Source organism: Quercus suber, unplaced genomic scaffold (assembly GCF_002906115.3).
Source record: "Quercus suber isolate HL8 unplaced genomic scaffold, Cork oak 2.0 scaffold_109, whole genome shotgun sequence".
NCBI classification, from domain to species: Eukaryota; Viridiplantae; Streptophyta; class Magnoliopsida; order Fagales; family Fagaceae; genus Quercus; species Quercus suber.
The window spans coordinates 1,438,613-1,510,701 of NW_027069574.1; the positions used below are offsets into that span (position 1 = coordinate 1,438,613).

The window sequence follows — 72,089 nt, forward strand, 5'->3', positions numbered from 1 at the left end:
GAAAACCAATTCGAACCAAGAAAAATTACGAGAGAGAAAATAGAGTTATGAAAAGCAAATTGAACCTATTCTAGGTTTTGTGCGAAAGAGATTTGAGAGAGAGAACCTAGACTGTGATACTGATAGCTAACCAAATTCGTTCCTTATTCGAGCCTTAACAAAAAAAAAAAAGGAAACAAAAAATGCACAATTCAGACACCTACAACCACTAGACTGTGGACCATGAACTATAAAAACTTTATGTGAAAAAACTGGCTACAATAATCTGCGTAGAGATAAAAATGAACTCTTTTTTTTTCTATTGCTTCCAGCCTAATCTATAACCCACTAAATTGCTAATAGTGAGGTCAGTGAGGATATTCTTGTGCATGAAACTAAGGTAATGAAATGTTTTAAGCATGTTGAACTGGAAGCAAGATATAAAAATCATTGTTTAACTTTATTCATTTAAAAAATGAAGTATTTACCCAAACATGCCCTGTTGCTTCTTTTTTTTTTTTTTTTCCTAATATGCAATCGAGATCAGATGTATTTTTTGTGAAGACAAGTGTAGAAGATGACACAAGCCAAGCTACTGCAATTATAGTTCAGACCAAAACAACATGTAGTAAAGTGAGGAAGAGATTAAAGTCAGATAAACATGTAGCTTAGTATTAGCTATTAGTAATAGGATTTGTTATATGAACTTTACCATTGTCATGTATAGATTGGTTAGAATAGAAGTTTATTATTCTGTTAGATTAGGAGCCAAAACAATTTAGGAGCTACAAATATCTATATAAGCATTGTGTAAACCATATAGTTGATTATCAATGAAATCATATTTAGTTAATACAAATCTCTAAAATCTTCTTCATTTTGCTTAATCTCTGTTTCCTTTCATTTTTCATAAAATTACAGCAATGATTCTAATGGAAGAATAATTTCCATCACAAAAGAAAATACTACAAATACTAAACATGAATTTCCAAAATAATAGTCACTACCTTCTTTGCTGTACACCCAATTCGTACTAACTGTGTACCCATTTTGAACTTTGGAAAAGATGACACTGGTGATTCAGTTTAGCAAGGAACAAATGAAATAGTTCACAAATGATTTTGAACAATCAATGATTAAGAGCAACTATTCAAAATTGTTTAGGGGCAAAGCAGATGGAAAGTAGTTTATGGTCAAAAAATTCTACTCGTCTAAAAGAACAGGGTGGGAGGAAGCTTCCCAACCAATAGATTATGTATTTTTCCATTTCAATCTTGCATAATTTACTACATCAATTCTACTTCAAGCAGAGAAGAAGTCCCTCACACAAATTCACCATCACAACATTCAAGAGCTAATTGGATATTGTGTGGAGGACCACCTATGCCTAGTTTTGGAGTATGTGCCGAACAAACTGTCAGATCTCATGAATGGTGAGTTCTATACTAATCTTTCAACTACAAACTAATTATATTTTATATGTTGCTTTAGAATAAAAAAAATTTGATTTAAATAATAATTGTGTTGTTTATTAAAATAACACAACAAAGAATAAAGTAATGGAGAATAAGGATCATCTATTTTCATTCATTCTGAGGATATTAATATTAATAGCATTACATTAAATGGTATACAATTATACCATACTATAGTATACTTAAAATTTAGTATATTTTACTTAACTTAGTATTTTCTCTCTTTGGCATGACACTTAATCAAGGTTTCAAATATATACAGCTAAGAAGTAATTCTCTTCGAATTGATTGTGTAAGACATAGAGGTTTGAGACACCAAAAACACATTACCAAGGAATAGATTTAATTCTAGAGTTTTTACAAAACACACATTTCAAAGATAGCAAAGTAGCTATACCAACAGAAAGGACATGCAGTTTCTAAATTTTTGCTTCAAAGAGCATGCAACAATAAAATCCATGATTGAAATCATTCAAAAACTCAAGCAACTTTAATAGAGCTTTGTTAAGAGAGGATGCATCAATGTTACTGCTATAGAAATTTCAAAGTTGGTACTTTGATGCACATAATTCAACACACTTGCATGTCCAAAATCCATGTCTGAAATTATTCAAAAACTCAAACAACTTTAGAGCTTTGTTAGAGTTAGAGAAATAACATGGTGCTTGGTTGTATACTCTTCTAATATAGTTTATTAAAATTGGATGATGAAGTGTATTACTAAATTAGATGATGAGTCCAATGCACTTGCCCCACTACAAGAAAAAATTACAAGTTTTTAAGGCAAATTGAATAAAATTAATATCAATATATATTAAATAGTATACAACTATACTATTATACTTAAAACTTAGTATTTTCTCTCTTTGGCATGGTGATCAAAGTATGTTCAGCTACAGAGTAGTTCTCTTAGAATTGATTATGTAAGACATATAGGTTGGAGACACCAAAAGCACACTACCAAGAAATAGATTTCAGTCTAGAGGTTTTATGAGACACACATGTTGATAACGTAATTTTTCCGACCTTAAATTTTGTTGAGAATTGGAGTTTTAAATTAAGAGTCTCGCAGACTTATTTTAGTATTGCATTAAAGGTTGTGAAATTCCCTTCATTTTTAATATTTAAAGACAAAAACCAAGTTTGAATTGATTGAATTGATTGAATTATCATGGAAATATGAAATTTGCCAATTAGAGCTTATCATGAAAAATGTGTTTTATTTCTTAAGCTGGCATTTGTTTTCTCTTGAAGGGCATTAGGGATTCATTGATGTGTTACCACAGTTTTAGGCTGCTCTGGTGAGCCCAAATTAAGATAAAATTTAACCTTGGACACGCTTGAAGCCACTATTCAATTGAGGAACTTATTTACGTTTGTCAAGAGATATTAGATATTATTTTCAATTAGGTCAAAAAGTCACACATTTATTTTAACTGAACCAAGGTTGTCAAAAACACATTGGTATTGGATTGTGGATCGTAAGATCCTACTTTATTTGAGGAAAAAAAAAACACATTAGTATGTTAAATAATCACATAAATTATACATTCATTCATAATTTGCATCTAATTGATGTAATTATCATACATCATTACATCCATTTGTAAGCATTATTTAAAAAAGCCAAAAACCTTAAAATGTAAAACTCTATTGAGATTTTTTTTTTTTTTTTTTTTCATTTGGGTCCAATTGACACTCTATCTACATCATTACATCCATTTGTAAGCATTATTTAAAAAAGCCAAAAACCTTAAAATGTAAAACTCTATTGAGATTTTTTTTTTTTTTTTTTTTTCATTTGGGTCCAATTGACACTCTATCTCTCTACATTACAATAGCAAAACTTGGTATATTGGGATGTTATTTTTTATTTGAGTCCAACTGAATCTTCTGTCAAGTTAAAGAAGATTACAATAAACTAGGATCGTTTGGTATTGTCAAAATCATGCAATCCTACTGATCCTGAACAATCACAAAGATCTTTGAAAGATCCAAATTGTTTTGGGCAGGCGGGATTGTAAAATCGTAAGATTGTAAGATCCAAATCGGGATTTCGACAACCATGAACTGGATTCATGATATTTATCTCTTGGAAATTTATCTAATAATCCTAACATGTTTGTTGAGCGTGTCCAATTTTAATTTAAGGTCCACTAATTATTTGGTGAGTTTCACATTGTTACTTGTCAATTAAAAGAAAATGGATTGAGAAAAAAAAATGGTAAAATTACACAGCATTATTCTAGAGAATTTAGAATTCCCATTATTCTAAAGGATTCCCCTCCAACTGATTTTGGCATCATATGAATAAATACTCAAAACAACCTCATGGCAGCAACTATATAACATACAACAGGGAATGCAACTCAAAGTATGATCCCCACACCACATATTTTGCCAATAGTTAACATTACATGAAACAACTTAAGTGAGAGTAATGATTAGGAACTCCTGTAGTACGGTGATGTAGTGCTTTCTTTCACATTCATGGTGGGATCCATCATGAATTTTAGAGGAGAAAACACCATGTCACTGTACTTTAGGATTACTTACTAATTTATTTTCCTTTATGTAGAGGCAACATACTATATTTGTGGAGTTGGTGTATTTCTTTTGTAGGTAAAGCATAAATGGGATAAAATAAGGACAAAACTTCTCTCTAAACTAGTTTAAAGGTAAAATCTTTTAAATTCTCCTCATATATATTTTTTATTTGATGTAAATTTTAACAAATCCACAGTTTGATTGTATTTTCTTATTATATCCTCTATAATTGCAAAATTTTCACAGATCCCTAGTTGCAAAATTTTCACAAATCCATAGTTGCAAAATTTCGAGAAGATCAAAGATTAATAATTATGTTATCAATTAAATATTTAAAGTTTATGTTTTCATAGTATTAAATTATGCATAAAAATATGTCTATAGATCGAACAGTAAATAATATCTAATTTAAATTAAATTTGACATGCATGTTTAGAACATGCAATCTAATTGTTAGATTTTTAAAATATATAGTTATATTAATTTTTTAGTGGGAGTTTGAAGGGCTTCTCTTCAAATCAACAAAACTCCCCTTACATCTTTTTATTAGATGTGAATTCTGCAAATCCATTGTTAAATTGCATTTTTTTTTTTTTATATCATCCATACTTGTTCAACTTAAAAAAAGATTAAAGATCAATTCATGGACGGAACCAGTAAGGGCCCAAGGGGACCCCTCTGGCTCTACCCAAAATAAATAAATAGTATATGTAATATACCCATTTTCAACTGGGGCCCCAGTAAAAATAGATTTTGGCCCCGCTCACTTCCAAAAGGTTGGCCCCCATCCACAAAATTAAAATTAAAACTCAGCCCAAACAACACCACAATCCAAATTTAACCCAAACAATATCACAACCCAATCTAAACAACTACAAACATACACCCAAAAAAACCCATCTCAAACAAAAATTCAGCCAATTAACAACTGAAATTCACCCCAAAAAAAAAAAAAAAAAAAAAGGTGGGGGCAAAATAAAAGAAAGTGCAATTTGGGCAAAAGATGGAGTACATGTTGGCAGATAATTGCTTTTTGATTATTTCATTTACGGATTTACCCATTAGTTTTTAAATTGTTCATTAAAAAAAAAAACCACTTTCCATCCACCAACACGTTCACTACTTCATATTTATTACTTCTCATTAATTTTCATATTATCTTATTTTTTATCTTAATTATTCCAATAAAAAAACTAGCATAATTAATAATAAAAAAATTACTATTCTAATTATTAAAAGATTGCTAAATATATTAATATATTGTTCTTTAGTAACCCTGAAATGATAAATTAGTATTAACGGATACCAAAATATATTGTACCCATGACTAAATTGAAACAACATTGGGTATAGTATTGATTCCTTTGGTTTTTGTGTGTTTATGATTGTGATTGTGAGTCTCTGTCTTAGAGGTTGTTATATATATATATATTAGAGAGAGAGAGAGAGAGAGAGAGAGAGAGAGAGACTTGTTTGATGGACAACATATAGTGGTAAAGTGTGTTGGCAATGCAGTAATTCAATAAATAAAAAATTGGCAAAGTTACGAAAAGTGTGTATGGAGTTGAATAATTGATTGGTATATAAGTAATACATTAAGGATTATTGGATCAATGATTTTGTCTCTCAGTCTTTGTTTGTTGTTTGTGAATACTAAATGAATTCTTATTTGGAGTTTAATGATTTTTTTTTTCTTATACTCCATCTCCCTATCTGAAATTCATGGGTCTATCAATAGCTATGTCATTAATCAAAATTTTAAATTTCAAGTTTTTTTAGTCTTAAATTATGCATAAATGATACATTTATGGATTGAATAGCATTCAATATTTCTAATTTCTCAAAATAAAATTTCAATTTGAACAAAATTTGACATATATGTTAAGCATATAAGAAGGTGTAATTTAATGGTTAGAATTTCAAATACATTACCGTTTCTCACTTACAGTTTGTTATGTTTAATATCTTTGAATACAAAATATATGAATAGAAAATATACTCATTAGTTCAAAGAAAAAATAACATTAAAAATCTAAATAATTTAATTTGTATGGAAAGCTAACAAAAGCAAAATCCAATTTTGATTCTAATTGAATTTTCTCTAAATTTTGATTTTTTGGAAGTCTCTAAACTTTGATTTTAAAAAAGCAACACACACACATACACACATATATATTACTTAGTTAATAATGGATTGTACGTAATCATGGTATATTACATCATTGACTTATAAATTTAAATTTTTTTTGGTTATACTAAAAAGAAGGCTCATAAATATAAAATCATTCAAACTCTTTCTTCCTTTAATTTTATATATAGAGTTGTGGGTTCCAGTTAGTTCAACTGGTAAAATTTTTGATGGTTGTATAAGAGATTTGAGGTTTAATTCCCGCCTACATTAAAAAACTGATTGGTATCTTGGTCTAATGATAAATAACGCTCATCAAGAGTGGATGCCATAAGTATAAATTCTCTTAAAAATTATATATATATATATATAGAGTTAGATATATGATTATATTTTTTCTATAATTTATTTATATTGGACTCTTTATTTTCTACATTAAATTAACTCATTTGATACAAAAATTAAAAAAATTTAGACTAGATTAAACATATAGCGCAAAATTAAATCCTAATTGAAATCTAATTTTTACACTAAATTAATTCACTTTGCACAAAAATTTATAAAACTTAAATTAGATGGGACATTGCACTAATTGAACTCTCTCTCTCTCTCTCTCTCTCTCTATATATATATATATATATATGTTGGCTACACGGTTGCTTTTCTTCCATCCCAATGCTGACCTCTAGGCTCTAGTTAAATACTTAAATCCCAAACCCAGATACCATGATTTATTGAATCAGTTCTTTATATGTTTAGCCCAGCTAAGGTAGTTTATCAAAAAAGCCCAGCTAAGGTGAAATTATGGAACAAAATTACAGAAGTTACTAGAAAAAACAAATAAGAAACCAAAGAAAAAGAAAAAATATTCAGCAAAAAAAAGAAAACCAAAGAAAATAAATAAAAAATATTTAATTACAAAATACACTTTCTAACCTTGATAAGTTTTTAATTTATTTTTTATTTTAGTCCTTTTAACTTCTCAATACTCCTTAACATAATAGCACCGTTAAATTCACTAAAACAGTATTACTTTTTAAAGGGAAAAATATCACTGCGACTACCGGTAAGAGTTGATGGAAGAACTAAAAATTGATAACATATTTAAATTGAAGGATTAAAAAAATGAAAAAAAAAAATTGAATGAATAATAAATTGAAAGGATATAATTTATAATTTAACTAAACAAAAAACAGTTTTTTTTTTCTTTGAATAACAAAAATAGTACTCTTGCCAATCATATTTGGGGATTAAAATGTTTCTAAAACAAACAAACAAAAAAAGGTCCAGTTCCAGTCCATGTTAGAGAGAGAGAGAGAAGAAAGGGGCCAGAAGGGGGTTTGACTTTTGTGTTGAGAAAATAGGAAGATCTCTGCTTCTCTTTTTATTCTTCTTCTTGTCTGAGCGCAAGAGTTAAAGACGGCATAACTAAACACAACACACCAAAACAAAAACACAGATTTTCTATTACAATCACTCTCTCTCTCTCTGTCTGATGCCAACAGTCACTTTCTTTATCACTCAGATTCAATCACTGTAAGACTCTCTCTCTCTCTCTCTCTCTCTCACATAGTAAATCTTTGATACCCACTAACTCATTTCCTTTTCATCTCTTGCTTTTAAAGCTCTCTCCTTTTCTTACTTTAGTTGAATACCCAGATCAACTTTTGGCTCCAAGTGAATCTTGGAAGCCCCAAATCGTTGATAATTGAATCTACTGTGACTGTCTGAATGATTTTATGTACTTTTGATCATGTGGGTCTATGTTTATATGCATAGATATGCTTGTTTATGTGGGAAAAAAAAATTTATACTCGGATCAATCAAAGTTCCTATTTACTATGTATGGATCATGTAGCTAGAGATAGAATTGGATTTAAGTTGTAGATTCTTGAAGTTATTTTATGCTTGCCAGTTGGTTGATTTTTTGAGATAATTCTATGTTACTGAAGGTCTTATATGTGTATGTTTATGTGGGTGTGTAGACTATGTTGAGCAATGAGATTTAGATTGAAGAAATGGGGTGTGTAATCAGTCGAGAAGTGCCGGGTATAATATCTGAGGCAAATGAGGATAAGAATTTGAGTTCTCAGTCTAATAGGAAGGTAGATGATGTTCCAGCAAGGAAAGTAGATAGGAATGACGTTGAGGTCAATAATGGTGGGATAAAGAAGGAGGAGAAGGATGGTGGTAATGGGGTTCAGCGGCCGCCAGGGGAGAAGAGAAGGTCTAGGGGGAATCCAAGGTTGAGTAGTCTACCAAAGCAATCGCGAGGAGAGCAGGCTGTGGCGGGCTGGCCACCGTGGCTCACAGATGCTTGTGGGGAGGCACTCCAGGGGTTGATTCCACGAAGGGCGGACACTTTCGAGAAGATTGATAAGGTTTGATACCATTTTTTTTTTGTGGAAAATGGTTTAATTTGGGATTTTTTAAATGCCCTCTTGAATGATTTAGCCATTGCCGTTGTGCAATTAATTGCAAAAATTATGTTTATTGTGTTTCAAAATGGGTAAATGCATGTGTCCTGTCATTTGAGATGCATTCTTCAAGAATTTTCTTTCTTCGATTGCATATCACAAATGATGTGGCAATGACATGCTTGAAATCAATGCCCAATGTTGGTCAATATATGTTGAAATGAAGGAAAAACGCGATGGCTACATCATTCGAGATGGGCAATTTGTGATGTATAGTGTTAATTTTGTTTTTCTTTGATTTAATTTGTGCTTTTGATTCTTTTATTTCCCGCCAACCTTTTTTGTGATGTTAGATTGGGCAAGGAACATATAGCAACGTGTACAAAGCTAAAGATATATTGACGGGTAAAACTGTTGCACTGAAAAAGGTTCGATTTGATAATTTGGAACCTGAGAGTGTGAAATTTATGGCTAGAGAAATTCTCATTTTGCGGCGACTGGATCATCCCAATGTTGTAAAGTTGGAGGGTTTGGCTACATCAAGGATGTCTTGTAGTTTGTATCTGGTGTTTCAGTACATGGAACATGATTTAGCTGGACTTGCTGCTAGCCCAGCAATCAAATTTACTGAGGCTCAGGTTTGCCCATGTTTGCCTTGAAAGTTAAAGTTAATGAACATGTTTTGAACATGTTTTGGTATACTTGATATTCTGTTCCTGTTACTGCAGGTCAAATGTTACATGCATCAATTACTATCTGGACTTGAGCACTGTCACAACCGTGGGGTGCTTCACCGTGACATTAAAGGATCAAATCTTCTTATTGACAATGATGGAATACTCAAGATTGCGGACTTCGGGTTGGCTATTATCTGTGATCCAAACCACAAACGGCCTATGACTAGTCGGGTGGTCACTCTTTGGTATCGACCTCCAGAACTTCTTCTTGGAGCTACTGATTATGGTGTGGGCATAGACCTTTGGAGTGCAGGTTGCATTTTAGCTGAGTTATTGGCTGGGAAGCCAATTATGCCTGGTCGTACAGAGGTAACTCGTTACTCTCTTCTTTCTCTTTGTTTCATACAAAGCATCATAGGTCAACTCTCTACTTTAATATTAATAGCTCTCTAGTCACCTTTTATTTTTTACACGCGGTTGTAATGGAAGCCCTGCAAAATGCTGTCAGAGTTTGTTGAGGTGTTGTTTATTGCTTGATCATGTATTTTTTTTATATTTTATTGTATTAATATATTGTTTTTGTTGCTATTATAGCTGAGCTTTTACTGGCCTGTTCTCATCTGACTCAGAAACTTAAATATGGGGAATCGGATATGATTGTGTTAATATAGTTGGTGACATTGCTTGTTAATTTGAATTAAAAGGCCTTCAATTTTGTGGTAGGATTGTATTTCTATTTTGGATTATTATAAAATCTTGGATAGGTTAGATTTTTTTGCATCTTACTGTTTTGGTTTCTTGTACTTTAGATATGGAGCCTTTGTTTTTCAGTGTATGGAACATTGTATTGTTTTTAAAGCTTAAATATATTCTCTTTTCTTCCTCTTCTTGTTACTGATTTGTAAGCAGAAGTGAGAATATTGTTTACTTAGCATATCATGTATAGAGTTTGCACTCCCTGTCATTTACTGCGTTTTGGACATAAATATGTTAGCATTTGTATTAGTACAGGTCTGATATCTTTACTGCTCACTTAGGTAGAGCAACTACATAAGATATACAAACTATGTGGCTCACCATCAGATGAATACTTTAAAAAAGCAAAGTTGCCAAATGCAACCTTATTCAAGCCCCGAGAACCTTACAAAAGATGCATAAAAGAGACGTTTAAAGATTTCCCACCATCATCATTGCCCCTTATTGATACTCTTCTTGCAATTGATCCTGCGGAACGCCGGACAGCCACAGATGCATTAAGAAGTGAGGTGAGTCTTGATGTATTTATGACCAATCTTTTTCAATTAACTTGCTTGATCGTATTCTATTCTTGTCATCCCTTGATGTTGATGTTATGCCTTCTTGATCAGTACTATATTTCTTTCTCTAATCTCGACAGTTTGAGTTTCTCTTGGTTTCTTTATTTACGTTGGGAGCTTGCAATTTTCTCAATCACTTATGAAGCTATGCATTGTAATCCTTTAAACTAGTAACTGTGTAGTAATGGAGTCATTTACTTAAGAGTGATCAACAGTCCATTGCAGGTCTAATGTACAGCCACAGATGCATTAAGAAGTGAGGTGAGTCTTGATGTATTTATGACCAATCTTTTTCAATTAACTTGCTTGATCGTATTCTATTCTTGTCATCCCTTGATGTTGATGTTATGCCTTCTTGATCAGTACTATATTTCTTTCTCTAATCTCGACAGTTTGAGTTTCTCTTGGTTTCTTTATTTACGTTGGGAGCTTGCAATTTTCTCAATCACTTATGAAGCTATGCATTGTAATCCTTTAAACTAGTAACTGTGTAGTAATGGAGTCATTTACTTAAGAGTGATCAACAGTCCATTGCAGGTCTAATGTAACAGTTTGGTTTCTAAAAGTCATTATTTCCTGTCAGTGCTAATTGATTTGTTGGTCTGTAGTTTTGACCATACACAGTAGAGATTGTTATTAAAAATCATTACAAATTTGTTAAAGATCAAGTTCTTCATCTTTTCCAGCTAGCTATTTTGTAATAATATGCAATCATATCTGTTTATAATACAGACTTCTGAGCACCTAGTTACTAAGAAGGAACAGGACACTGGACATGGTAATTATTGTAAAAATTGGACATTCTACAGTAGGGACACATGGCAATTTATTAATTAATTATTTATATCTGACATTATGTTGAAGTTGGGATATATGCGACATTTAGGAGTTAGAATTGTGAAAAAGGATCTGCTGTAGAAAATGTTTACCTACTTATTATTGTTCTTCAAATCTTGGGTGTAGTTTTTGGAAAATACTATGTTCTTCTTTTTTTATTTTCACCTTCTGCTTTCTTTTGGTATATTCCTAGTATAAAAAAAAAAAATAATAATAAGAGCCTAATGGATCTGGGAGTACCACTTTTGTTTGCTATATAAATTATGGTTGTTCTGACATCCCACAGAAATTAGACAGTTCTATCTTACTTGCCCTATAATTTTAAGTGAAATGAAGTCACTGTTTTAAGTGTTAGGCATCAACGAGGTTGATATCAAGGCATGGAGATGATAATCCTAAAAAATTTGACTAGGTCTGCACGCTACCTACTTAATTATTTAATTCTGAACTTGTCGCTTGTATGATATCCTTCTAAAATTGTGCCTACATTCTTCCAATTTTCCTCTTTTCCCAACTTTTTTGTTGTTGTTGCAGTTCTTCACAACAGAACCTTATGCTTGTGAACCTTCAAGCCTCCCAAAATATCCACCAAGCAAGGAAATGGATGCTAAACGACGGGATGATGAAGCTCGGAGGTTTGGATGCTCTTAAAACCCTGCGTTCTGCTACTAAATAATTGATTTTTTATGACAATTTATTTGAAAATTGTGCATATTGCTAAAATTCTGAGTGATATCATTTGCTGGGGTCAAATCATTAGGAAGGGCTGGTATAATTTAGGCTTCTATATTTATTGCTTTGGTTAATATGGTAAGGGGCCTAGTACAACCCACTTCTTCTCTTAATTTACTCTTATTATTTTTCTTTTTTTCTTTAAAATATCTGAATTTTGGAAAACCTCCTTATGGTCCTGCCTACCTTGTTGCCATGTTTTTTTTAATGCATATTTCTACAATTATGCTAAGCTTAGACCTCACTGTGGATTGAAGCATATTTGTATTTCTTATATTTGCTGAAGATGTATTGATTATGATAATGGTTAAGAAGCAGATGATTTAGAATCATTAAGTATTGGAGGTCAAGTAGGTGATTTGTCAGACATGGTCTCCATTTCTGTTATATATATATATATATATATAAGAGAGAGAGAGAGAGAGAGAGAGAGAGAGATTAAATTCTATAAGGACGTGGTGTAAAAACCATGTTTTACCCCTCCAATTCCAACATACCACATCATCTTATCACATATTTAAAAATAAACACAATCACACTCAATCAGTTCTATTACCCATATATAAATCCAACCAAATTAGAAATCTATTGAGATGTTATTAGGTGTGGTAAGATGTATTGAATTTTAAGTAAAATGTTGATGTGACAATCACTTATTGGATGGTGTAAAACATGAGTTTTACACCCCATCCTTATAGAATTTAATCTCATATATATATATATATATATATATATATCTTTTGTTCTTATTGTGCATTGATTCTTATCTGTTCACAAAGCACTATTTGTCAAAGCTTCTCTTATTGCCAGTATGTGTGGTGCAGATTAAGAGCTGCTAGTAAATCCCAGGCTGAAGGTCCAAAGAAAACACGTACACGTGATCGTGCTGCTAGGGCATTTCCTGCTCCAGAAGCCAACGCTGAGCTTCCATCTAATCTTGAAGTATGTCTGATAAGTTGCTTCTATCAACCATCCTCTTTTTTATTTATTTAATTAGTATTTACTTTGGCTTAATGAGCTACTTCAAAAACATGGCTTCAAAATTTATTATCCTCTACGAAATAGCCAGATGAAGTAACTTACTATTTCTCGAACATATTATCACTACCCTCTGTGTGTCCCTCCCACTTTTATTCTTGTCCTCTAGGTGCTGGAGTTGACACTATTCTTTCATTACTGATGTTTATAAATTACAAGCCCATTTTATTTAGAAACAAAAGTGGAAATTATAACTAAAGGTGTCCTAGATAACTAAAAATTGGCAATGTGAGATTAGTTGTTAGATGTTTCATGACAATAAAGCCTCTCTTCATTTATAATCTTGATTCACAATCTGGCTTTTATATTTAGTGGTCTTTGGTTGTTTGTCACCAATTTCCATTTATTAATTTTGAATTATTGAGAATGCCAATGAGTGAATCTAAATGAGATGGGAAGAAACTATTATTGTGTCTCACAAGCTTTAAATGCAAAATCAAATTACTTATAAAAAGAATTAAGAAAAGTGCAACACTCAAAACATAGTTGAACTTCTTTCCAAACCTGTAATGACTATGTATCTAGTAAAAATGTATCTCATTCTCTCCTGTGTGGAAATGTTTTCCACACGAGCATGCCCAAACACTAAGTAATTACCAACATGGATTTGAAATTAGATGATTAAATATTGTGGAATATATAGTAAATGTATGAGCGCTATTGAGTGTCCTTAATATTCCATACTGCTTGTCTTCCTGTCCTGAATTGTAAAATGATGTTTCCTGTCTCCCTGGTATTGCTTAATGATTAAGCTACTATATTCGGTACTATATCAAATGCTGTCATAGTTAGTAGTTTGTGTACTGCTCATATGCTTAATTATCCAGATGTTAACAAGAGCAGAATATGTAAAATAGGTCCTATGAAGCTCATGGGGCTCATGGACCATGGCTATTGAAAAGAACTTTCATTGAACAGAGAACAATATGAAAGTTTGTTCACTTAAAATAAGCTTAAAATTTTTGGGTTAGCCAATCCCATATATTTGATGCAGCAGCATAGGCTCCTCAGTGTGTGAAAGATCTACATGCATGCAGTTTTAATGTCAGTTCGACCAAACTTTATAGTTGCTTGACTCAATCAGGTTTTAGTTCCCGTTTATGTTTCTTGACTGTTGGCTTTCTTCTGAAACAGAGAAGGCGTTTTATGACCCATGCAAATGCAAAGAGCAAGAGTGAGAAGTTTCCTCCACCGCACCAAGATGGACAACTTGGCTTTCCCTTGGGTGCTTCACATCATATTGATCCTGCCAATGTTCCTCAAGATGTCCCATTTAGTTCAAGTTCATTAATTTATTCAAAAGATTCACTTCAAACTTGGTCAGGTCCATTGGGTGACCCTGCTGGCCTTGGTGCTCCCAGGCGGAAGAAGCATGCTGCAGGTGATGAACGAGAAGCATCAAAATCACAGAGAGTTACCCACAGAGACAAAATTATTGATGTTCGTGATAAAGGAAAGAAAATTATGGCTTAATCTTTTTGAATGCATGCATCAAGATTCAGAAGATCTGTTAGGCTGGACTGCCTAAGCTTGCTCACAGTATCGATGAAATCCTACTGCAATGTAATGCAAGTCTATCCAATCAGCCTGCTTTTCGCATAGAGGGCTGTAATTCATTGGTTAAAAGTGCGGGGTATAATCAATTTTTCATTTTATAGTCCCTTACTTTTTTTTTTAATCCCCAAAAAGATTTTTTTCCCCCTGCTCAATTGTTGGAAAAGTGAGAAAATTCATCCTATTATGTAAATCTCTTTCTTTTTATTTTTAAATTTTTTTCCTTGGTTCCACAGTTCCTTGTGTTGAAAACTGAATACCGCTTAGAATAGTAAAAAAAAAGAATCTAATAAATGCAGCATAGCACCATTCTTGTGTTTGAAGTTTTGTTCAGCATTCTAGCTTCTCAGGATAGGTGGCTTCCAAATGCCGTTCTCAATCTCTAATTTTCTTTGTACTTCATGCTAAAGTCTTGGACCTATTCTATGTATTGACTCTCATTGGATTGTTATAAGAGATACTTTCTTTTATGAGTTGGTAGTTGTTTTTTTCAATGCATTCCATGTGCTAGTCAAAGAGCCATGCTTGTGTTCCTTTTCTTGATAATTTTTTAATATTTCATAAAGCAAATGCAAAAACAAAATAGAAAAAAGGCAAAACAAAATGGCTGGAGTATCTCAGCATTCCTTTGGCAGCAAGTTGCCTTTTTTTATGTCGGTCATTGTACATAACAGAGAAGTCACAAATTAGAATCCGAAGCTTGAGAATGATTCTGTAAAACTTTTCCTCGGTCAACATTATTCCTCACAATTCTTTTTTCATGTGATGCATGTTGCTCACATTTAAAAACTTGAACTTAAATCCGATCCTAATTTTACCTTACTCTTTCTTGCATTTAAGATCATGCCTATTAGTGTAAAGAGCTTTGTAGTTGAATGGCTCTTATTGGAGGGAATCTGATTCTAATATCCCTTTTCTTACTAGTTGTAATGGAAAATGACAAATTCTCTCAGTTGAGAAATGTGTTTTACGTGAATGAAGCAATCGCTTGAAACCGTGAAAAGAAAAAACAAATGCCAACGTTTTTTGATAAACAAATGGGACGTGGACATGAATTTTGTGCATTTCATTTGAGCATTTGCTTTAAGTGTGGTAAATTAGCACCATAATATAAACTGATGTGTCCATTGCTATGGTTCTTATGCAATATATATATATATATATATTTCTACCTTTTCGAGAGTAGATGATGGTTGTTATATGTAAAGAGGGAGAAATAATCAAATTTTTTTAATATTTTAATGAAATAGATTATATAATTAATAATCCTATGTAAGTGTTTTGAAAAATTGTTTGCTAAAATAAAAAAGTAGATTCTTATTCCAAAAAAACATGGTAATTTTTGCATAAACTGATGTGAATATAATTGGTTGTTTTTATTTATTTATTATTATTATTTATTTTTTTGTGGATATACTCTTGGTTGTGAACTTAATTAATTACTGTGCTCACAAGAATGAATAACAAAAAAGAAAAGAAAAAAAGATATAGTTAAAAAATGATCTTTAGAGTGTGTTTGCCATTAGCTTATAAGCTTAGCTTTTAAACTTTTTTTAGCTTTTATGTGTAGTTTTTTAAATCTTACTTTTTCTCGCCTTTTCTCACATTTTCAAACATTTTTGAAGGTACAAACATACTTTAGCACACTTTTAGCAAAAAAAAAAAAAAAAGTTTTAGCTAAATAAATTGTTCTTAAATGGACCCTTAGTGGGTTCTATTCCCAAGTTTTGTGCCAACTTGATCTACATTTCAGAGTGATGCTATTTTAACAAGCTGCTTGATTCTTATCCTTTTTATGAGATAATAAATTTAAGATATGAACTTGGTTTTTATAATTAAAGCTTAAAGGCGAGTATCAAAATATGTAAAATATTTTTAAATAGAAATTTGTAAAAAAGAAAATATCATCAACCTATCATCAATATTGACTTTGATATAAGGACACGGATTTCCTCCAAACATGTTTGGAGGAAATGCTGCAAATAGGGATAACTGTTAATTAAATAAGAAGACACTTAAGCTTGGAGGCATGTGCAATGCACATGACCCATTTTAGGTGAAGAGCTATTAACCTGACGTTAACAGTGTTAGCCAAATAGTCACACCTCTCACCCACAGCAACAGCCTCTCTCTCATCTCTTCCACAGAGCTTCCTCTCTCTCAACCTTTGGCCACCTCTGTTTTTCTTTAGCAACCTCAGACTGGCAAGGGCATCTACTCTCTCAATCTAACCCAGACCGCACACAGCCAAGCCAAGCCCCTCTCATCCTCCTAACCATCGATACATAATCAGCTAGACCACCGATACTCAAACAACTCAAGTTTCACAAACCCACCCCAGAAACACCACAAAATTCAACAAAACCCAGCTCTTCTCAAACCCAAATCCATCATCAACGAGACCCACAAACAGAAAACCACCACCACAAATTCAAAAAAAAAAAAAAAAAAATCCAACCCACACAGAAAATACCAAATCAAACTTACGCCAAGCCAAACCTCAAATACAGTAGTGAAGAGATCAAGATTCATTGCCGATTGGTAGCTGTTGGTCTTGCCGATTATGTATTGGCGGTTAGGAGGATGAGAGGGGCTTGGCTTGGCTGTGTGTTGTCTGGGTTAGATACATGCCCTTGCCGGTTTGAGGTTGTCGAAGAAAAACAGAGGTGGCCAGAGGTTAAGAGAGAGGAAGCTTTGTGGAAGAGATGAGAGAGAGGTTGTTGTTGTGGGTGAGAGGTGTGACTGTTTGGCTAACGCTGTTAACGTTATGTTAACAGCTCTTCACTTAAAATGGGTCATGTGCGTTGCACATGCCTCCAAGCTTAAGTGTCTTCTTATTTAATTGACAGTTGTCCCTATTTGCAGTGTTTCTTTCAAACATGTTTGGAGGAAATCCATGTCCTTGATATAATAGGGGCCCAAGAGAGTGTGCACACACATATTCTCTAAAAATCTCAACCCATCACACACTTGCTGTGACATTATAGAGGAATTACCTTTTTTATACAATGAGAAGATTTATTATGCAAGTCAGATAAAGTATTCCAAACAAAGGAAAAAGGGTTGATTCATGTTAGGTTGTTAGCCCATTTATTTTATTATGTTATAACAATAAATATGAGATAACAACAAATTTCACAATAGTTAATGTGTCATGTTGTAATTAAAGGATTGTTATTAGCTTACCAAAAATTTTCTCCTCATTTTATGATAAGTGTGGGAGGACTTTCATCTTAGTAGTGGTACACTCATCCTTAGGCCAAAGGCTTATAAGGCATAAGTGGGAGGCGTCTCTCCCTGATGTGGGATTGAGCAAATCCTTGAGGACTAAGGCTCAATGCCATTTCCAAAGGCAAAGAGGACAATACCTGATTAGGGGCCAAGATGAAAGTCCTCTCACAATAAGAATGTACATTTCCTATTTTAGGTAACTACTTTTCATTTTTCATCCGCGTCAGATTTCCTATTTTGAACTTTATTTCATTTAAATATTATTTATTTATTCATTTTTAATTATTTATCTCACTTTTCAAAATACTCATTTGTTTTATCACATTTACCAAGACACAAAAACCATCAAATACTCATTTGTTTTATCACCTCCAAACAAACACACCCTAAAGTGGTAGCAAATCCTCATTTTGGTGTAGAAATAGATAATCTAACGTGGCTAAGTTTTGGGGTGATTTATAGTTTTGGTTACCAATCCTATTTAAAGTAACCTAGTATCAATGTTTAATGAAAGTGATGTTAATAATAATCCCTTCATTGAAAGTATTGCATTAATTACAATTTGTCCGGTCTTCAAATCATTAAAAGATTGTAAAATTTATTGTGTTTGAACAATTTATATATATATATATATATATCCCAAAAGATGGAAGTTATCCTTACACTTATAAAGTGCTTGTAACTTGTAAGAAGAATGTTTTCTATAGAATATACTCTATATCCAATTAAAAATAGTATTAGATAATTTCTGCATTTATTATTTATATTATATAAAATAATTCTTTTAATAAAAAGATTAGATTTTTTTTTTGAAAATAATTAAAGATTATAAATTTTATAAGTATGAAACAATTCTTAAATCATAATATATACGAGTAATGCTAGGATTACAACTTTTGCCATAATTTTGTCACAACTTGTTCACGTGACGGTAAACCTCACATAGACTCACAACTTTTATTTTATCATTGACAATCATAGCATTTTTAAATACATAATGCAGCATTTCTTTAATGAAATAATAATTTTCTGAATTTAGAAAGAAAACCTATATATTGCTTTCCTCCTCCACAAGAAAAAAGAAAAGAAAAAAGAAGAAGAAGATAAAACAGATTTTGTTTTGTTTGGGAGCAAAAGAAGATAAACGTTGAGGAGAATCACAATTATAAATGCAATTGCAAAGATGAGTTATTAAAACCAGGAAGTGTAGAATAAAAACCTCAAGAGGCTTTATTTAAAATTTTAAATAAACCCACCACGTTAAGCTTTCTTTCTTTCTTCCTCCACACACACACTCTCTCTCACATAAACAAATAGTTCAACTGCAAGTCTGTGTAACCGTGTGTTTTTGTTGAAGCCACAAGAAAAACCTTAAAAACAAAGTAGTAGAACCCCTTTTCAGAGAAGAACCAAGTAGGCATGGAGGACAGTGCCACCAATGTGGCCCGTGCCATTGTTGCATCCCTCGACTGGGCTTCTACCCCTGATGCTCGCAACGCCGCTTTTTCTTACTTAGAATCTGTACTCTCTCTCTCTCTCTCTCTCTGTGTCTAGAAAAAAAAAAAAAAAAAAAGTGTGCAAGACATTTGGTCACTTTGAAATCTCTATAGAGTTTGAATCGTTGAAATTTGATTGCCTGTTGTGGAAAAAGTTGTTTCTTTTTGTTGAGTTTTGGGTCAAATAAATGTGAAGTTTTGATTTTGGTTGAGTTTCGCCATATGGGTATTTGTGCTTTGTGTTTGATTGCTGTAAATTTGTTATCTTCTCATGTTTTTATGGGGTTTGGGCAACTGGGTTTGCTAAATTTGATTGCATGCTATGGCCTTAGAATTTAGAAGTGGTCAGTAATTTGGTTCAGTTTTTTCCAAAAGGGTTTATGTGGTTTTTGTTTGAAGGGGTAAAATTGTTGAATTGCTTATTTTTCTATGGGGGTTTAGCCTCTTGGATAACTTGAATATGTAATCATGAAGTTATTTGATTAAGTTTCAACAAAATGGGTGTTCTTGGTATCAAAATTTGAAAATTTAATGTTAGAATAAGGAGTTTATCAGACAAGGCTTGTGACTGCATTCTTACTTTTACCCTCTACAGCTAATTTAGTGAAACGAAACCCCTAATAAATCAGCGAAAGACCTGTAACATTACATTTGTGCAATTTTTTCTCTTCTATATAATAAGCACTGTAATTTCCTATTTTTATCTTATTTTTGTTGATACATACATTCTTTTCGATTTATGCAGATTAAAGCAGGAGATGTACGGGTTTTGGCAAGCACATCATTCCATCTAGTCAAAAAGGACTGGTCTTTAGTAATTCGGATGCATGCGTTTAAAATGTTGCAGGTTTGTCTGCATATGCCATTACTCTTTGCTTACTGGAGAAGTTTATTTATGCTATTTGTTATATTATCTGTTGATCCAGCCCATGTATTTTAGAAAGAACACCTTTTTTTTAAAACCAACATGGCTAATGGCGTATCTATAGGAATGCTATGGGTTATGTGCTGTGGGTCTTCTGGCTGGGTAGAATTTTGGCCTAGGACTCTGTCTAGGTGTAACCCATCAGGTGCAAGATGGATCCTGCACTTCTGGCTTTCTCTCATGATATATTGGTGTCCTAACTTCTATATTTTCTCTTCTGGTTTTCTGGTGTTGGTAGCGTACAGTAAGTGAATTAGAATTGATCTTATTTTTATTGTTTGGTTTAGTGAATTGATAAAATGGGCCTATTACGTTCGAATGAACTAAATACCATTTGTTAAACAATGGCTGTTGTTAGTGGTACTTTCAATGAGTAAAAGTTCCATGAAAAATTGGAACTATAAAAACATAAATTTCTAAGTGATGAATCTTGTTAGAAGTATATGGTTAAATGATTAAATTTATCATACCCAATAGCTTAAGCTTTTGGGACAATCGGTAATTTAACATGCTATCAAAGCAGGAGGTCTTGAGTAGTTGATTTCAATCCTGTCTCCTCCACTCTACCTCCCATTTAAAATTCCACATATTGGGCCTCACCTATTAACTCACCTATTAAAAGGAAGTTTGAACCCACACTTGAAGGGAGTGTTAGAAGTGTGTGGTTAAATGATTAAATTTATTATATCCCAATAGTGTAAGTTTTTTGGACAATTGGTAATTTAACAAACCTATATGGAAATATTCATCCTCTTCAATAATTGTAGCTTCAGTAATCTCATTGAGGGTACGGACTTACTGCATGCGTCAGATCTAAGCATTTAAAAATTATTGTCTTCAAAAGTGAACCTGAGGTTCCTGCAGATTATGTTATGTATCTTGTCACTGAGACTTGATAATTAAATAAGAAATTAGTATTCTTTTTCTTTGTTAATATTTTAAGTTTTTTACTAGTGGTGTCTGACATTATATCATGTTATTTTTTCTGAGGTTCTGTCTTTTAATCCCACTATTCAAGCAGTCAAGCTAGGGGTTGCAATGTAATGGTTTGGGTAATTGATATTTATTACCTATATCATGTGGAGCATGAACAGAATTATATTTCTTCTGAAGGCTAGCAAGCTCTTCCCTTTTTCCTTTAGAGACAGTGTTTTCTTGGTGGGAAATCTGCAGTGGTAATCAGATGGTGCATGATTTTGATTGCCCCACCCTCTTCCATGGACACCCCAAATATAAGTTTGAACTTTATATTTTTGGCAACTTCTTTAAAAAAGGATTTATTATTGGTAATTACACACACGCACCTAGTGGGTCTTGAACCCATGATCTCACCCTTTTCCTTGTCCTTATGAGGAGAAGAGGTGCCATTAGCTCATTGGCTAAAAATGTTTGCTATTCAGAATCCTTTTATGCTTGGCAACATGCTGCTAAGGACCTCTTGCACACCGGGGGTTGGGGGGGGTGGGTTGCTAAAAAGAGGAAGAAAGCCCACATGTTCATGTATAGGAACAGCGTATAATGCAAAAGAAAGCATGATACAGCTTAAAGAATTGCAGCCCTATAGAGGGGAAAATGACTTTTTCTTTCACTTGACTGCAGAGAGATTTTTGGAGAGACTCTTAAACTTCTCCAAAGCATGTTTTTCAGTGTTTCTCCTTATCCAAAAGCACCAAATTGAAGCATGTAGGTATAGGCACTGCCCATTTGGGTGGCATTTTATTTATAGAAAGCTGAGCCTTCTATTTCTGAAGATGTTGATGTGGGGAAAATGCTGGATTTTTAGTTTCTCAATGGAATAATGTTCTAGAGTGCCTAGTCTTTAAAGTGCATCCCAGTATCACTGCTATAGAATTTGACCTTTCTGCTCTTGATACATAAAACTTATGACTTATAGTCTAATTGTGTTATCAATTGCTAAAGTTCAAATGTCCAAGGCAAGTGTTGAGATTTACTTGAGTTTTGGCCTCTGCTATTAGATTTATTACAGAATATAACCGAGTTGTTGGTAATTAAGTGTACTAGTTTAAACCTTCCATTCCCTCTCCCCCTAGGACCAAGACTTACTTTAAAGGAAAAGGAGAGAAAACTATAATTTACCCCTGTGGTTTGGCTCTCTTACATTTTAGTCCACAAACTTTCAATTGCTACATTTGACTTCCAAATTGAATTAAAATGAAAATGTTGGGGTTTCATCCAAATAAAATGATTTTGCACTTCATGGGCAACTTTACCTGTCAATTTCCTAGTAGGGTAAATTACAGTTACGCCCTTGTGGTTTGGCCCTATTACAAATTGGTTTCACAAACTTTTCAGTCTCCAAAGTTTGGATTAAAATGAAATAGTTAAGGGGGAACATGCCCCGCACATGCAGAAAACACTTAGTTTTGATGTGACCCTAATGATTTCATTTTGGTCCAAATCACAGGGGATAACTTGTAATCTACCCAAAAAAAATTCTGCAATTCAGATAGATGCCCTGAAGCCACAGGCATCAGAATATTTTTAGTGGAGTCTAAAGATTTGTACAATTTCCAAAAAAAAAAAAAAAAAAAAATATTTTTTTTTTTATAAATATTTTGGCCCATTCCTATCAGCTGGAATGCTAATGAGTGGATGGTAGTTCTGTTCATCTGTTGCCTGTGAACAGGAATTGGTTCAGTTATACTCTAGAGATTTGCAGTTTCTTTCACAAGATATTGAAAATGATAGCAATAACGAATTTAGCTTAAAATAATCAACACAAAAGACATCAATTTGCTTTTAAATTGCCTAGATCATGATTGGTGTGAGTGTATCAGATTGGAAGATCTTTACTTAGACTTTCTCTTTCTGTACGGCCTTTTTGGGTGGCCAAATGGTATTATTCTGATTTCCCTGTAAAGTTCAATGTTCTAAAAGGTGTGACTATAACATATGTATCCTTCTGCAGCATCTGGTCCGACTGCGGTGGGAGGAATTAAGCCCTACAGAACGAAGGGACTTTGCAAATGTCGCTGTTGATTTGATGTCTGAGATTGCAAATGCTTATGAGGAGTGGGCTTTGAAAAGTCAAGCAGCTGCTCTTGTTGCTGAGGTTTACACTATGCTGGTCTTGACTTTTGTTTAACACTAATGTTAATCATTTGCTGTTCTATTGCTCATCTTATGTCGTGTGACAGATAGTTAGAAGAGAAGGCTTAGTTTTATGGCAAGAACTGCGGGAGCCTCTATTTTCTCTGTCCAGCAAGGGTCCTGCACAAGTAAATTCATCTTTTGCCACTTGCAGTCATTACCTTGCTCTATTACATTTTATTTTAGCATATGCACTAGGTGTTGTGTTGATTTTTTCCCCTTTTGTGTCAGGCTGAGTTGGTTTCGATGATGCTGAGGTGGCTTCCTGAAGATATTACAGTTCACAATGAAGATTTGGAAGGTCTATCATGGACTGCCCTTAGTTTTCTTTATTCTCTTTTTTGGGGGTTGGTTGAAATGTGGAAATGTGTGTGGGTGCATACACATGTAGATTTCTCATCTGCGGTTGTATTTCTGTACACCCCTCTTACCCTGGTTTTGAATGTCTTACACAGGTGATAGGCGTAGGCTCTTATTGCGAGGACTTACTCAATCTTTGCCTGAGATTTTGCCTTTATTATACACTGTATGCCTTGGTCCTTATCTTCAATTGACGTAGTTTATCCTTTCCTATTTATAATGCTTTAATTCTTTTTACAGTTACTAGATAGGCACTATGCAGCTGCATGGAGTGAAGCAGCTAATCAACAACTTGACATTGTAAAACAGCATGTAGCTGCAGTGACAGCTACTTTAAATGCTGTTAATGCATATGCCGAATGGGCTCCCTTGCCTGATCTTGCTAAATATGGCATAATTCATGGGTATGATGTCTTCTTCTCAGTTTGGCAGAGTCGAATTCAAATAGATGTTTTGGTATCTTACCCTCTCTCTTACATGCACAACAGGTGTGGTTGCTTACTTTCTTCTCCTGAATTTCGTCTTCATGCTTGTGAGTTTTTCAAACTTGTCTCGCCAAGGTATGCGTTCAGTTTTTTCAATTGTATGTTTGAGGTTGTTGGTAATTGAAAGCATGCAAATATTTTTCCCTGGTGAGGGTTACCTTGACTGTTGTGTTATTCTTATTTGTGGCTTACAGGAAGAGACCTATTGATGTCTCTGCCTCTGAATTTGATTCGGCAATGAGTATTATCTTTCAGATCTTGATGAAAGTCTCTGGAGATTTTTTGGATAGATCAAGCTCTAATGCTGGATCTATTGATGAAAGTGAATTTGAGTTTGCGGAATATATATGTGAGAGTATGGTGTCATTGGGTTCTTCAAACTTGCAGTGTATAGCTAGTGATAGCACCCTTCTTCCTCTTTATTTACAACAGGTAATTGGACTTTGTAATATTTAGTGTTGTTAAAAGTGTGGTTAGGGCACTTAAAGTTCAAAACTCAAAGCTGCAAGGTCTAAGCACTTTGCTTGGCCTAAGCGAAGTCATTAAATGAAGCAAGCCAATTCTTAGGTGTGCTTTTCTGGTGCTTTTTGAAGAAACACATAGCACACCTAGGCATGCTTTTTTATTGTTATTTTTCTAAAAATATATAAATAATTAAAATTTACCACTTGATTTTGAAGGAAATGACATGGACTATTGATTGTGGGCTACTGGGCCCTCATCTTTACCATGTTTGGAGTACAATGGCCAATGGGTGATGCCAAAGAGAGTGATTGAGGTCCTTTTTGGATGTTGTAGCTGAGTTAGTAACATAGAAGTTCTTTTGCATGGAAAGCCACCCCTTTGTTTAATTTTGACCGTATGGAAGGAAAGGAACCTAGTACCTTGAGGCTACCTTTTTTCTTTAACCACATTGCCAAAGGCTCAACCCGCCAACATTACCTATTTAAATCTAAGATAAATTCCACAGTGACAGTATAAGAATTGGGAGGAAGAAACCTGCATTGATTAGCTCCCACTAATTTATAAGTAATCTATGGAACTTTGAATTTTTCAAAAAATGTGCATAAAAATGAAATGAACTAAAGAGAACTAGTTTCATTGAAATGGGGGGAGTTCGCAGGTTCTTTATTGAGTCAAAATCCTTTCAATTAGTCTTAGAGGAAGGGGGTCGTTTTTTCTTGCTAAGGATTTTTGAGAGGGGCAAATTCTTTATGAGATCAGTCTTCTTAGGCAAGACTGCAGCATTTTGGTTGATGAATAGTATTGAAGAACTTGTGGTTGGGAAGAGCTCCAAACAGTTTTTTATTTTCAGAGTAGGTGACATTGCATTTACTCTCCAAAGTAGCTTCAATTCCTCGGGTCAGTTCTTGTTTTTGACTGAGCTCAAAGCTGGTGGGTCTAGGAGGTCGATCATAATTCCTGAAGGCAAAGAGAGAAGTGGTTGGAGGGCCTTTGGTCTTGAGCTGAGAAAGTTGTTGTTCCCTTCCCATTATGCGGTGGGTGGTTATGGTCTCCCAAAGTTTATTCCCCAGGTACAGAGGTTTAACTTGGAGACTCAAAATCCTAGAACCTTTGCTGAAGTTGTACAAGGCTTTCATGGAGGAATAGAGGATAGAAAGCAACTAAAGCAGCTAGGTTACTTAGATAAGGGGAAGAAGGCACAGTTAAGAGAGGAGAAGAAGGGGGTGAACTTGAGACATAAAGGTGCCAAGGTGAAGGTACTTCCGGTGGGCAAGGCAGATAAGATGGAGGTGATGGGAGGGGACAGGAAGGAGCTGGGCATTAATGAGGAGACAGAGGTAGGGGCAAAAAATCAGGTAGACTCTAGGCTACGCTACCCACTCCTCAGTTTGAATTCAAAAGATTATATAAAAGGGAAGAAGAGTGCTGTTAGGAGATCTTACTGGTCAGGAAGAAGCCTTTTAGTGGAGGTTGATGTGACAGGGAGCAGGCGAGTCTTCTGGGACAGAAGGAAAGGGGGAGATACGAAGTGCAGAGGGGAGACTCGGGCAATGGACAGGGATTGCAATTCAGAAGTACCAAGGGCCTTAAAATGGGTTGCACGTGGAAATAATAAGGCTGGAGTCTTTTATAAGGCTGGAGTAACACCTGGGCTGGGCCTAGACAAAAGCCCATTAGCATCCGATACAATTAAGAGACCTGTTCTATCAGTTTTCTCGGGCCCAAGTGTTTTTGAAGTGGGCGAGAGTTCTCTGTTTGGTGAAGAGAACTCAGCCCAGGCTCCGATGACAGAGGCGAACCCCAAGCTTCCTCTCCAGCGCTCCGAGTCAGTTTCTGGTGTGTCGGACCGGTGCGACAAGCCTCCGGTGGGGGACGACGGCACCTCCTTCGCCGGAATCAGCTCCGATGAGCCCATGTTGACACCGGGTAAGTCCGATTCGGTGTTTTCGCGGTCATCGGCTGAGCTTTTCCTTTCTGGTTTCTTTTGGTGCTTGTCGAGGGCTGGGCTTGTGGTTATGGATGTTAATTATGGGGTTGAAGGGGGCTGGGACAGCAGTGCCAACCTCAAGCTGATAGAGGCCTTGGATTTTGATCAGCCCAGCGTAGAGTTGTTTCCCAGGAAGGCAGAGTGTGATGTCCCTGGGGTGAGTACTATGGTGGTGGGAGAATTGAATCATTCGGAGTTGGGTTTGGGTGGAGAGGAAAGCTTACCTCTAATGTCTATCACCCCCGCTGGGTTGCCTCTGTCAGCTGATTTGTTTTGTGGCAATGAGGCATTGGAGTGTCTGAATATGGTGGATATTTCCAGTTGGGTGAAGAATAAACTCCCTGGATTTAGTAAATTGGTGGGGCTGCCTCTTAGTCGCCATGAGAAGTTATGCACTGCCTTGTTACAAAAGATTGAGAGGGAGACAGAGGAGGCCAAAGTGTTGAACAGGAAAGATACAGCTCCTAGAAAAGCTGCCATTAAAAGGGATAAAGGGAAGAGAGAGCTGAGGAATTTGCAATCTTCGGTTAACTATGATGGTAGGTAGAGTGTTGGCGGCTGAGTTAATGCTACAGTTGGGTTCTTCTTGTCATTATGAATTTAAAAATTCTTTCTTGGAATGTTAGGGGTCTGAATGATTGTCGGAAACGGTTGATTGTGAAAAATTTATTGCGGGAATGGAGGTGTGATGTAATCTGTCTTCAGGAGACTAAGCTTACTGGCTTGGACAGACGCATGATTGGCAGCTTGTGGAGTTGCCCTTATGTGGATTGGGTGGCTTTAGATGCTGTCCAGACAGCGGGCGGAGTTTTGATGATGTGGGATAGGAGGGTTTTAGAGAGGTTGGAGTTCATGGTGGGTTCTTTTTCTGTGTCTGTTCGGTGGAAAGGGGTGGGGGATGGCTTTAGCTGGGCGTGCTCTGGGGTTTATGGTCCAACTGACAACAATGCGAGGGGGCTAATGTGGGACGAGTTGGTTGGTGTTCAGCAATGTTGGAACGTCCCATGGTGCTGTTTTGGGGACTTTAATATTGTCTGTTTTCCGAGGGAACGTTCGGGTAACTCCCGTCTCACCCCGGTTATGGAACTTTTTTCAGAGTTTATCGAGGACCTTAATTTGATTGATTTGCCTCTGGAGGGAGGGAGTTATACTTGGTCTAGCGGCTCAGAACAACCTTCGATGTCTAGAATAGATAGAGTTTTGGTGTCCCATGATTGGGAGGAGCAATATCCGAATGTGGTCCAACGGAGATTACCTCGCCCTGTTTCAGACCATTTTCCTATTCTAGTGGAGGTAGGGGGAATGGCGAGGGGGAAAAGTCCGTTTAGGTTTGAGAATAAGTGGTTAAAGACGGACGGGTTCACTGATAGAGTTCATTTTTGGTGGAATCGGCATTCTTTCTCTGGCACTCCCAGTTTTGTGTTTGCCAAAAAATTGAAGGCTCTGAAGGAAGACATCATTCAGTGGAATCGCTCGGAGTTTGGTCATGTTGGGCGCAAAAAGTCTCAACTTCTTGAGGCTTTGAAAGTGCTAGATGCCAAGGAAGGGTAGTTTGGCCTCTCTGCTGCAGAGTCTTGTGAGAGAGTTGTGTTGAGATCTGAAATAGAGAAACTTCTCTCGTTGGAAGAAATCTCTTGGAGACAGAAATCAAGAATGTTATGGATCAAGGAAGGTGACAATAACACCAAATTCTTCCATAAGGTGGCTAATTCTCATAGAAGGTTTAATCATCTAAGTATTTTGGAGGTGGATGGGGTGATTTTTGAGGAGGAGTCCGAGGTGGCGGCTCAGGTGGTTCAATTTTACAAAAAGTTGTATCAGGAGACTGAGGAGTGGAGGCCTTTTGCGGAAGGTTTGGAGTTTGATCAGATAAACGAGTCAGAGAGGGGCTGGCTTGAAAGGAGGTTTGAGAAGGAGGAGATTCTTCTAGCTGTCAACGAGTTGGCTGGAGATAAAGCTCCAGGTCCAGACGGTTTCTCTATGGCCTTTTTTCACCAATGTTGGAGAGTGGTGGAAAGAGATATTCTAGCAGTTTTTGAGGAGTTCTATCTTCACAGTAAGTTTGAGAAATCTTTGAACGCTACTTTCATAGCATTAATTCCTAAGAAGAATGATGCTTCCGATTTCAGATTTCAGGCCTATCAGCTTGGTGGGGAGCTTTTACAAGATCTTGTCTAAGGTTTTGGCAAATCGTTTGAAGCTGGTTTTAGACCAACTTATCTCTGAGTCTCAGAACAGTTTTGTGGGAGGTAGACAGATTCTTGACTCAGTCCTTATTGCCAATGAGTGCCTTGATAGTCGTGTGAAGAGCAAGAATCCGGGGGTTATTTGTAAGCTTGACATTGAGAAAGCTTATGATCACGTGAATTGGGAGGCTCTTCTAGATCTTTTGAAGAGAATGGGCTTTGGGGAGAAGTGGTGTAGATGGATTCGTACTTGCATTTCAACTGTCCAGTTCTCTATTTTGGTTAATGGGACCCCAGCTGACTTTTTTAAGAGCACGAGGGGTCTGAGACAAGGGGACCCGTTATCCCCTATGTTGTTTTTGGTTATAATGGAGGTTTTAAGCAGGATGTTGAAAAGAGTTGAAGGAGCTGGCTTGATCAGGGGTTTAAGGCTGAAGGTAGACGGGGGGAAGGGGAATGTATCTCGCACCTTTTGTTTGCGGATGATACTATTCTGTTTTGTGATGCTGAAGTGGAGCAGATCCTGCATGTTCGAATGCTTCTCCTTTGTTTTCAGGCTGTGACAGGTTTGAAGGTTAATGTCTCGAAGAGCGAGATGGTTCCAGTAGGGGAGGTAAATAATTTGCATGTTTTGGCAGAGATTCTGGGCTGTAGGATTGGGGCTTTGCCTATGACATATCTTGGTATGCCGTTGGGGGCTTCCCACAAGTCCCCCTCTATTTGGAATCCTATCTTGGAAAAAATTAAGCAAAAGTTGGCTGGGTGGAAGAAGCTGTACTTGTCTAAAGGTGGAAGACTGACGTTGCTTAAGAGTACGTTAGCTAGCCTCCCTACTTATTATTTATCTCTTTTTACCATCCCTTCTCATGTGGCTAAGAAGATTGAGAAGATGCAAAGGGATTTCTTGTGGGGGGATTCGAAGGCTCATTTGGTAGGGTGGGATAAGGTGTGTGCCCCAAAGGCGAATGGGGGATTGGGAGTAAGGAAAATTACGATTTTCAATAAAGCCTTATTAGGAAAATGGTTATGGCGGTTTGGGGTGGAGGAGACTCGCCTATGGAGGAGGGTTGTAGCTTTGAAGTTTGGGGAAGAGTGGGGGGGTTGGTCTTCCAAGGTGGGTAGGGGTGTCCATGGGTGCGGTTTATGGAGAAGCATCCGAAAAGGCTGGAAGGTGTTTTGTAAATGCACTCACTTTGAGGTAGGGATGGGAGATAGAGTAAAATTCTGGACGGATCGGTGGTGTGGGGAGTTACCACTCCATCTATCTTTCCCGATGGTGTACGGGATTGCTTATAATAGAGAGGCATCTGTGGCCTCGTCTCTTGAAAGGTTGGGGACTGGGGCTCAGAGAAGCTGGAATGTTCGTTTACTCAGGGAACCAAATGATTGGGAGTTGGGAGAGGTGGAGGATTTCCTCCGTACCTTAGGCTCAAATTTACCTCAATCTGAGCATGGAGACCGTATGAGGTGGAAGTTGTCAAAGAAGGGGAATTTTAACACTCGCTCTTTCTATAATAAGCTTCGTTGTCCCTCATCTATTATCTTTCCTTGGAAAGGTGTTTGGAAGGTTAAGGCTCCTCCGCGCGTCTCTTTCTTCGTTTGGAGTGCTGCTTGGGAGAAGATTCTTACTGGGGATAATCTGCAGGGTAGAGGCTTTGATTTTATTGACTGGTGCATTATGTGTCGTTGTAATGGGGAGACGGTAAACCATTTACTACTCCATTGCGACAAAGCTTATCAGCTGTGGAGCTGGGTTTTCAGATCTTTTGGGATCAACTGGGTTATGCCAAGCTCGGTTGCAGATACGCTTTTTGGTTGGTGGAACTGGCTGGGAAAGCACTTTTCTAGTGTTTGGAATTTAGTTCCTCAGTGCTTAATGTGGTGTATTTGGAGGGAACGAAACTGGCGCACTTTTGAGGACTTGGACAAATCCGATGACCAGCTGCTCGCTTTTTTTACTGGCTCCCTTTTTGATTGGTCTAGGGCCTGGGGACTCACCTCTAGTGATTCTCTCCCTATGTTCCTAAATTCCCTTCTTTGTACTTAGTTTTCTGTTGATTGTTGTTTGTTTTGTTGTTTTTTCTTGTTTGTTTCCCTCTCTGTATTCTTTGTTTTGCCTTATGTTGTTTGCATGAGGTAGCCTCTTGAATATACTTCTCTCTTACTTATCAAAAAAAAGGAAGGAAAGGAACAGCCAAACATTCAATGATAAGGAGTCTACTATTTTGGAATTGAAATCTAGTTTCCTAAGGACATTGTTTGAGTGGTCCTAAATAATAGATTCTAGTGGTTTGCAATCTTTGTTTGATTTTGTTTATTCCCTCTTTGTTTGTTTGTAAGGATTGGTGATTGTATTCTTTAGGAATATTTGGTGTACACAATGCGTGCATAAAGTCTTTTCAATAAAATTATTGCTTATATGAAAGGAAAAAGAAATAACTTTGTCCATCCTTAAAATTTTTATGATGTGGGTTTTCATGTACAATACCAAGTTATATAATCTAAATTGTTAAACTGGAGTTCCAAATGATTTCTCATCATGTGTAATTGTGTGAACTATTCACATCCATGGATGTTTAATGTGTGATTGATTTAGTCAATTACATTATAACCCATTTAATATTCTTTCCAGATGTTGGGGTTTTTTCAACACGTTAAGCTAGGTCTTCATTATCACTCCCTCCTCTTTTGGCTGGTATGTGTAGTAATTTTCCAATTATCTTTTTGAGGTGTTAATAATAAAGGTTAGGTAGTACCTAGTTACCTTTAAATGTTTTTAATGCTTGCTTCCCTTGTTAGGCACTAATGAGAGACTTAATGTCAAAGCCGAAGGTTGTTGCACATTCAACTGGAGACAGTTCAGCTGTGAATAGTCTGAGCACTGGTTCTGGGCAGGTTGATAATGAAAAGAGAAAGATCTTAAGTTTTGTGAATGATGATATTTGTAGTGCAATTCTGGATATATCTTTCCAGCGCATGCTGAAGAGAGAAAAGGTTCCTCCTGGAACAGCATTTCCTCTGGGGGCGTTGGAGTTGTGGAGTGATGATATTGAGGGCAGGGGTGATTTTGGCCAATATCGTTCAAGGCTGGTATGTATCACATGGTTAGGAATTAGTTTTGTTAATTTTGCATTCTGATACCCTGCCTTTTTCTTTTTCTTGTTAACAATATGCTGCAATTATGATAGTTTTTTCTAATAAGAGAAGGGCACCCCCTGCCAGGGGAGGGGGGGTGGGTATTCATACAGCCATAACAGGTGTGAATTGTAATTTCTAAGGATGTTCTAGTCCTATACATCACGTTTTGTTAATAGCTTCAACTCAGATGAAGGGAGATGTCAAAATACCAACGAAGGTGTAACTGAGTTTTTATAATCTGAATTTTTTATGGCCAATGGACATTGAGCAAAATGGAAGTCTGTTTCAAACAGAAAGAAAAAAAATGGTGAAGTGGCATGGAGAAGACTAGGGATGTATGCTAGCAGGGGTTCCCCCCTCTATATTTGCTCTATTATTTATATTACGAATCATTCTATAATCCAAGTTCCATTAAATTAGGATCATTTATTTGCAATAGAAAATTTTGACACTTAACACTGTCATCTACATAGTATGTTATAAGTTGGGATTTAGAAATGTCCACAGCTCATAATCTGTAAATCTGGTAATTGTCATGCAATTGCAATTTTTTTAGAGGGGATTATTTGTATAGTTTACAATAATAAAAACAAAAGAAAGGCAAGGAAAAAAGAGTAGTTTACATCTTGCATTATATAAGGGCCTTTTTTTCCCTCTGTTTTGATTTTATGATTAAATCCATAGGGTGGCCTACGAGTGGGATGCTATGTCCTTTTAGGTAGTTACTTTCTGCTAGGGGAGGTCAGGGGGACTAACATTGTTTATCTTAGATAGTCCATACAGGTAAAGGTCTTAGGGTTCTTTCTTTTTGATCTTTCTTTTCGGGGGTTTTGTTTAATGATGTGTGATCTCTTAATGCAGTTGGAGTTGGTCAGGTTTGTTGCTTCTTACAAGCCCCTCATAGCTGGTGCCAAAGTTTCTGAAAGAACTATTGCAATCATCAAACACCTCTTGCTTTCTCAAATGCCTGCTCAGGTTTGGTTATAAACATTTTTTTATAGGATTTACTCTCTCTGGAGTTGCAAGATTCCCAGCATCACTTCATGCCTATGTCATAAATGACAGTCTTTTGCTATGTACTTGCTTTTCTAAATTTCAGGACTTACCTGTGATGGAAAGTATGCAGTTGGCTCTAGAAAATATTGTGAATTCCGTTTTTGATGGATCAAATGAATTTGGAGTGGGTAGTTCTGAAGTTCAGCTTGCACTGTGTAGAATATTTGAAGGTTTTTTTTAGCAAACTTTTTTCATCCTATTAGAGTTTTTAGTTTTTAGTTATATTTATTGGACTCCTTAAATCATTTTGGTTGCTTGACCTGAAGGTTTACTCCAGCAACTTCTTTCTTTGAAATGGACTGAGCCAGCACTTGTGGAAGTACTTGGGCACTATTTAGATGCATTGGGTCCCTTTCTGAAGCATTTTCCTGCTGCAGTTGGTAGTGTCATCAATAAGTTATTTGAGCTCCTAAACTCACTTCCTTTTGTTGTTAAGGTTGTCTGCAACTTTTAGTTGTCATTTTCCTTTTCAATTCCTTCTAAAGAAAACCATAAGAGGCATGGAATTTAAACCAGGTTCACTTGGCAGGATCCTTCTACAAGTAGTGCACGGTATGCGAGGTTGCAGATTTGTACATCATTTATTCGAATAGCCAAAGCCGCTGACAAAAGTATTCTGCCTCACATGAAGGTGAGTTCTTTTATCTACTTGTTTGTAATTCACAGCCCAGGTCCAGAGGTTTTTAAACTAGAACATGCTGCATAATGAGCATATGCAACTGCTATTCTAACGCCCCCTTCATGTGTGCACCCAAACTCTTCTCAATAAGTGGTGCTCAACTTACGAAATTTTAAAATTTTAATTGAGAGGTAGAATGGAGACATGGTTTGAACTTAGGACCCACTAATTTGATACCATGATAAACTATTACTTATTCCAAAAGCTTAAGTTTATAGGAAAGGGTGAAATTAATCACTTGACCATTATTCTAGATATAACATACTCTAAATTCAAGTACTGCCTGCACACAATGTTTATTCATGCTTCTTTTGTACATATAAATACCTCATAAACATGTAAGGAAGATAAAGTTCCATAACCATCCGTGTCCACATAAAAATGAACCTAAGAACTCATCTCTGGTATCTTATTCACTCTGTAATGTTCTCTTTGTAAAGGATATAGCAGACACCATGGCGCATATGCAAAGAGAAGGTTGTTTGCTCCGTGGTGAACATAATATTCTTGGGGAAGCATTTCTTGTGATGGCTTCTACTGCTGGGTAATTGCTTATAGTGATTGACCCTGTGTTTATTTGTGTGATTTTGTATGTCTTTCTTATTATTGTGTGTTTGTAAAATTGGTGCAGGATTCAGCAGCAACAAGAAGTTTTGGCATGGTTACTAAATCCGTTGAGCCAACAGTGGACACAACTTGAGTGGCAAAATAATTATTTGTCTGAACCACTAGGTCTGGTTCGCCTGTGCTCTGAGACAACAACTATGTGGTCAATTTTTCACACTGTGACATTCTTTGAGAAGGCACTTAAGAGGAGTGGACTGAGAAAAACGTATTCAAATTTACAAAACAACTTGACATCTAGCTCTAATCCTGTACACCCAATGGCTTCTCATCTGTCATGGATGCTGCCTCCTCTTTTAAAAGTATGCATTTGCCATGTTGAATATTCTCATCAGTGATGCTCTTTAAATGTGATATTTTTTAGGGCCAGGCAATAATTTGACTGTTTATATTCTTTAAATTTCTAGATAATAATAATTGTGGCATGTCTTTGTTTATTTGCAGCTTCTTCGTGCTGTACATTCCCTTTGGTCTCCATCCATATCTCAAATGTTACCTGGAGAGATTAAAGTTGCAATGAGCATGACTGATGCTGAGCAATTCAGTCTCCTTGGGGAAGGGAATCCTAAATTGTCAAAGGGTGCATTAATTTTCACAGATGGATCTCATGCTGACATGGGTAAGGAAGGATATGCAGAGCCAAATGGGTCTGATGATATACGAAATTGGTTGAAAGGTATCAGAGACAGTGGGTACGTATGTATGCATTTGGGTTCTCTTTGATTACTCAAAGTTATTATTTGAATATTTGTTGATACTTTTTTCTTACCCCTTTCCTATTTTGCCCTTATCATAGAACATGGATACATTAGAAGATAAAGAAATAGAGAAAAGAGGCCCAAAATTAAGATCAAAAGACACAGTCATACTAGATATTAACCCCAAATGTCCTAAATTTTTTTTTCCCATTGAAAACATGTTCCATTTTCACGTAAACTAGTAAAAAAAAGGCAAACAAACAGAAAAGCCTGTTTCAAATCAAATTTCTATATGCTCTCCAGTGCAAGACAAAGAAAAATGGAAAATGTTATATTATGTATTGAATTAACCTATTGTTGATGCAATAAAACTATTGAAAATTTACCGAAATGCTCAAATGACTTCTTATTCTATCATGGACAGCAATATTTGCTTCTCAGTTAGGTATAACCATGCAGTAGCGTGTTTACGGGGCCGAGGAATCCTTCATATAAATTTGGCAAAAGAGTCAACATGGAACTCAAATCTAGAGTATTGAAAATATTTGGTTAATGTCATCCTTGAGTCTCCTCTTTGTTTAAATTTTATTAAAATTAATATTTGAAATTGACTTGATATTGAAAGTTGAGGCACTAAATTGACACAATTAATACATGAGAACTAAAAGGCACAATTCATAGTTTGGAGACCAAATTGAACATTACCCAATAATTGGAGGACCAAATTAGTAATTTAACCAAAATATTTTCTCTGGATGTTCAGAACTGGTTTATTAGAGAGGCAGACTATGTATTTGCTTTTTATCTGATCAATGTGATAAAGACAGATATTCTGCCCAACATTTTCAATGAATAATGAAAGATATGCTTGGGAAATTTCTCCTTGTCTCTTAGCTTTGATTCTGGTTCAGGTTTGGCTACTCAAGAATCATGAAGCACCATGGGAGAATTATACAAAACTTCACATAGCCAAGTATTTTCTTCATGCAATTAGGGTCTGTTTGGACACCGCTTATTTCTGAAAATTGAAAACTGAAAACACTGTAGAAAAATAATTCTTAAATGTGTGAATAGTACCGTGGGACCCAGTTTTAAAGTTATTTTTCTGAAAAAAAGTACTTGTGGGTCCCATGAACAGCACACGAGACCCACAAAAAACGCTGGACGCGCAAAAACGTTGGACATGGCCGCTATCCAAAAATAACCTTAATGTTGTTTGGTGCAGTTTTTAGATTCATCTAATTAATCAAACAAAAATGCATATTTGAAGTCTTGAGTGAAGAATCCATGGACATCTTTGAATGACTCCTCATTTACTTATGCTTAATTGAGACAGTGATGGTTCTGTTGCCATAAGTTGTCAGTTGGGATCAGTATCTCTTCATCACTATTATGTTGCAAATTTCAAGCTGAAGTAAATTCTGATGTTTTTTTTGGTAATTAGTGGAGTGAATCATTTTATATTTTTTATAATTAAAATTTCATTTATATATTCATGAGCATTTATTGGTTTCGTTTAATGACATATTATGGATGTATGCAATAATGAATCTTTTAAACTAGTTTTGTCATGTACTATTTAGGTTTAGGTTGATGCGAAATGTTCCTTTTTGATGCTGATGCATCCTACCTATGTAATCCTAGGTACAATGTATTGGGCTTGTCAGCAACCATTGGAGATTCATTTTTCAGAGGTTCGGATCTACATTCTGTTGAGCTAGCCCTAGTGGAGAATATACAGTCAATGGAGTTCAGGCATATAAGGCAGCTTGTTCATTCAGTTTTGATTCTTTTGGTTAAATTTTGCCCTTCTGACTTGTGGGATGTCTGGCTGGAAAAGATCCTGCACCCATTATTTAACCACTCTCAGCAGGCTCTAAACTTCTCATGGTCCAGTCTTCTACATGAAGGTAGAGCAAAGGTTCCAGATGTCCATGGCATACTTGCTGGGTCAGACTTAAAAGTGGAAGTAATGGAAGAAAAGCTACTTCGAGATCTAACTCGTGAAATATGTTCACTCCTCTCCGCCATAGCTTGGCCACCTCTAAATACTGGCCTTTTTTCTCTAGAACAGTCTGGGCATGCAAGCCGTGTCGATACGTCTTCTCTTAAAGATTTAGATGCTTTCAGGTTGAGCTCTATGGTTGGGTACGTGCACTACTTACTGGAGCTTTTTCTGTTGTTTGTAGGATTCTTTCCATCTTTACCAACAAATTTGTTTTAAAATTGTGATTCGTTTGCAGTTTCCTTTGTACACACAAAGGTCTAGCCCTTCCAGCCTTAAAGATATGTCTAGAAGCTTTCACATGGACTGATGGTGAAGCTGTGACAAAAGTTTCTTCATTTTCTGCTGCTTTGGTTGTCCTAGCCATATCAACCAATAATGAGGAACTTCAAGCATTTGTTTCTAGAGATCTGTTTTCTGCAATTATCCGAGGGTTGGCCCTTGAGTCTAATGCTATTATCAGTGCAGATCTGGTTGGTCTCTGTCGTGAAATATTCATTTATCTCTGTGATAGAGATCCAGCTCCTAGGGAGGTTAGTTGTGATTCCTCCCTCTTTAAAAAAAAAAAAAAACTGTCTTGTGCATGACATTAACAAGTGGGTAGGCTTTGATTAAAGGAGTATCTAAGAAGTTTTAATGAGAGGGGATGTGTTTCTTTGGTTGTCCCAGGTGTTGCTCTCACTCCCTTATATCAAACCCCATGATTTGGCTGCTTTTGAAGAAGCTTTAACAAAGACATCTAGTCCTAAGGAACAGAAGCAGCATATGAAGAGCCTGCTTTTATTAGCTACTGGAAACAGGTTGAAAGCACTTGCTGCTCAGAAAAGTGTAAATGTTATTACAAATGTTTCAAGTAAGCTTTCATAGTTATCATTTTTTGCATTTCTTTTTAATTCATTTTGAAAATAACATTAGTAGAAGTAGTTAAAAAGGTCATGTCAATTAAGGAAGTAACAAAGTGTATAACTTTGGATAGAATAGAATTGAGAAAAAAAAAATGTGCCAACCTTGACTAATATATGGAATATCCTTACCAATCCCAAATAATTTGGGGTAATTGTTGTTGATGTTGTCATTGTCCAATAACAATTTATTCTACGGAAGATGATAAATCAAAATGGAAATATTTATGAGTTTGGAAAGTTTATTATTCAATATTCTCTTTCCATGGCCTATCTCTATTGTGTGACTAAATTTCCCATGCCCTATATTTAGCTTAGAGTTTGCATAAACATATATAAACATCTTTTCATTACAACATATGTTTTTTATTTTTCTTATAATTTTATCAGTTTGGTAATATTTGCTAACATATATAGCACATTCCTACTCACAGCAAGGCCGCGCAACTTGGTAAATGCTCCAGAATCCAGATCTGATGATGGGGAAGTGGTGGGATTGGCAGCAATCTTGTGATCATGGCAGATTTCTTGTACAGATTTGAGTTTTACTTAAAAAGTGGGGATATCTTCTCACAAATATATATATAATATATATATTTTATGACATAGAACCTCAACAAGGTAAGGCCCTTTGAACTCAGCCCTGCGGAGTAAATCACGGATACAACAAAGGTCAAGGTATATTTTTCTCAAATATACCATGGTCTAAGGCACATTTTTCTTGCCGAAGGTCAACAGCAAACCAGTTCACCCTCCGAGAACCTCGAATAGAAGATTTTGACTGGGGGTACAAAAGTTCCATGGCATTCCATTATTTATATGCGTGTATTGCCATGGGAGTGAGGCTTTTCAAATTGATATATACTTCATTTATATTTTATCTTTCTTTTCTAGATTTAAACCACACTTACAGACTGTCAGCCTATGATTAAACTATTCCTTACCCTAGTAGCTTCTAATAGAGAATCCTGGTCATGTTTCAAGGCATATATAGACTTCCAGAAGCTTACTGAATGCTATTTTGTTCAAATGCTTTGAGCACCTTTTCATCTACAGGATATGGCCATATTGCTTTGTTTGTAGCTGTAAAAAGCCAACATTTAAAAAAAAAAAATTGGGAGAAACCTAGAATGTACCAAGGATTGAGTTGCCAATCAATCATTGGCATACTGGCAAAGATGTAAAAAAAAAAAAAAAAGAAGAATGTAATTACTAATAAATGTCCAATGTTCAATTTAGCCGGTGCTTTGTGGAATTAACATGCATTATGGAAGATAGCTAATTGCATTTCAATGGTAGGTTTGCCATTTTACATCAGAAAAATTAGGACAGTATTCGAAAAGTTAGCAGTGTAAGGTCTAACACACCAGAGGCCTTGTCATCACAAGTTACTTTCAAAAGTGTTCAAGGGTTGTCCTGGTTTTGGAGTAAAGTTAGGTTTAGACAAATTAAATCCTCTAGACTTTTATATGTTTTTTTTTTTTTTTATAGTTTTAATTTAATTTAATTTTTTTTTTCCATTTCAGTTCTTTAATACTTACATTTATTTCCTATATAATCCTTATGTCAGTCTTTAGCCAAATTGTGCCATTAAGCTCCGTTAAGCTCCATCTACTTTCGATAACAAAACTATGCTCTTTTATGGGTTTAGCAGCATCATATGAATTTTTTTTTTTTTTTGAAATCATTGGAACAAAAATAAAAGCTGATGAAAGTGTTTAGGCGTGTTTGATTGATATTATTCTTCTTTGAAGTGATCTATATTCTTCAAAATTTTGTTAGAGTGTGTTATGCTTTCCTGTCTCTTCTTCTTCTTCTTCTTCTTCTTCTCTTTTTTGTTTTTTTTTTTTGATACAACTAAAATTTTTTTAAATTTCAAATTAATTAATCAAATTCCTCATTATTTTATGGAGATTACCATAATAATCTCCCTTTGACATGAAATATTCAATTGCTGCAATCATATAATTGTATAATTGTAGCTATGCAGTCTAAGAAAAAGAATCTTACATGTGTGCATTTGTATTTTCCAATCAAGTTATTTTAGACATTCAATCAAATCTTCAAAAAAAAAAAAGGTAGTTCTGAAGTATTTTTCTAACACATGACAGTATCCTCCTAAACAACCTTTGGGGATGTTTTCTTGGATTTAAGATCTCATCCTGAATCTCTACAACTGAATTGTATTTTCAGCAAGACAAAAATCCAAAATTAAATATTCAAGACATTTAGGAGGAGACTAGTTTTCAATAAACAAAAAATACTCTGCCAACCTTACTTTTCACCTTCCCTAGAGAAAGAGACTCACAGTAATAAAGTTTACTCCGTATCAGTGGGAAGCCATAAATTTTTCCTAGAGGGGCAAGTTAAATATAAATAATTCTTAAGAAAAAAAAAAAAATCTTATATTCATAATTCATTCACTCAAAATTGTTCAGTCAAAATTTAGGATAGTTTCAAGAAATAATATCTATTAACGTGTCAGTCATCAGTCTTTTTAAAAAACCCTAACCAACTTTATCTATCTCTAATTCTCTCTTTCTCCCTCTCCCTTTCTCTCTTCACCTCCATGGACGGAATCTCCCTCTAATCTCAAAATTCTCTCCACTGTAACTCCATGGTCAGAGCTCACAAGGTCGGCCTTCTTCTCCACCACGCACCGCCGATCTGACCTAAGCTTTCTCTAGTCTAAAAATCTCATCTCCGCTCAAAACCTTACACCCAATCTCAACCAACAGCGAGCAAATCAGGGGCTGATCTTGAGGTTTTGATTATGGAGACCATGGGGTCTTGATGCGGAGAAAATAATGGAAAAATTTGGAGTCTTCTGGTGGTGTTGTGAAAAACTGGTGGTTGGTGGTTGTGATGGTTTGGTGTTGTGGAACTCCAATGCTGGTGATGTGTGTTAGTGGTGTTGGCTTGCCGATATGTGGATGTGATGTAATGAATTTTTTATTTCATTTATTTCTTAATTTAGATGCATGATGTGCGTCAGTTTCTGTGAAGTTTGTTCTTCAAAATAATGAATTTTTTATTTTTATTTAGATGCTGATGTGCATTTTTAATGCCATAATTTTTATTATTATTATTTTAAGTGTCGTCAGTCACGTAGCTTTTTCTGTTAGTTGGCTGAGGCAGTGACTGATATGACACGCCTATATTGGTTTAGGACTAAAAGTGGTAAAATTAAAATTTAGGGACCAAAATGGAAAAAGTCAAAATGTAGGGATAAAATTGCATTTAGGCCTATAATTTTTGTTGCCCATAAAATTTATATTATATATAATAATAAAGAAAAATAATATAAATTTATATGTATATGCATTAATTTTTAATTATTTAGTGAGTAAAAATAAATCTATTTCTACATATTATGTAAAAAGGTATAATAGTCAATTTATATAAATGCATTTTTTATTTTCCACTTTTCTTTTCAGCCAAACAAAAGAGTTTTTTACCCTTCTACTTTTTCATTATTTCAACCAAACACATGCGGAAAAAATCAAATACTATTTAAATTAAAAAAAAATCAAAAACAGAAAAGTGTGGTTCTCTCCTTGGACTGTCTGATTTTGGGCTTATTATGACTATGATGGGCCAAACAGAGTAACCTAAACACCATTTTCATACTTTACAAAACGAAAGCAAATAGAGAGAGAGAGAGAGAAGAGAGAGAGAGAAAGAGAGAGAGAGAATGGGGCGAGAGTGTCAGAGAGCTGTGTGGATAGTCTACTAACGAAATGGTATCTTCTTATTGTGATTGCTTCTATGCAAATAAACCTGACCTGCCCTCGTGGATCGAAGCCATCGCTTTCAGGTCGGCCTCCAGCTCTCTGAACGGTACACCTCCCCACACCTTATCCCTTCCCTATATTTTTAGTTTGTCATTGCATAAATTTTAGTAATTGGGACTTTAGATCTGAAAGAGTTTTTTAAAGAAATATTCTATTTAGCTGTTTGGTTACTAAGAAAGTTCAGGGAAAGTAAAGGTACTAGTATGATTTAGATTCTTGGATGTTTTTTTGTTTGGGTTTGAGAAAGTATTTAGGATCTACTCTACTTAGTCTTAGAGAATTATTATTTTAGTTCTAGTTTAATTTTTTCTAGTTTTCCTTAGTTAATGTACAAATTATTTAGGATTTAAGACTATGTGAATGAAAGAGGTAAAAAAAGAAAAGGAAAACCCATATGGGAAATTTGATTAAATTGCTTATACATAATATGGATTTGCAAAATGGGATTACTTTTTCTTTTGAGCATTAGTACTATATGAGCATTCACATCATCACATCAGTCCGTCCGTGATAATAGAAAAAGGTGAAGAATTTACATAGTTTTTTCCACGACCCAAACCTGTACTTCAGAATTTAGAGCATGACCAACATGTTAATATCAAGTTTAGCTCAATACTAACACTAACCAACCTAAACTGAAGGTGCTTATCAAGAATTGTTTCTTGTGTTCCTACTTATTTCTTGCATAAAAGCCACAATATACAAAAAATGATGAAAACCTTGAAACTTCATTTCATTTGAACTTGGAAAGATTATCACTTGGCTGAAACGTCAGGTATACCTCAATTAAATGAAAAACAAAAGCTTATTACTAACAAACTCTTCCTAATATATAAACTTATACCTCAATTACAACCTAACTCTCAAACTCAAGAAAATCCTTACTTCTCATCACAAAAAGTTTCCCAAAGCACATGATACAATCATCAAACACATTATGTACCCAAATCATAGAAAAACCAAGGCATAAAATTTATCTATGATCCAAACATACCAAAGGATAAACATATTAAATTATAACTCAAAACATTCACCTTAACTTGAGAATTAAATCCACAAAGTCAGGTGTTTCATATGTTGTTCATTGTTCATTTTAGCAGCATATGTCATGCAAAGTCTTATAAAATTGGGGCTTTTTAGAATTGGCTTTTATAAATAGAAGAGATTTTTATTCCCACTTGTAAAACCGTACCTTTAAAGATATCGTACTAGTTTGTTTTTTTATCAGACTAGTCTAGTAGTAGTTAAAATCGAGTAACACTAGAAGTTTTATTTTAAAACAATAAAAAAAAAAAAAAAAGTGAAGTCTCAAGTTTGATTTTGAATGATATATTCAAAATTTAAATAATTGATAGCAATGCTGCAATAGTAAATGTCGGTTAGTTTTTTTTTTTTTTTTAAATGATTATAAGGTGTCAAGTTTATTGATACAATTTCGAAACTTTTATTAAGGGAAAAAAGGATTTAAAAAAAAAAAAAAAACAATAGAGGTCTAGTAGAGGTCTAGTAAATCAGCGTTAAAAAAAAAAAAGAAAAAAAAAAGGAGATCACCTAAGTTTAGGATTCAGAGGTAATATAGGAATAATATGATACTACAAAATTATTTTTTTTTCCTTGGGAAAAAAATTTACCTATAATTAATAATAATTACTAATTAGTTTAGTGTTTTTCAAAGCATCATGACTATAAGCCACATTGAGTTGAAAGAAAATTTAATTAGGTCTTAATTTGAAGTTATTGGAGATTTTTTTTAACCATTAATAATATTTAATTTATATTGGAATTAAATTATTAAAATTATGTATTTAACTACATATTTTTAATCCTTCTAAAAAAATATTTTTAAATGTAATTATGTATATATATGGGATTACAAACTACTTAACATTTATAAGTCATCCTTAAGGGAATTTTTCTTACGATTATTTGGTGTTTGTTAGATGGAGGATACACACATCCAAGCGAATATATGATTTAACAAAGAAGTATAATGATAAGCCATCAATGCAAGTGGTGTTGGTCCTGCTGGAGAAAAATAATGAAATATAGAGAGAAGGCAAGGCACTTCATTCAACGTGGAGTTGGTAGTGGACCACATGTGTTGAGTCAAATTGTGAGATCATAGCTTCTTTTTTTTACTTATGTTTGTTTTTGATAATCTAAATATTTGATAGCTAGACAGAATTTGAACCTATATATCTTTAAAATATCATGAGGTTACCTACCAACTCATTGAGTTATATAACTCTCGGTAAGACCATAGCATTTTAGAGAATGTCCTCCTTGTAGAGCTCTCGAACCATTAATTATTAAAATAATAATAATGAGGATGCAACATTATATATATATATATATATATTATTTTTAGAATCCCAACAAAATGCTTTTTTGATCAATTCAAAAATAAAATGGTCTCGAACTACAATAGGATTTACGCACCTCCGCCAACCCAACCTGACATCATCAATTACTCTTGCTTTTCTTTTCTTTTTTTTTTAAAAGATTTATTTATTAACTAAGGGTCCGTTTAGATAGCACTTATTGTTGTTGAAAGTTGATAAAAACTGATTGTTATTGAAAACACTGTAGCAAAATAATTTTTAAATATGTGAATAGTGTTGTGGGACCCACTTTTAATATTAAATATTGCGTGAATAGTGCACGCACAGTACACGCACAGTGAATTTTGTCCCCCAAAGTCAACAAGTGCGGCCAAAAAAAAAAGGAGAAAACGCACAGGAGGAAAACGCGCCGCAACTTAGGGTCCGTTTGGATTGAGCTTATTGTTGCTGAAACTGAAAACTGAAAACATTGTAGTAAAATAATTTTTAAATGTGTGAATAGTATTGTCGGACCCATTTTTAATATTTTTTATTACGTGAACAGTGCATGCACTGTTTACAACAGTAAATTTTGCCACTAAAGTCAATATAAGTGGCCTAAAAAAAAAAAAAGGGGCAAAACGCGAAACAAGAAAGACGCAGACGCCAAACGCGGAAACCAAACGCTCACTAAACCTTCTATCCAAACCCATACTAAGAAGCATTGTTACAAGGGTTGCACTCGTGAGGAGTGCCTAATTGCAAAACATCACACATATATTTTACGCAAACAAAATTTGGACATTCAATATATTCTCTGAAACTATATTTTGTTACTTTAGTATCTTCTTTGTTAGTTCATCTGTTGCGTCATTTGCTTCACACAAAAAACGTGATGTGGAAGGATGATCAATTCTTGCTCAAGCAGTATTTTGCAATCCAAAGTAAAAAAAAAAGAGTTTCAATCTTAAAGAACCATATATTAAAGAACCATATATTCTAATTCCCAAGCTATTTTTATTTTATTACTCTTGCTTTTCTGGTTAGAGCACGTGTAACGGTGTTACTATTGCGCTTAACAGTTAACATATACAAAACAAGATCATCTTATACTAGTAGCTAGCATTTTAATATCATCAATCACATGGCCAAAGAGAACTTTACATCATATATATATAGTCAAACAAAATAATTTTACCCATATTGTAAAAATCTAATAGAGACTATCTAAATGCTGCACTACGTGAGCAATTTAACTGTAACTACTTTTTTTTTTTTTTTTTTGCTTACAAATATACAAATATTAAAGACTTGTATATATTTAAATTGGAATAAAAAATTCATAAGAGTACACGTATCAATCTATGCATAACAGCATAAGGACTAATTTTCATCAAATTCTAAAAAATTACCCCCATCAAACTATGTAAAGATGTGCAAATATAGAAAAGTTATAGTACCATGTAAATATACATGGTTATTATAGTTAGGTAAAATGAGAATTTTATTAATTTTTTCTAGAGAAAGGGAGAGGGTTCTAGAGAGAGGAAGAGAGAGAGAGAAGGTTGAAGGAAGTAATTAAATTTTTTTGAAAAGTGAATATTTTTTTGAAATAAATTTTTGGAATCGATAATCTGATGTAGGTGTTTTTGAATAATAATTGTGTAAAAATAGAAAATTAAGTTCTTATATTAAAATAAATAAATAAAATATTGCATTAAAAAAAATGCTCAAAAGGGCACTCGTAAAAAAATGGGGTTTTTTCATTTTTGTTGTGAGGATTTAGGCTAGTTTATTTTATTTTATTTTATTTTATTTTTATTTAATTTTTGGATATGGAAGCAGTAAGCTTATTAGCTTGGGCTGTTTAGGCTTTAGATGGTGTGGATTTTGTTATATTCAGCATATCCTTATTTTCTTATTTGGGCTTCAGTGATAGTTTTTGGTAAGTTTATTTATTTGGGAAAAACTTCGGTTAGATGTTGTATATTTGGAGAAAAATTCTCTCTCTCTTTTTTTTTTTTTTTTTTTTTTGTGGTTAATATAATAATTTGATAGAAGACCAACTTGTGTAAAAATTCATGTCTATTTTAGGTTATAGAACTACTTTTTCTATTTTACATACTCACTTTTCAAAACACCCACCACCTATATCAGATTATCTATTTTACACTCCATTTTTTTAAAATATTAATTTTTCTTTTTTTTTTAATTAATTTTTTATCTTTCTTCACACACAACCACCACCATCCACTCTCTTCCTTCGTTCCTGAGATACTTAAAGAATGAACAACTAAATGCAAAATGAACAGGCAGTGTAAAAATTTACACAATTATACACGGACCGATAAAAGTCACTTTTAGGCAAAACTTTGCAAATTCTACATCTTTTTCTATTATACAAGGATGGACTGATGTGAATGCTCTTATAGTACTAATGCTCAAAAGAAAAATTAATCCCATTTTGCAAATCCATATTATGTATAAGCAATTTAATCAATTTTCCCATTTGGGCTTTCTTTTCTTTTTTCCCCCTGTTCATTCCCATAGTCCTAAATCCTAAGTAATTAGTACATCAACTAAGGAAAACTAAAAAAGTTTTTAGCAAACTTTTAATTAACACAAAATTAAACTAGAACTAAAATATTAATTCCATAAGACTAAGTAAAGTAGATCCTAAACACTTTCTCAAACCCAAACAAAAAACATCCAAGAATCTAAATCATACTAGTAACCTTTAGGTAATGTTTGGATGACAACATTTGGAGTTGGATTTGGATTTGAAATCTATTGATTTAAAATGCCTTGATTTGAAATCTCTTAATTTTAAAATTCATTGTTTGGGTCTTTTTAAGTAAAGAATGATTTGAAATTCATCATTTGAAATTTCATTGTTTGGATATCTAAATTTGGATTTGAATTTAAGATCAATAAAATATAGTTTATAATTATTTTTTTCTTAATCTTTTCACATTTTAATTTTAGTAACATTTTTAATAAATGCACAAGGTAATATTGATAATTATGCAAATAAAAATATTAAATTCTAAGCATAATTGACAATCTAACCTTTTTTTCTTTTATGCCGGTTTGAATAGTCAACCATTTGTGAATTTAAAAAAAAAAAAAAAAATACAAGAGGTGGTGGGCAGACATTGGTTTGTACGCAAATAAAAAATGGGTTAAATAAAGATCAAGTTGCCTAAAATTTAAGAAGTGCTTGACAACAAGCATAAGTGGGTAACAGTAAAGTAAGCTTTTAGTGGTTGAGAGACTGGGCGGCAGAGGCTAAGGAGAGAGCGAAGGTTGTGAAGAGAGAGAGAGAGAGAGTGATCAGTTTGATATATGAATGGAAAGTGAAATTTTTAACCTAGGATAAAACGACGCCGTTTTGGACATGTCATTAAAATTAATCTTAAGCCCAATGATGTTGATTTATATCAGTTTTTGTTTTAAAAAAAAAAACTCAAAACGACGTCATTTTGTGATATATTACTAAACCCTATTTATCTCTTTTTTTTCTTCTTCTTCCTTGAAACTCAGCCGCGTCTCTGTGTATCACCTCTCATCCTCTCATTCTTTGAGCTCTCTATCCCATTGAAAAACACACATATATTATATAAGCGGTGCAGTGTGGTGCGGTTCTCATCGGTGGGCAAAACTCACCACCGCTCGCTGCACCTACTGGTGTCGGTATTCAGAAAACGCTGCCGACCACCGCCCGGACACCTGCGGTGGTGCTCTACGGAGGTCGGCTCGGTGCGGCGAAGGTCGATCCTATCGGTGGCGGGTGGTGGCTGAACAGGCCTACTTGAGAGTAAAGCAAGGTAGTACATCATCTACAAAGAACTGAATAAGAAGAAGAAGACTTCAGAGCCAAAAACGGAGATACACGGCATCTACAAAAACGCAGAGAGAGAGAGAGAGAGAGAGAGAGAGAGAGAGAGAGAGAGAGAGAGAGAGCGATCGAGACATAGAAGAAGAACGAGGATGGCGTGCGATCTCAAGTCTAATAGTCTTACGGTGGGTGGTTGAAGTTGAAGGCTTGAAGCTTCAACAATGGCTGTAAGTAACAAAAACTCAGGCTAAAAACTCATGCATTAAAATACATAGCTCACAGAGGCATTTCATCAAACAGTTCAACGTTGTTGTCGCAGCTATAGGCAGAGAAGACACGAGCTTTGCGTGAGAGGATTTCAAATTCCCCCGTGAATGAGGGTATTTGAAATCCATGGATCACTTTCCCTGAACTTTCTTAGCCAAACAGCTATATAAAACATTTCTTTAAAAAACTCTTTCAGATCTAAAGCCCCAATTACTAAAATTTATGCAATTAACAGGAAGAAGAATAAAAAAAAAAAAAAAAAGAGGGTGGGGAGGCGTACCGTTCGGAGAGTTGGAGGCCGACTTGAAAGCCGATGGCTTCGATTCGACGAGCAGCGAGGTCAGGCTTATTGGCGTAGAAGCGATCGCAGTAAGAGGAGACCATTTCGGTTAGTAGACTATCCACGCAGCTCTCTGAGACCTCTCTCCCCATTCTCTCTCTAACTCTCTCTCTCCCTAGATTTGCTCTTCGTTTTGTAAAATATGAAAATGGGGTTTAGGTTACTCTGTCTGGCCCAATTAATAATAAGCCCAAAATCAGAGCCCAAGAGAGAACCACGGTTTTTTGTTTTCCTTTTTTTTTTTTTAATAAAAAATTTAAAACTGTGGACCCACCCGTTTTGATTTGTTTTTGGCCAATTTCCCAAAACTGTTCTCAATTTTCACCATACAAAACAGTTTTTTGAGAACAATTTGAGAGTTTTTTTCACAGCTTCCTCTTTTTTTTTTTTTTTAGGTGGCATTTTTGATATTGATGTTGGCAAATAATAGGCATCATTGATATCATGTTATTTATTTATTTTTTTGGAAGAAATTGATTCCCTGGCATTGAGGCCATGTTATAAACTTTAGTTATTGATTGTCTTTTATAACATTTGATTAAAGTGTTATAGTTTCAGTCTTACTATATGATTAAAGTTTCTTGAATTTTATATAGAAAACATTTGATTTTATAATTCCTCTAGGTGTATAGATTTCAAAAGCAGCCAGTAATGTCAATATGCCAAATTTGGGAAAATATTTTATAGCCTCACGGGTGTTTGGAATCTTTGGATACACATGAAAATACAGTTAAATTAAAAATAAATTTGAGTTAACTGTAAAATGACTCAAGCAGCCAGTAAATCCACCTTCAATATATTAATATTACTTTATTAAAAAATAAAAAGCCACCACCTCCGCCACCCAGCAATTCTCGTTTTGTTTTATGTAGTTTTTTTGGTATTCAGAGAAGGATTAGCATTCATTCTTTTCCTCTGTCTCAAGGCCCAAACCTACCGCCCAAGCAAAGCAAACACAAGAAGTCATATGGATAACCAACCCTATGAGCTTATCCTTTCTTCTTCCGCCTCTGCCAAGGAACCACCAACCCTCCTCCTCCATAGCCCCAATCTGAATAGCTCACTGGAAACTTGGAAAGTATAGACATTCAGGTAAACATTTTCATCTTCTTCACTTGGTTCTTTTNAACATAGATGAACTGAGGGGAGCTTATAACCTGAATGAGATCAATAGGACTACTTAGAATTAAAAGATATGAATATCAAAGGGACTACTTCACTTAGTTGTTTCTTTTGTTCAGATTTGAGACATTAAAAGATATGAATATATATGAGAGGACTCAGGATGATTTGCTCAACCAAGTATGCCAAATATGAAATATAAATAAACAGAGGAACATTATGGCAAAACATATACATGTGAAAGGAGAAACAATGAAATTGAAATTGTAGAGATCAGTGTAGGTATTGCCATAATCAATTTATCCACCTTTACTAGGAAAATGAGTGAGTAAGCAAATCCTGAATCACAAGCGAGAAGTCATAAAGCATGTTTCCCTTCATGAATGGATAAACAAATAAATAATGATTATCATACAGTGTCTTGAATGACAAAAGAAAGCATATCATGGAATGCTTACAAAAGAATACAACGTGCACAAAAGTATTCACAATCTAGAGCACTCAATAACCAGTGCTTACATGCAGGAAGGTTGGATATATCAGCAGTAACTGCACAAGGAATTCCCAAATTTGAAAGAGCACCCCTTATGATTCCACATGGGAAATATAGATGCATGCTAGTAGCTTGTGCTGCCTTGTTTTCGGCCAGAGGATTATCTTGAGATAAATCTCCATTTTCAGGAGATGGATCAATTGACATACGTGCAAGCCAACGAAATCGATTATCTTGCAAGACAAACGTACCCTACAAGGAAAAAAAAATCCATTTTCTTAAATTCACACAAAACATATAATTATAATCAGTTAAAATATTTGAACTTACTCTATGATTGGTCTTCAAGTTGTCTATTTGCTTCTTGAAGAGCTCAGACCAGAAGTCCTTGCAGATGAACTTGATTGCCTCTAGATGATCACTGAAACGAGGCCGCTCCATGGTATACCTAAAAAGAAATAGTATTTTTACTATTGCAAATAGCATTTTTTGGTAAAGCATGCTGAGAACTATACCGAATATCAAATAATCACTAATATATACAAATATGCATACAAAACTTACTATATCAGTAATAACTAATAAGTAACAAGATCTAAATTAATTACATGAATCCTATGCTGCTGATAGCTTCAAACAAAGTTTTTTCTGCTGTTCTACCACTCCCTTGTATATTCATGTTAGATTCAATGCTACCCACCTTAAATAAAGAGCTAGAAATCCCTGACAAGATTTTAGGAGCAAAACTAAACAACAGCTTCTCATCGATGCCTTAATTGCAACCACATCCAAATAATCATACACACATGGTGGTCAATTGTTAGTACATCCCCGTATCAGTAACCACACAATTGGTTAGCTAAGAATCAAGCTTTCACCTTTAAAAGGCAAGCTTTTTTAAGAACACATTTTTATGACATATAACACCCATTTCAAAGAACTTCAAAACAAGTCAGTTTAGATTTGCTTTCAATAAGCAATTATATAATCCTTAAAACATTCGCACCAACTTGTGTAAAAATTCATGTCTATTTTAGGTTTAAGAACCTACTTTTTCTATTTTACATACTCACTTTTCAAAACACCCCACCACCTATATCAGATTATCTATTTTACACTCCATTTTTTTAAAATATTAATTTTTCTTTTTTTTTTTAATTAATTTTTTATCTTTCTTCACACACAACCACCACCATCCACTCTCTTCCTTCGTTCCTGAGATACTTAAAGAATGAACAACTAAATGCAAAATGAACAGGCAGTGTAAAAATTTACACAATTATACACGGACCGATAAAAGTCACTTTTAGGCAAAACTTTGCAAATTCTACATCTTTTTCTATTATACAAGGATGGACTGATGTGAATGCTCTTATAGTACTAATGCTCAAAAGAAAAATTAATCCCATTTTGCAAATCCATATTATGTATAAGCAATTTAATCAATTTTCCCATTTGGGCTTTCTTTTCTTTTTTTCCCCCTGTTTCATTCCCATAGTCCTAAATCCTAAGTAATTAGTACATCAACTAAGGAAAACTAAAAAAGTTTTTAGCAAACTTTTAATTAACACAAAAATTAAACTAGAACTAAAATATTAATTCCATAAGACTAAGTAAAGTAGATCCTAAACACTTTCTCAAACCCAAACAAAAAACATCCAAGAATCTAAATCATACTAGTAACCTTTAGGTAATGTTTGGATGACAACATTTGGAGTTGGATTTGGATTTGAAATCTATTGATTTAAAATGCCTTGATTTGAAATCTCTTAATTTTAAAATTCATTGTTTGGGTCTTTTTAAGTAAAGAATGATTTGAAATTCATCATTTGAAATTTCATTGTTTGGATATCTAAATTTGGATTTGAATTTAAGATCAATAAAATATAGTTTATAATTATTTTTTTTCTTAATCTTTTCACATTTTAATTTTAGTAACATTTTTAATAAATGCACAAGGTAATATTGATAATTATGCAAATAAAAAATATTAAATTCTAAGCATAATTGACAATCTAACCTTTTTTTCTTTTATGCCGGTTTGAATAGTCAACCATTTGTGAATTTAAAAAAAAAAAAAAAAATACAAGAGGTGGTGGGCAGACATTGGTTTGTACGCAAATAAAAAATGGGTTAAATAAAGATCAAGTTGCCTAAAATTTAAGAAGTGCTTGACAACAAGCATAAGTGGGTAACAGTAAAGTAAGCTTTTAGTGGTTGAGAGACTGGGCGGCAGAGGCTAAGGAGAGAGCGAAGGTTGTGAAGAGAGAGAGAGAGAGAGTGATCAGTTTGATATATGAATGGGAAAGTGAAATTTTTAACCTAGGATAAAACGACGCCGTTTTGGACATGTCATTAAAATTAATCTTAAGCCCAAATGATGTTGATTTATATCAGTTTTTGTTTTAAAAAAAAAAAACTCAAAACGACGTCATTTTGTGATATATTACTAAACCCTATTTATCTCTTTTTTTTCTTCTTCTTCCTTGAAACTCAGCCGCGTCTCTGTGTATCACCTCTCATCCTCTCATTCTTTGAGCTCTCTATCCCATTGAAAAACACACATATATTATATAAGCGGTGCAGTGTGGTGCGGTTCTCATCGGTGGGCAAAACTCACCACCGCTCGCTGCACCTACTGGTGTCGGTATTCAGAAAACGCTGCCGACCACCGCCCGGACACCTGCGGTGGTGCTCTACGGAGGTCGGCTCGGTGCGGCGAAGGTCGATCCTATCGGTGGCGGGTGGTGGCTGAACAGGCCTACTTGAGAGTAAAGCAAGGTAGTACATCATCTACAAAGAACTGAATAAGAAGAAGAAGACTTCAGAGCCAAAAACGGAGATACACGGCATCTACAAAAACGCAGAGAGAGAGAGAGAGAGAGAGAGAGAGAGAGAGAGAGAGAGAGAGAGAGAGCGATCGAGACATAGAAGAAGAACGAGGATGGCGTGCGATCTCAAGTCTAATAGTCTTACGGTGGGTGGTTGAAGTTGAAGGCTTGAAGCTTCAACAATGGCTGTAAGTAACAAAAACTCAGGCTAAAAACTCATGCATTAAAATACATAGCTCACAGAGGCATTTCATCAAACAGTTCAACGTTGTTGTCGCAGCTATAGGCAGAGAAGACACGAGCTTTGCGTGAGAGGATTTCAAATTCCCCCGTGAATGAGGGTATTTGAAATCCATGGATCACTTTCCCTGAACTTTCTTAGCCAAACAGCTATATAAAACATTTCTTTAAAAAACTCTTTCAGATCTAAAGCCCCAATTACTAAAATTTATGCAATTAACAGGAAGAAGAATAAAAAAAAAAAAAAAAAGAGGGTGGGGAGGCGTACCGTTCGGAGAGTTGGAGGCCGACTTGAAAGCCGATGGCTTCGATTCGACGAGCAGCGAGGTCAGGCTTATTGGCGTAGAAGCGATCGCAGTAAGAGGAGACCATTTCGGTTAGTAGACTATCCACGCAGCTCTCTGAGACCTCTCTCCCCATTCTCTCTCTAACTCTCTCTCTCCCTAGATTTGCTCTTCGTTTTGTAAAATATGAAAATGGGGTTTAGGTTACTCTGTCTGGCCCAATTAATAATAAGCCCAAAATCAGAGCCCAAGAGAGAACCACGGTTTTTTGTTTTCCTTTTTTTTTTTTTAATAAAAAATTTAAAACTGTGGACCCACCCGTTTTGATTTGTTTTTGGCCAATTTCCCAAAACTGTTCTCAATTTTCACCATACAAAACAGTTTTTTGAGAACAATTTGAGAGTTTTTTTCACAGCTTCCTCTTTTTTTTTTTTTTTAGGTGGCATTTTTGATATTGATGTTGGCAAATAATAGGCATCATTGATATCATGTTATTTATTTATTTTTTTGGAAGAAATTGATTCCCTGGCATTGAGGCCATGTTATAAACTTTAGTTATTGATTGTCTTTTATAACATTTGATTAAAGTGTTATAGTTTCAGTCTTACTATATGATTAAAGTTTCTTGAATTTTATATAGAAAACATTTGATTTTATAATTCCTCTAGGTGTATAGATTTCAAAAGCAGCCAGTAATGTCAATATGCCAAATTTGGGAAAATATTTTATAGCCTCACGGGTGTTTGGAATCTTTGGATACACATGAAAATACAGTTAAATTAAAAATAAATTTGAGTTAACTGTAAAATGACTCAAGCAGCCAGTAAATCCACCTTCAATATATTAATATTACTTTATTAAAAAATAAAAAGCCACCACCTCCGCCACCCAGCAATTCTCGTTTTGTTTTATGTAGTTTTTTTGGTATTCAGAGAAGGATTAGCATTCATTCTTTTCCTCTGTCTCAAGGCCCAAACCTACCGCCCAAGCAAAGCAAACACAAGAAGTCATATGGATAACCAACCCTATGAGCTTATCCTTTCTTCTTCCGCCTCTGCCAAGGAACCACCAACCCTCCTCCTCCATAGCCCCAATCTGAATAGCTCACTGGAAACTTGGAAAGTATAGACATTCAGGTAAACATTTTCATCTTCTTCACTTGGTTCTTTAGTTTTGGATTCCTTTATCTTTTTGGGTATGTGTATCACATGATCTTAGGTGGGCTCTTGAGAGGAAAAAAAAAAAAAAAGTAAAAACCCACTTGTGGGTATTGGGAGTTTTCATTTGTTGAAGCTTGTTGTTTATCAGCTGTTGTGTCTTCTTAATTTGAGGTTTGAACTTTAGGAAAACGTGGGGTGTATCAAATTCTTTTCCAGAATACGTCAGAAGGGCAACCCCACATTGTTAAAGGCATAGAAGTTAGAATCATTTGAGGGTTATTCTTTTTTCTTTTGGGAATTTTCTTTTCTGGGTACGTGCTATAATTCAAAGTTAATATGTAATCGCCCTTTAATCAATTCTAAGCTTATTTAGGTTTATCCATAATAAAAAAAGCTTAATTTGGTGTTTTTTATTTGGTCCTGTTAATTTTATCTTTAACTATATGTAAGTAACCTGGAATTAGCTAAATTTAGATTTAATTTTTTTTCATTTGTTTAAATGATTCAATCTTTGCTGTGAAGTGTGTCACTGTGTCTGGTTTGTTTTTCTTCATTTTTCATTTCAGGGTTTGCTGCGACTTGAACCACATTGTTTTTGAAAATCAAGTACTTAGTGGGTGTTCTGTTTTTGTTTATATATGTCCAAAGTTTGTCTAATTCTTAGGTTTGTTTGTTATTCCTCTTGATGTGCTATATCATGCAAGGCTGTTGGTTGTTTTTTTTGACTTGTTGGTGGTGATTGTCATTTGTCACTGCTGTTGTTGTAGTCGAATGGTTTTTTTTTTTATTTTTTTTTTATTTTTAATGTGTAATATTACTATGTGAAATTTATTTGTTTGTTTAGACGTTGTACTTTAAAGAATTGTTATTGTTTAAATTTAATTAGCTTGTTTATGCTTTATTATTTTATACTAATGAGTCCAATCTTAAAAACTTGAACCTCTCCTTTTTTATTTTTTTTGTTCTCTTTACAATTTGGTTTTCAAAACTATGCCTTTTAACTTTTATAGCAATATGGACTGCAGAAAGGAGAAGTTATGAGTTATTGCCCTAAAAACAACCTCTTAAATCTACTCAGAAGAGGTTCCAAGTTTTTTCGAAAGGCCTCCAACTCTGCTGCTCCCTCTGCAGCTCCCACTTCCACACCTCGACAAGCATCCTCCTCTGCCGCTGCCATTTCTTCGACTTTGGCCATGGATGATCTCCATATCCTCAAAACAAGATTGTGCATCATTGGAAGTGGCCCAGCTGCCCACACTGCTGCCATATATGCATCACGTGCAGAGTTGAAACCCATCCTCTTTGAGGGGTGGATGGCCAATGGCATTGCCCCTGGTGGTCAGCTCACCACGACCACTGACGTGGAGAACTTCCCAGGATTTCCAGATGGAATTAATGGCATTGAGCTCATGGACCACTGCCGCAAGCAGTCACTCCGCTTTGGCACTCAGATTCTAACCGAGACCGTCAACAAGGTGGATTTCTCCACCACCCCTTTCAAGGTCTTCACTGATTCTAAGGCTGTCATTGCTGATTCTATNTGGCCGCATTAATGGGGAGGTAACCCCTTGGCAGGATAACGTTGATCAGAGTGAACCACTTGAGTACCGATAAGGTCTCTGATGGGACGGACGGCCAGAAAAAAAAGGCAAATAGGTGATCAACAGATGGAAGGAGGAGATAGGAAGATGAAAACTATAAAAGAAAAGCTAGTAAAGTAAGAAAGGGGGGGGGGGGAAGAAAAAAGGAAAAGTGAGAGAACAATCAGGCCTCCTCGGCCACAGGCCGAGGAGCATTCCCCCATTTGTAAAGAAACCCTTAGCATTTTTTATAAGAAAAGTTCATGCATGGTGATCGACGGCCAGCACCTAAACCTCTCAACCCACTCTCTATAAATTTATTGTTTGGGCTTATTGGGCTGAAAACCCATCACTCAGGGTCAATCCAAGTTGGGTCCCCACAAATATATTCTCTGAAACTATATTTTGATACTTCAGTCTCCTCTTTGTTAGTTCATCTGCTGCGTCATTTGCTTCACAAAAAAAATGTGATGTGGAAGGATGATCAATTCTTGCTCAAGCAGTATTTTGCAATCCAAAGTCAAAAAAAAAAAAAGTTTCAATCTTAAAGAACCATATATTAAAGAACCATATATTCTAATTCCCAAGCTATTTTTATTTTATTACTCTTGCTTTTCTGGTTAGAGCATGTGTAACGGTGTTACTATTGCGCTTAACAGTTAACATATACAAAACAAGATCACCTTATACTAGTAGCTAGCATTTTAATATCATCAATCACATGGCCAAAGAGAACTTTACATCATATATATAGTCAAACAAAATAATTTTACCCATATTGTAAAAATCTAAAAGAGACTATCTAAATGCTACACTACGTGAGCAATTTAACTGTAACTACTTTTTTTTTTTGCTTACAAATATATAAATATTAAAGACTTGTATATATTTAAGTTGGAATAAAAAATTCATAAGAGTTCACGTATCAATCTATGTATAACAGCATAAGGACTAATTTTCATCAAATTCTAAAAAATTACCCACATCAAACTATGTAAAGATGTGTAAATATAGAAAAGTTATAGTACCATGTAAATATACATGGTTATTATAGTTCGGTAAAATGAGAATTTTATTAATTTTTTCTAGAGAAAGGGAGAGGGTTCTAGAGAGAGGAAGAGAGAGAGAGAGAAGGTTGAAGGAAGTAATAATTTTTTTTTTTGAAAAGTGAATATTTTATTGAAATAAATTTTTAAAATCGATAATCTGATGTAGGTATTTTTGAATAATAATTGTGTAAAAATAGAAAATTAAGTTCTTATATTAAAATAAAAAAATATTGCATTAAAAAAAATGCTCAAAAGGGCACTCGTAAAGGGGGGTTTTTTCATTTTTGTTGTGAGGATTTAGGCTAGTTTATTTTATTTTATTTTATTTTTATTTATTTTTTGGATATGGGAGCAGTAAGCTTATTAGCTTGGGCTGTTTAGGCTTTAGATGGTGTGGATTTTGTTATATTCAGCATATCCTTATTTTCTTATTTGGGCTTCAGTGATAGTTTTTGGTAAGTTTATTTATTTGGGAAAAACTTCAGTTAGATTTGTATATTTGGGGAAAAATTCTCTCTCTCTCTCTCTCTCTCTTGGTTAATATAATAATTTGATAGAAGTAGAAGGATTTGAAAATTTGATGTCTTTATTGGAAACGCCTAAATGTGCTAGTTAAACTATAATCCACTATCAATTTTTACGTGTTTCACTTTATAATCCACTATCACAGCTTAACACATTTTTTAAAGTCACATTATTATTATTTTATTTCCTTATAAAATAATTAAAGTTTAAAATATAAAAAATATAATATAAAACACATGAAATACTATAATTGGAGATAAATTGATTGAGTAATAAAGTGAAAGCAAATGTCAAATTTATTTGGTATTTGACACATCTCAAGGAGGTGATTTTTTGCGTTTAGTGTGCTAAATGCTAAAATTTAGCATTTAACTCACTGATGCTAGTGCTCTAGCAACATCTAAAGTTAAGGGTGAGTGGGATTTTATGGGTATGTTTGTTGTAGTTGATGAGGTTGGTGTGGTGTGGTGAGAGAACTTGAGTTCTAGGCTTGGAGGGCATTAAGTATTGTGATTTTGATTTGGTTTTGGATTCAGCTTGGTGCTTGTCAATCTTAAAGTTTTGGGTAAGACTTTAGACGAGATTGGCTGCTGTCTTTGACTCTTTGTGTTTGTGTATGTGTTGATGCGTTGAGGTCTAAATGTAATGCCTGAGCTGCTGTGTTGGTGCCTTAAAGTTGATTTGTTACGGTGTTGTCCCTTTGTTGTTGGTGAATGGAGTATAGTGAAGACCTGGTGTGGTATTTTTGTGCCTTTGTGACCTTTTGAATGGTTGGGGATGTGGGTGAGTATTAAGACTTGAAGTTGAAAGTTAAGAGGAGAGGGAGAAATAAAAATATATGCGTGTGGAAGCTTGAGGAGTGTAAAAGAGAAATAAAAAGGGAAAAAAGGCAGCATGTGATCCGAAGGAAAAGTGCTCTTACTCATTTTGTTTTTATTACAAAAGAATGCTACTCCATATTTATAATAATTTGATAGAAGTAGAAGGATTTGAAAATTTGATGTCTTTATTGGAAACGCCTAAAGGTGCTAGTTAAACTATAATTCACTATCAATTTTTACGTGTTTCACTTTATAATCCACTATCACAACTTAACATATTTTTTAAAGTCACATTATTATTATTTTATTTCCTTATAAAATAATTAAAGTTTAAAATATAAAAAATATAATATAAAACACATGAAATACTATAATCGGAGATAAATTGATTGAGTAATAAAGTGAAAGCAAATGTCAAATTTATTTGGTATTTGACACATCTCAAGGAGGTGATTTTTTGCGTTTAGTGTGCTAAATGCCAAAATTTAGCATTTAACTCACTGATGCTAGTGCTCTAACAACATCTAAAGTTAAGGGTGAGTGGGATTTTATGGGTATGTTTGTTGTAGTTGATGAGGTTGGTGTGGTGTGGTGTGGTGAGAGAACTTGAGTTTTAGGCTTGGAGGGCATTAAAGTATTGTGATTTTGATTTGGTTTTGGATTCAGCTTGGTGCTTTGTCAACCTTAAAGTAAGACTTTAGACGAGATTGGGTGCTGTCTTTGTGTTTGTGTATGTGTTGATGTGTTGAGGTCTAAATGTAATACCTGAGCTGCTGTGTTGGTGCCTTAAAGTTGATTTGTTACGGTGTTGTCCCTTTGTTGTTGGTGAATGGAGTATAGTGAAGACCTGGTGTGGTATTTTTTGTGCCTTTGTGACCTTTTGAATGGTTGGGGATGTGGGTGAGTATTAAGACTTGAAGTTGAAAGTTAAGAGGAGAGGGAGAAATAAAAATATATGCGTGTGGAAGCTTGAGGAGTGTAAAACATAAATAAAAAAGGAAAAAAGGCAGCATGTGATCCGAAGGAAAAGTGCTCTTACTCATTTTGTTTTTATTACAAAAGAATGCTACTCCATATATAGAAGAATATGAGTATAAGAAAACAATTTAAAAGAAATCACTAGGACATACTTAGGTATTCTAAAGTACAATAATTCTTAAAATGCTTATCAAACTTATCATTTATCTACTTTGTAGATAAACTTATCAAACTTATCACTTATTTACTTTGTCTACCATGTACAAGAAAGTGGGGAGAGAATATATATTTTTAAAATTTTATTATTATTTAAAATTGAAAAAAAGAAAAAGAAATCGATTAATTTTTTTCAAAAATAAAAATTACTCAAAAGAGTAATGATTATCACACACTTGTTGTTGTACATACTTCATTCGCTCCTTTAAAATTGTATTGTGAGAATATGATTTCAATTAAAATTGCAAAATCGTATTTAAAAGTGCGTTATAGTAACTGAGTAACAAGATTTAGCCTTAGAAAAGCGCCACATGACACATCTAGAGAGTAGAGAGCACATTATAAGAAGATTGGACACATCTCAAAGTAAGAAACACAGTACCTCTTTCTATAAAAATCAACCCTCTATTTATTTGGAAAGATAAAGTTTTCTAAAAAATACTTAATAGATAAAAAAAATTGCTTAACGATTTTAAGAAAAACTAGGGTCAATGCTCAATACTTGACAATAAGATGTTTTTGTAACATTAATAATTGACATCTTATTGGGGTTTCATTTCAATGTCAAGATATGGATTTGGAGTCCAGTTGCCTTCTGAATGAGCGTTGAAAATAGCCTCCTAGCAAGATTTGAAGACCTAGTTGATATTTAGAGTGGCTTGTTTTTTAAATTGCTGCTTTCTTTCATTCGAGGGGTTTGCACCCAATACCGTCAGGAAAGAAATGATATGGTTTTCTGCTGCAATCTCCAATCAAAGCTTCATATGCTGGCTAATGGTCAAGAACAGGTTATAAACCTGTGATAAGCTTGCTAATGGGGTTACAATATTTATCTCCCATGTTCTGCATGGGAAATTAACTACGTCGGTTTAGGAACAGCTTATTTAGCTAAAACTAAAAACTTTTTGCTAAAAGTACTATAGATAAAGCAAAAAAAGTTAATTAAATAATACAGTAAGACCCATTAATAATACCAAAAAAATGCAATAAGACCCGTAAATAGTAGCAAAAATAAACTAAATACTGACAAAAATAAGCTAAATAGTTAAAAAAAAAACTAACTTTATAAACCAATGCCAAACAAAACCTTATTTTATGAATGTTCTTATACTAAATGATAGCAGTAAGTGTTAAATTTGTGCTTAATCAACTGGCATTTGAGTGATTCAAATGCTAGGTTATAAACTCAGTATTCTCACTAAAGCAAAAGAGATTTCAAGTCCGTCACATTAATGCTAGATTGGGTTGCCTTCTGGCTGCAACTTTTTTAGTTTATAACGAGAACTTATTATTTTCACTATAAGATTATGTATAATTTTTTGAAAACACCATCTTTCAATGTACAAATCTACTTTTACAGAGCTTATTTTCAAAACAAAATACACTAATAAAAATAAACTAAACCAATTGCACAGGGCGGTCTACTAGAAACAAAAGGATTGAGTTTGGGACAGGTCCAAACTCTAGCCCAACTTTAAATTCAGCTGCTGTAAGCTGATCCAACCATTATGAATACTCCCAAGTCAATCAGTACAAGGAAAAAAATAGGGACGAAAAAAGTCATACAGTATATCTGCTGTATAAAAGTATTTTGAATTACATCCACAGCAGAACAACTCAGTTATCAGTACCTTGTTGAGGCTATGTTTCATTATAAATGCTAAAATGCATGAACGTTAATTGTTGCACTATTAATTACTTTAACATTCTTCTTACATGGCACCCTCATTACTGAAAAAACAATATGGTAATCAACCAAGCCTCTGCAATATTTGTATCAGAAATTCAAGATATACATGCAACAGAGATTCCCCCCTATATATTCCTGAGTTTTAATGTGAGATGGCCTGATATTGAAGCGTAGTTCACAAATCAAGTAACTGTTGTTCGAAAGGGAAAGGGGAAGATCACAAGTCCTAATTTAAACAATAGCCAATACTTCAAACTGTAGTCCTAGCCCCAATCTTCTGTTGTAGACTTGTACTGCTCATTAGGCTTAGGCTTTTATGCGAACCACAAATGAACCTGTTCAATAATTTTTAAAAAGCATGATTACAAGAAAACATGCAAAAAGCAGTACCAAAAGGACATGATTTATAAATGGAAAGGCTTAAATTTTAGGTTAAAAACAACTCATGATGCATTCATCTAAAAGGACCAAAAAAAGTAACCAGAACACAATAACAAGATAATTTTGCAGTAGTGCCAAACACAATCGAAACATATTAAAGATGATTTATCAATGACATTAAAGATATGCAAGTCACATCAAATGGCATAAAATCAAGATAGAAAGTGATAGTTTTGTCAACAAAGGATAATGAAAAAACCAAAGATATGTATGAAGTACTACTTCGTCAAAAGTAATTTAGCCTGGATCATTATCATAGATGATCCTGGTTTTCTTCCTTTTTCCCCTGAACTAGTTGTGCAAAGGCACACTCAATAGGAGGTTCTGGGGAAGAATGATAAAACCAATCAACTCAGTCCAGTTCTTGCTATGTTGCATGCATCCTAATGGTAGTTTCAAGCATTCCATATGCAATCTCAGAGGAAAACAATTTCTCACACCCTCATAACTCATAAGAGATGCAGTATGTTGATAACAGGATGCAACAAACAGAAAATTGCATATTAGAACAATATAGGGTTTCCCAGGAAAAGCAACGAGCAAAAAGGCCAATAAATATGAAAAAGAGGCATGCAGGATTTGCACATACCAATATGCAACCAATGAGCTCCTAATAATCCAGAGGAACCCCTAATAAAATGATTTTGAATAAAATACTACTGGAAAGTCAAAATAAGGGACAAAATACAAGGCGATTACTGCTAAAAGTTTTGAATGATGAATGAGGAAAAAGAAGGCGGGAAATGGATAGTAGTAGGGTAAGGCAAAGGAAAAAAAAAAAAAAAATTCAAAGATCAAATATTGAAAATAAGATGGAATATGGAGGAGATTAGGATTACAAAGAAGGATATTGTGGAGAAAGAAAATTTACCCTCAGGAAAAACATATAAACATATTAGTAATATACACCACAAGTGGCTAGTATAAGAAATCAGCTATACAAAAGATGTGAAAACAGTCTATGAACTAGCTAGATTAAACATCAAGTACCTAATACCTATAAAATAATAACAAGTTGAAAATACACAATAATAAGTCAACGCATTAAAAACCTAACATAGATGAACTGAGGGGAGCTTATAACCTGAATGAGATCAATAGGACTACTTAGAATTAAAAGATATGAATATCAAAGGGACTACTTCCCTTAATTGTTTCTTTTGTTCAGATTTGAGACATTAAAAGATATGAATATATATGAGAGGACTCAGGATGATTTGCTCAACCAAGTATGCAAAATATGAAATATAAAGAAACAGAGGAACATTATGGCAAAACATATACATGTGAAAGGAGAAACAATGAAATTGTAGAGAGCAGTGTAGGTATTGCCATAATCAATTTATCCACCTTTACTAGGAAAATGAGTGAGTAAGCAAATCCTGAATCACAAGCGAGAAGTCATAAAGCATGTTTCCCTTCATGAATGGATAAACAAATAAATAATGATTATCATGCAGTGTCTTGAATGACAAAAGAAAGCATATCATGGAATGCTTACAAAAAAAAACAACGTGCACAAAAGTATTCACAATCTAAAGCACTCAATAACCAGTGCTTACATGCAGGAAGGTTGGATATATCTGCAGTAACTGCACAAGGAATTCCCAAATTTGAAAGAGCACCCCTTATGATTCCACATGGGAAATATAGATGCATGCTAGTAGCTTGTGCTGCCTTGTTTTCGGCCAGAGGATTATCTTGAGATAAATCTCCATTTTCAAGAGATGGATCAATTGACATACATGCAAGCCAACGAAATCAATTATCTTGCAAGACAAACGTACCCTACAAGGGAAAAAAAGAAAAATCCATTTTCTTAAATTCACACAAAACATATAATTATAATCAGTTAAAATATTTGAACTTACTCTATGATTGGTCTTCAAGTTGTCTATTTGCTTCTTGAAGAGCTCAAACCAGAAGTCCTTGCAGATGAACTTGATTGCCTCTAGATGATCACTGAAACGAGGCCGCTCCATGGTATACCTAAAAAGAAATAGCATTTTTACTATTGCAAGCAGCATCTTTTGGTAAAGCATGCTGAGAACTATACCGAATATCAAATAATCACTAATATATACAAATATGCATACAAAACTTACTATATCAGTAATAACTAATAAGTAACAAGATCTAAATTAATTACATGAACCCTATGCTGCTGATAGCTTCAAACAAAGTTTTTTCTGCTGTTCTACCACTCCCTTGTATATTCATGTTAGATTCAACGCTACCCACCTTAAATAAAGAGCTAGAAATCCCTGACAAGATTTTAGGAGCAAAACTAAACAACAGCTTCTCATCAATGCCTTAATTGCAACCACATCCAAATAATCATACACACATGGTGGTCAATTGTTAGTACATCCCCGCATCAGTAACCACACAATTGGTTAGCTAAGAATCAAGCTTTCACCTTTAAAAGGAAAGCTTTTTTAAGAACACATTTTTATGACATATAACACCCATTTCAAAGAACTTCAAAACAAGTCAGTTTAGATTTGCTTTCAATAAGCAATTATATAATCCTTAAAGCATTCGCACCAACTTGTGTAAAAATTCCTGTCTATTTTAGTATAAGAACCTACATTTTCTATTTTACATACACACTTTTCAAAACACCCCACCACCCTATATCAGATTATCTATTTTACGCTCCATTTCATTAAAATATTAATTTTTCTTTTTTTTTTTTAATTAATTTTTTCTCTTTCTTCACACACAACCACCACCATCCACTCTCTTCCTTCGTTCCCGAGATACTTAAAGAATGAACAACTAAATGAAAAATGAACAGGCAGTGTAAATTTACACGATCCTTGTAGCAAACTTGTAAATTTACACAATTATACACGGACTGATGAAAGTCATTTTTAGGCAAAACTTTGCAAATTCTACATCTTTTTCTATTATACAAGGATGGACTGATGTGAATGCTCTTATAGTACTAATGCTCAAAAGAAAAATTAATCCCATTTTGCAAATCCATATTATGTATAAGCAATTTAATCAATTTTCCCATTTGGGCTTTCTTTTCTTTCTTTTTTTTCCCCTGTTTCATTCCCATAGTCCTAAATCCTAAATAATTAGTACATCAACTAAGGAAAACTAAAAAAGTTTTTAGCAAACTTTTAATTAACAAAAAATTAAACTAGAACTAAAATATTAATTCCATAAGACTAAGTAGAGTAGATCCTAAACACTTTCTCAAACCCAAACAAAAAACATCCAAGAATCTAAATCATACTAGTAACCTTTAGGTTGTGTTTGGATGGCAACATTTGAAGTTGGATTTGGATTTGAAATCTATTGATTTAAAATTCCTTGATTTGAAATCTCTTAATTTTAAAATTCCTTGTTTGGGTCTTTTTAAGTAAAGAATGATTTGAAATTCATCATTTGAAATTTCATTGTTTGGATATCTAAATTTGGATTTAGATTTGGATTTGAAATTAAGATCAATAAAATATAGTTTATAATTATTTTTTTTCTTAATCATTTCACATTTTAATTTTAGTAACATTGTTAATAAATGCACAAGGTAATATTGATAATTATGCAAATAAAAAATATTAAATTCTAAGCATAATTGACAATCTAACCTTTTTTCTTTTATGCCGGTTTGAATAGTCAACCATTTGTGAATTTTTAAAAAAAAAAAAAATACAAGAGTTGGTGGGCAGACATTGGTTTGTACGCCAATAAAAAATGGGTTAAATAAAGATCAAGTTGCCTAAAATTTAAGAAGTGCTTGACAACAAGCATAAGTGGGTAACAGTAAAGCAAGCTTTTAGTGGTTGAGAGACTGGGCGGCAGAGGCTAAGGAGAGAGCGAAGGTTGTGAAGAGAGAGAGTGAGTGATCAGTTTGATATATGAATGAGAGAGTGAAATTTTTAACCCAGGATAAAACGACGCCGTTTTGGACATGTCATTAAAATTATTCTTAAGCCCAAACGACGTTGTTTTATATCAGTTTTTGTTTTTGAAAAAAACACTCAAAACGACGTCATTTTGTGATATATAACTAAACCCTATTTATCTCTTTTTTTTCTTCTTCTTCCTTGAAACTCAGCCGCCTCTCTGTGTATCACCTCTCATCCTCTCATTCTTTGAGCTCTCTATCTCATTGAAAAACACACATATATTATATAAGCGGTGCGGTTCTCATCGGTGGGCAAAACTCACCACCGCTCACCACACCTACTGGTGTCGGTATTCATAAAACGCTGCAGACCACCGCGCCGGACACCTGCGGTGGTGCTCTACGGAGGTCGGCTCGGTGCAGCAAAGGTCGGTCCTATCGGTGGCGGGTGGTGGCTGAACAGGCCTACTTGAGAGTAAAGCAAGGTAGTACATCATCTACAAAGAACTGAAGAAGAAGAAGAAGACTTCAGAGCCAAAAACGGGGATACACGGCATCTGCAAAAACGCAGAGAGAGAGAGAGAGAGAGAGCGATCGAGACATAGAAGAAGAACGAGGATGTCGTGCGATCTCATACGGTGGGTGGTTGAAGTTGAAGGCTTGAAGCTTCAACAATGGCTGTAAGTAACAAAAACTCAGGCTAAAAACTCATGCATTAAAATACATAGCTCACAGAGGCATTTCATCAAACAGTTCAACGTTGTTGTCGCAGCTATAGGCAGAGAAGACACGAGCTTTGCGTGAGAGGATTTCAAATTCCACCGTGAATGAGGGTATTTGAAATCCATGGATTTGAGCTTATCAAATTCTGGTTGGATTTGGGACCAAATCCAAATCCATTTCTTTTAACTTACCCAAACAAAGGATTTGGATTTGAGGGGGCCCCCTCAAATCCAAATCCAAATCCAAATTCAAAGTATCCAAACAGACCATTACTTTCCCTGAACTTTCTTAGTAACCAAATAGCTATATAAAACATTTCTTTAAAAAACTCTTTCAGATCTAAAGCCCCAATTACTAAAATTTATGCAATTAACAGGAAAAAAAAAAAAGAGAGGGTGGGGGGGGGGGGGGGGGGATAAGGAGGCGTACCGTTCAGAGAGCTGGAGGCCGACCTGAAAGCCGATGGCTTCGATCCGACGAGCGGCGAGGTCAGGCTTATTGGCGTAGAAGCGATCGCAGTAAGAGGAGACCATTTCGGTTAGTAGACTATCCACGCAGCTCTCTGACACCTCTCTCCCCATTCTCTCTCTAACTCTCTCTCTCTCCTTAGATTTGCTCTTCTATTTTTTGGGTAAAGGTTAATTTAGAGTATTTATTATAATTTAAAATTACTATATTTTTCAATTACAAAAAAAAATAAATCTAGGGGTGTGATAAAAAATTATTTCTCCACACGTGATACTCATCACACCTCTAAGTTTTTTTTTGTGATTGGAGAATGTAGTAATTCCAAATTATAATAAATATTCTAAATTAACCCTTACAAAAAAAATAGAAGAGCATCTGAGCACACATAAGAGACAAACTGAGTTGTTATATTTCACAGTTGATATTTAACGTGACAGAGGCTACTAAAAATGTAGAACTATTAATTCAGAGGCTTAGCAACCTCTGAGTTGTTATTAAAAAAAGTAGAACTCAAGGTTGCTACATACCTAAATAAAATGAAAAAATTATTTCACCCACAAATGCTTAACACTCATCAGTTTTTTTTTTTTTTTTTTTGGGGTGATTGGAAAATATATTAATTTGAAATTATAATTTATGAAAAGAAATATGAAGGAATCAAATATTTGGCTTCATGCTTCTCAATTAATGACCTAATAATCCATTTTCAAAAAAAAGAAGAAAAGAGTCAATAATTTGTGGTTTTTTTTTCTCAATTCCAATAAGAAAGAGTAAAAAGGATAAGAATGAAGAGAATCTAACAGGATTGTGTTTTTTATTTTCAATTTCATATAGGAGGAGAAGAGTGAGTAAGTATGGATGATATAGAAATTAGTGATTTCTTTGGGAAATGATAAAGCAATAGAAACTGGTTAAAGTTTAAACACTTGAAATTTTTTGAGGTGGTTACTGCTTAGTGGTTAGGCATGGAGAGTTATTGAGATGGCTGGATGAGTGCTAAAATTATAGCCTAATTTTGAGGAGTTGATAGAACGTTGCTTAGTGGTTAGGCATGGAGAGCATTTTGGAGATGTACGGATGAGTGCTAAAAATTTGTAGCCTAATTTTGAGGAGTTAATAGAACGTGAGGGTCTAAGAGATAGAAGACGTGATAGAGAGAATAAATTTTTTTTAAATTATCTATTTAAAAATTATGAATTTTTTAAAAAGGTTTAAAATTTAAACATGGATAGAAGAAACAGTTTTTTCAAATTTATCTCAAATTTAGGAGTTCTAAATTATTAATTTTACATGTTTAAGCTGTTTACACTTCCTAAACAGTTGAATTTGAGGGTACTTTGAGCAAATTTAGCAGTTTTAAATTAGTAATTTTACATGTATAACCTTATTAGCACTTAATACCTAAACTGCTATTAATCTCTTTTTTTTTTTTTTTTTTTTTTTTTTTTTTTTTCAGAATAAAAAGGTAGTTAACTTGTGAAATTTACATTTTAAAAAAAAGAAAAGAAAAAGAAAAAGGGTGTTAACATTTCAAAATTAAATTTAAAAAAGAAAAAGAAAAAGAAAAAAAAGGACTTAACGTGATACATAAAAAAATAAATAAAAAAAAAGAAAAAGAAAAAAAGAAGTAGAACTTAAGCTTGCTACATACCTAAATGAAAAAATAAAAAAATTTAACGTCAAAAACATATACAATGATGGTAAAAAAAATAAACTTTCTTAAAAAGAAAAAAAAAAAAGTGAGGATGGAGAAGGAAATAGTAAGTGATCATTTATATTTTGATCATTAATATTTTGATAATAAGAATCAATACTACTATTTTGAATGCTTCTTTTGTAGCATAAAACAGCCCAGTCTTTGAATCACAATACCTACAACATGAAATTACAATTTATTAAGAAGTACAGTAGTAGAGTATATAAAAGAACCATTCATTTCAAAATTATATATAAAAAAATAATAATAAGAGTTAACGTGATTGATACACATAAAAAAGGAAAAAAAAAAAAAGTAGAACTCAAAGAAAGTCAATTATAAACAAAACAAAAGAAAATAAAGAAGAATTTGTAAAATATAAAACCTGAAAATTTTTTGGAGCCTTGACAGTAAATATCTTTAATCTAAAAAAAAGAAAGGAAGATGTAAAGCTAAACTAAATGTCTTCAATCTGAAGAAGAATGAGAGATAGAAAATGAGATAGAAACTACAAAGCGTACGTGAGTTTGTGGGTCTTAAAGTGTAAGAGTTTTAATTTACATAATTTACATATTTATCCCTAATAGTTGAAAACTTGTGAGTATGATGAGGATATTTTAGGCACAAAAAATGTGGAATCCAAACAGGAGAAGCCCCTTAAATAGTAGTATAGAAGTGAGTATGATGAGGATATTTTAGGCACAAAAAATGTGGAATCCAAACAGGAGAATCCCCTTAAATAGTAGTATAGATGAAAATGGGGCTTAGGTTACTCTGTCTGGCCCAATTAATAATAAGCCCAAAATCAGAGTCCAAGAGAGAACCACGGTTTTTTGTTTTCCTTTTTTTTTTTTTTTTTTTAATAAAAAAATTTAAAACTGTGGACCCACTCGTTTTGATTTGTTTTTGGCCAATTTCCCGAAAGCTGTTCTCAATTTTCACCATACAAAACAGTTTTTTGAGAACAATTTGAGAGCTTTTTTCACAGCTTCTTGTTTTTTTTTTTAGGTGGCATTTTTGATATTGCAGGATTGATGTTGGCAAATAATAGGCATCATTGATGCCATGTTATTTATTTATTTATTTATTTATTGGAAGAAATTGATTCCCTAACATTGATGCCAGTTATAAACTTTAGTTATTGATTGTCTTTTATAACATTTGATTACAGTGTTATAGTTTCAGTCTTACTATATGATTAAAGTTTCTTGAATGTTATATAGAAAACATTTGATTTTATAATTCCTCTAGGTGTATGGATTTCAAAAGCTTAATCATGTCAATATGCCAAATTTGATTTTTTGACAATAGGACATCATGGATACTTCATAAACTGATGAGTTTAACTTGAGATTTTTGGATTTAGGATGTGTTTGTTTTAGGTGTAATCAAATTTGGGAAAATATTTTATAGCCTCACGGCTGTTTGGAATCTTTGGATACACATGAAAATACAGTTAAATTAAAAATAAATTTGAGTTTTCTCAAAAAAAATAAAATAAAATAAAAATAAATTTGAGTTAACTGTAAAATGACTCAAGCAGCCAGTAAATCCACCTTCAATATATTAATATTACTTTATTAAAAAATAAAAAGCCACCACCTCCGCCACCCAGCAATTCTCGTTTTGTTTTATGTAGTTCTTTTGGTATTCAGAGAAGGATTAGCATTCATTCTTTTCCTCTGTCTCAAGGCCCAAACCTACCGCCCAAGCAAAGCAAACACAAGAAGTCATATGGATAACCAACCCTATGAGCTTATCCTTTCTTCTTCCGCCTCTGCCAAGGAACCACCAACCCTCCTCCTCCATAGCCCCAATCTGAATAGCTCACTGGAAACTTGGAAAGTATAGACATTCAGGTAAACATTTTCATCTTCTTCACTTGGTTCTTTTGTTTTGGATTCCTTTATCTTTTTGGGTATGTGTATCACATGATCTTAGGTGGGCTCTTGAGAGGAAAAAAAAAAGAAGTAAAAACCCACTTGTGGGTATTGGGAGTTTTCATTTGTTGAAGCTTGTTGTTTATCAGCTGTTGTGTCAAAGAAAAGAAAAGAAAAGAAAAAAAAAAAAGAACCCAAACATTGCATCATTCATGTTGTCAGTTTAGTTTGTAATGTTTTGATTTATTGTTGACATGGTAAAAATATTTGTGACATGAAAAAAGAAACACCATGAAGAAAATAATTTGTTTCATCATTGAACTAGTCATTCAATAGTTTTTATTTTTATTTTTTATTTTATATATATTTATATTTTAAAAGAAGAGAAGCTTTTGACATTATGGTCTTATCTTGGCCAGAACCCAAACATTGTATCATTCATGTACTCAGTTTAGTTTGTAATGTTAGTAAAATATTTGTGATAGGAAAAAAAAAATCCACTACCAAGAAAATAATTTGTTTCATTAATGAAGTAGGAATTTCAATATTCTTTATTTATTTATTTATTTGTTATTTGTTTTAAAATAAGAGAAGATTTTGACTTTATTGTCTTATTGGAAGTCATTATATTGGCTGTGATGCTTCAAACATGAGAAGGTTGATTATGCCAACTGCTTCTTATTTCTACTTTCCCAAGTATTTTGTTTACTACGTGCATGAAGTCTTTTGTTCAATGATTTACTAATTTTCTCATTTTACCTCCTCTTTATTTTCCCAGAGGGTTAATCAATGTCTTCGAGTTGCCTGTGGAAACTCTGGACTTCCGTCATGTACGAGTTTTATAGATTGTGGGGTAGGAAAAAATTCTAAACATTTTTCCAATGATCCCAATTCAACATGGAATAGCTGGAAAGATAATGTGAATGCCAGTGCTTGTTTAACTGAAGATGGCTTTTCGTATGGGATTTACAAGACAGCTGTCTCTCTTAGTATGGAACATAGCATCATAACCAGATATATATTTTCATTATTTTGGGGATTCCAGGTATTCCTTTTATGTATTTCTTCATTTTTGCCTTATCTTTTATATGAAGTGTCTTGAACTTTATCCTACAACTTGAATTTCAGTCAGAATTTTGTTTTACATTTTTTTAAAATTAACTAGGGATGTGCTATAGGAAAATACATTACAAATTTTGTCAAGCCCTTTTGGTGGGAGGCAAACCTGAGGCACACACTTGCCATTGCTTTTGGTTTCTTCCACTTGATTTCTTATCTTGCATTTAAAAAAAAAATCTGATTTGGGTTTGTTTATTACTTCATATTCCTACTTTTAAAAAAGATAAAATTTATTTATTTTATGCCTGGCAAAGATATCTGGCAAATGGTACAAAACAGTCGTCAAAAACAATATATGGA

The 72,089-nt window shown here is 34.2% G+C and overlaps 5 protein-coding genes across 5 annotated transcripts; 3 read left to right on the forward strand and 2 right to left on the reverse strand.

Moving 5' to 3' along the window:
• The first annotated feature begins 7,396 nt into the window (after positions 1-7,396).
• LOC112015673 (probable serine/threonine-protein kinase At1g54610) lies at positions 7,397-15,173 on the forward strand. The gene is made up of 8 exons (XM_065775347.1): positions 7,397-7,665; positions 8,115-8,510; positions 8,900-9,184; positions 9,275-9,592; positions 10,261-10,488; positions 11,911-12,011; positions 12,933-13,050; positions 14,281-15,173. Exons 2-8 carry the CDS (start codon positions 8,148-8,150, stop codon positions 14,617-14,619), a joined length of 1,752 nt encoding a protein of 583 aa, XP_065631419.1. The 5' UTR covers positions 7,397-7,665; positions 8,115-8,147; the 3' UTR covers positions 14,620-15,173.
• Positions 15,174-19,118: 3,945 nt separating this feature from the next.
• LOC112015672 (protein HASTY 1) lies at positions 19,119-39,101 on the forward strand. The gene is made up of 22 exons (XM_024048108.2): positions 19,119-19,452; positions 20,173-20,274; positions 23,282-23,425; positions 23,511-23,591; positions 23,695-23,764; positions 23,919-23,989; positions 24,064-24,227; positions 24,312-24,383; positions 24,503-24,740; positions 31,579-31,641; positions 31,746-32,036; positions 32,946-33,059; positions 33,184-33,310; positions 33,407-33,576; positions 33,670-33,771; positions 34,260-34,363; positions 34,451-34,745; positions 34,888-35,135; positions 36,786-37,289; positions 37,385-37,679; positions 37,816-37,999; positions 38,483-39,101. The coding sequence occupies exons 1-22, from the start codon at positions 19,351-19,353 to the stop codon at positions 38,560-38,562; spliced, it is 3,621 nt and encodes a 1,206-aa protein (XP_023903876.2). The 5' UTR covers positions 19,119-19,350; the 3' UTR covers positions 38,563-39,101.
• A 10,488-nt stretch (positions 39,102-49,589) lies between these two features.
• Positions 49,590-53,753, reverse strand: LOC112029454 (uncharacterized). The gene is made up of 4 exons (XM_065775308.1): positions 53,563-53,753; positions 50,554-50,671; positions 50,199-50,475; positions 49,590-49,765 (listed from the first exon to the last, which is right to left on the reverse strand). The coding sequence occupies exons 1-4, from the start codon at positions 53,712-53,714 to the stop codon at positions 49,590-49,592; spliced, it is 723 nt and encodes a 240-aa protein (XP_065631380.1). The 5' UTR covers positions 53,715-53,753.
• A 2,022-nt stretch (positions 53,754-55,775) lies between these two features.
• Positions 55,776-56,291, forward strand: LOC136068318 (thioredoxin reductase 1, mitochondrial-like). Its single transcript, XM_065775309.1, has one exon. It carries the CDS (start codon positions 55,776-55,778, stop codon positions 56,289-56,291), a length of 516 nt encoding a protein of 171 aa, XP_065631381.1.
• A 5,612-nt stretch (positions 56,292-61,903) lies between these two features.
• Positions 61,904-67,250, reverse strand: LOC112015681 (uncharacterized). Its single transcript, XM_065775348.1, is given in 4 exon segments — positions 61,904-61,932; positions 63,601-63,826; positions 63,910-64,027; positions 67,056-67,250. Coding segments are annotated over 4 exon segments (525 nt in total). The 5' UTR covers positions 67,208-67,250.
• Between the last annotated feature and the right edge of the window lie 4,839 nt (positions 67,251-72,089).

Bases quoted from the DNA above. Each gene is read 5' to 3' on its own strand.
- LOC112015673 (XM_065775347.1), top strand. From the start codon at position 8,148: ATGGGGTGTGTAATCAGTCGAGAAGTGCCGGGTATAATATCTGAGGCA. The intron at 8,511-8,899 runs GTTTGATACCAT...TTGTGATGTTAG, and splicing joins CTTTCGAGAAGATTGATAAG to ATTGGGCAAGGAACATATAG. The intron at 10,489-11,910 runs GTGAGTCTTGAT...TTGTTGTTGCAG, and splicing joins CAGATGCATTAAGAAGTGAG to TTCTTCACAACAGAACCTTA.
- LOC112015672 (XM_024048108.2), top strand. From the start codon at position 19,351: ATGGAGGACAGTGCCACCAATGTGGCCCGTGCCATTGTTGCATCCCTC. The intron at 23,765-23,918 runs GTCTATCATGGA...TGTCTTACACAG, and splicing joins TCACAATGAAGATTTGGAAG to GTGATAGGCGTAGGCTCTTA. The intron at 33,577-33,669 runs GTTGTCTGCAAC...TTCACTTGGCAG, and splicing joins CACTTCCTTTTGTTGTTAAG to GATCCTTCTACAAGTAGTGC.